Below are 72,089 nucleotides of genomic sequence, written 5' to 3'. Positions count from 1 at the left end.
AGGAAGCAGCATTTAGAGTTTTGGGGTCCTACGTTTCTGTGTGTGTATGGAGGAAGAGCATGGTGTAGGGTGGGGAAAAAAAAAAGCAAAAGATATACATTCTGGGTGCTTGTTGCAGTTCTTTTTTTTTCCAACTAGGCTTTTAAGCAAAATCTACTCTGTTTTTCCATCTAACCTCCTAGTCTGTTCTGGCATCTGTTTTCTTTTTTTCTTTTTTTTTTTTTTTTTTTTTTAGGGTATGAACTGGTGTCCTTGGCAGTCCAAAGTCCTTGCTACAGGGGGTGGAATGAAAGATGGGATTTTGCATGTCTGGGACATAAATTGTGAGAAAATAATCCAAAATGCAGCTACAGATTATCAGGTGAAATGATGAAATGTCTGTATACTTAGGCTATGCTCTTCTTGTATAGCCGTGCTAATTTGGCAAACTCCCACTGACTTTGAGGGTGGTTCTGCAGGTAGAGGAACAGCAGGATTTTCTCTGAATGTGCAATTGTGCTACATTTGGCACTGCAGTGTGTGATTGGACTCAGCAGTTTGTTGTTTCTCATTCACCACTTCTGTCTCCACACAGAAGTGATTGAAGAGGAGGTGGTCTCACAGCCAGATGCTTCTCATCATCTTTTCCTTATTGGCAATGATAGTTTTGGCCAAAACTCTTGATGTGGAGAGAATGTTGAGGGGGAGGGAAAATTCCCAGAGTGCTGGGGTGACGAGAGGTGTAAGAGTCAGAGGGCAAACATCAGTCTCTGGACTTTGAATATCAGGAGATAGAAGAATAGATTTTTCAGCCGGAGTAAAGCAGCATAGCTGTTGATTTTCCTGGAGCTATGACAACTTAGCTGAGGATGTGTTTGAAGGGCTTTGGTTTTATACTGATAGGCTGTTATGACGTTCAGATAGGACAATAAGGCAACTGTACTTTGAAGCATTGTAAGGAATTAAATGATCCTTCTAAATAAGTAAATATTCTGCTGGGGCTATTTCTCAGTAGCTTGTTTAAACATTGTAGATAACACTTCAAATCTAGTGAATGGTGTATGTTGACCCTTTCTGAAAACTAAAGCAAAATTTTAAATTGCAATAGATTTGTTCCTTGCTCTGGTTACCCAAAACCAGAAAACTGATGACTGGACAAGGCCTTCCTGGAAATTCAATTAAAATATGGAAGTATCCAATGCTTATCAATTAATCAGAACTCTATGGCAAGTAATGCAGTTAATAATAGTTTTAACTATTTCAGTTAACTATCTGTCTAATTAGTGTGTTTTTGCAAATGCATACCTTATGCATTAAAGTAAAATAAAGTTAAAAGAGCAGTCACCTACACATCCTCCCTCTGTCTACATGCATGCATTCATACACACAATCCTGATGCATGGGATTGTAAAGGTTGACTTATTAAGATAATAGTATAAATTGCTTTTGTAAAATTCCTTGGGTTTAATGATGGGATTCTCTCCTATCATTTCTAAGGCCATCCCAGGTGCAGGATGTGGATTTCCACTTCTCCCTAAGGCTTACTAGGCTTGAACTGTGTGTGCTAATGTCAGGTTGCTTCCAATATATTCTAGGCTGATGGCCTTCTAGATAACACAAAACTAGATGTGGCTCTTCAGTTTTGCAGCTCATCATGCAAGAATACTGAACCAACTTCCAAATGACGTTTGAAATAAATCTCCATGTGTTACTTAGAGCTGTCTGGGTTTTAATGAATTATTTTGGCTGTGAAGCACTGTGGTGCAGCATGTTTCCCTTGTACCATGCTGACAGCTAGAGGAAGTGGAGTTTCCTTGCAGCTCTGTATTGGTCCGTAGAGCTGCAGTACTACACTAAACATAAAAATTGTTCCTTGCTATTAAGCCTTCTTGTTTCTGGTGCTTGCTGTCACTCCTATCCATTGTTTTACTTGTTTCAGTGTTAACTGAAGCAATCCAATAGAAGCATCTGAAATTAAAGGAAAAAAAATTATTTGTGCACTCACTGCATTTTCACAAGTATGGTTGTTTTTTCACACTTGCTGAAAAGATATGGTCAAAGAAGCTTTGGATTTTTAACCTGACAGCTGATATTTACAAATACTTTTTGTACCCTATTGCTACATTTAAGGGCATTTCTTAAATTCCTGATTTATTAAATACCAGCTATGCTGGGATGCTGTCCTTGGAACCAGGGACTTGGGTGGAACCAGAGACTTGGCTTCAACACTAGCCTATAAAAGGAGAGCACAGGAGAGTCAAAACAAAGATAGAAGGAAGAGAGAGGGCAGCAGAGACATGTGGATCTGGTTACACATGATCCTTGTGTAATGCTGCTTGTCTGTGCTGCTTTTCCTTCCTTATCCCCACTCATTTATGTATAGCTCTTAAGGTAATGTCCTGTGACATTCTGAGAAATGATCTGGAAAGTGACATGATTATTAAACTACTGTAGCTTGAAGTTTCTGAAATATTTATAAGTCTTGAATATACTATTTGAAATGAAACCTAAATTTACTCTTGCCTTTGAGAATAGTGTGTGGTGTAAAACATCTGCAATATAAGTCAAATGCATTGGTAATTTGGTGAAGCTGGAGGGCTACTTATCCTGTTTCCTGTTCAGTTTACTTATCTGCAAGAGAAACTAACTTTCATGAACAAAAAGACCACGTAATTGTTACACAGATATATTTCTGCTTATGAAGACGCTTAATACCTAACTATGAGCAACTGAATGTTGGAAGAAATTGTCAATGATGTATTAAAATATGTTCAGAAAAAAATACTGTGACAGATGATTGTGAGATGGTTCTAAATCAGCCTCAGACACCCTTAACCACATGAGTTTTACACTCAAAGAAATGAAAGATAAATCGTAACTGAATGTCATTGTTGTGCTGGTTTTGGCTGGGATAGAGTTAATTTTCTTCATAGTAGTTAATATGGGGCTATGTTTTGGATTTGTGCTGAAAATTGTGTTGATAATACAGGGATGCTTTAGTTATTGCTGAACAGTGCTTACACAGAGTTGTTAAAGGAGCAGCAGCTGCCCGAGCATTCACACACCATTCAGGGAGTCGCACACACACCACCCGAGACTTTAACTGCTAGGACCGGAGTCCCTTCGCAGCAGGCAGCTCCAGTGAGCTGACGGGTGCCCCTTTTCGACTCCTTGCTCACACACACACTCACCCTTGGGCACTTCCTCTCCCTTCAGGCTCAACCCTAGGTTTCCCCGAAGCAGAGTCTCCGACATGATGTACGCCAGGCGAATTTATTGAGTGGTACAGCAGTGAAGAGCAGCTCGAGCTGGGTGCCTCCAGGGAGGAACCCCGAACAAAGAAATCCCTGGGCAATTATACCCTTACAGTCTAAGTTCCCCTCCCCTCATGCGACGGTTCAGTCCAATAGTAATATTTGGGTCTGGGGTCTTCTTGTTCCTTATTGGATCCTTTCCCTGTCTCCAGGCAGGACATTCCTTTTCTTATCTATCTTGAATAGTTGCAGCTTCTGCCGATGGTTTTGGCTACCTTATCTTCCTGGTTTGCACCGGTTTCAGGGCCTTCCTTCATGTAGCTAGGTAGGAGTTCAGCATACGGTCAGTGTATCATCTAGGTGAAAGTTCACGACTTGCAGTCTAAGGCTTCAACAGGTCTTTGGGTCCTTATTTGAGCTAAAATGTGACTTCTACAACAGTCTCAAGGCCTTTTCTGCTTCTCACCCCACTAGTGAGTAGGCTGGGGGTGCACAAGAAGCTAGGAGGGGACATGGCTGGGACAGCTGACCCCAACTGACCAAAATGATATTCCATACCATATGACATCATGCTCAGCATATAAAGCTAGAGGAAGGAGAAGGAAGGGGGGGACGTTTGGAGTGATGGCATTTGTCTTCCCAAGTAATGGTTACATGTGATGGAGCCCTGCTTTCCTGGGGATGGCTGAACATCTGCCTGCCAATGGGAAGTAGTGAATGAATTCCTTGTTTTGCTTTGCTTGTGCGTATGGCTTTTGCTTTCCCTATTAAACTGTTCTTATCTCAACCCATGAGTTTTCTCACTTTTACTCTTCCGATTCTTTCCCGCATCCCACTGTGAGGGGAGTGAGTGAGCGGCTGTGTGGTGTTTAGTTGCTGGCTGGGGTTAAACCATCACAATTGTTTAATCCTCCAGCAAAATGCTGAAGACCTCAGCTAACAATGAAGCACTGTCAGCTACTGTTGAGTACTTTAGTAATTGAGGTTGCCTATTACTGAGCATATTCAGAACAGAATAACAACTGAAAGATAATAACCTTTTTATAGCAGAGTCAGTTTATGGATACTTCTGATAGAACTATTAGAGTAATTTACTAGGAAAAAAAGATTCATTTTGGATGTAAGTAAGTGCCCTCCCCTTAGAAAAGTTGTAGATGAAAGAAAACACATAAGCAAACAAAATATGTAATTGCTTTGAAAAGTATCTGAATGTGATCTTAAAACAATGAAATAAAACCTCAGCCTTCTCTACTCAGAAAACATGGAAATGAATAATTCCAACTTTTCTGATTTCTCCCTATCCCCCTTCACTTCTTTTTGACTGAAACTATTAATCAAATTTCAGTTGGTGTTGTGGATAGTTTTGGATGCCTCCAAAGACTACATCTCCAACTCTTCCTTCAGAGTCATTACAGACACTGAACGGAGACAGTGTAAAGAATTTGCTAAGTTGTAAAGTCATAGTCTTAAGTATTGACAAAGATTGTGTACTCTTCAATAACTTGAGAAGGAGCAAAGCCTGAAAATTAATCTCTGCTGGAATAATTTAATGGTGTTGTCAAAATTCTAGTAAAAAATTTTAGGTGGGACACATGTTAGCACCAGGACAGCAGATATTTGTTTTAGTCACAGTGACTCCAAAGAGCCATTGTAGCAGCTTCGCAAAGTTAGGGCAGACTGTCCATCTTACAACAGTCCTAATGGATCTTCATCAGGTACCATTGTGATAAGTACCACAGTTTCAGAGGGCTTTACAGTTCCTCACGTGTTTATCCTCATAATATTATTTTGAGCTAGAGAAGTGCTATCCCCATTGTGTTCATGGAGAACTCGGGTACAGAGGACGAGAGGACATAGGTCACCTATGTTCATTCAAGTTGGTCACCCAAGCCTTCCTTCATACCTTCACACTTCCTTTTAGGATGTGGTTCATCTGGTCTGTTTTAGGTGAGATATACTATGTCTCAGAAGTTTCTTTTTTCCTCCTTGGGTGACTAGCTCAGCTATATGATTGTCAGTAACTCATCCAACCAGAGAAGCTAATGGCCAGTAACTTAGAGTAAAAAGGCTTCTAATTTTTCATGACCCTGTGTGCCGAAAAACCTCATGGGTTTGCTTAGCATTGACATTGTGCTAGATGATACAGGAGGTCTATGGCAGAGCAGTGAGGTAAATACATGTCTCAACAGTCTCAATTTAATACTTTAATACAGTCTCACTTTAATACTTTCTGCCTTCAGTTCAAAATCAGTTGCTTCTATTGACGGAGATACTTGTATAACCAGGTTAATGAGGTTTGTACATTCTTTGTGCTGCTAGACTAGGGTAGCTTCTGGCCTTCAGTGTCTAGCTCCCAGTGTTTACTACAACTGCAGACAAACTCAATATAAAATTCCAATAAATTTTTCAGTAGGATCACTGTTAAAAGATCTCCTTAACATTAATAACTGAGCAGCTGGAGACACTATCTCATGATTGTTGGATCAGCTGCAAACTGTCTGCAAGGTGTGTGCAGCCAGATGGGAAAGCTCAGCAGTGAGACACATTACCAAACACAGATGAGACTGATGTTGTAAATGCAATGGAGAATCAGGAGTTCAGGTTCAATGTTTTCCTTTGACAAAAATGTCTTCTCAATGTGGTGCAGTCCTGGTAGTTAAAGCCTGTCTCCTAATAAGAAAATATTGCCTTCAGCTCTTTCTTAATGTGAAAATACTCTATAGATAAGGCTAGCTTCACACATGCTATGCAGCGTGCTGAGGTGCTACAGTAAAAGTAGAACAAGCCATGCTGTGGGTGGGGGTGGTGAAAGTGACTGGCATAATCAGTGTTCATTCATCCCTTAAGGGTACCAGTTTAATTCTGGGTATCAGCAAACCTGGCAGCTCTCACCCTCTTGTGAATTTTATTTAGTACCCACAAGGACCAAACCTCTTTGACTTTAACAGGAGTTTGCCTGCATAAGACTTGTACGCTGTCAACACCTAAGTAAGGATGTCAGAACTGGTTTTCAGATGCAACTCAGTAGTGCTATTCAAAACATGTTCTATCCACAGACATCTTTAGAGTTTTGGTTTCATTATTAGGAATGAAGAGAGGCAGGGGGTAAGGATTCACTCTTGCATTTGTATATTAAAAGCCCTGTGAGCTCAGAAACTCATATTATCTGGATATTTTTTTTTCCCTGTTGGAAATATATTTAGAATGGAAATATATTTAGAATATTTCCTGTAGCTAGGGAAGAATGGTAGATTAGGGGAGTAGAGCAGCTGTCAGCCCATGGAAAATTAAGCTGTGATCAAATGCATGAAAAGAGATAGGCAATGTTAACAGGGGCACAAGTATCTCTGGAAATGAATGTGAAACTGTCACATCTTTAGTTCTCATAATTTTTAAAACCTCATCTTCTGCTGTTCATAAATCACGTGGTCACTAACTTTAGGTCTGGAAGGTTGAGACCACTCATCTTTTTACCTAATAAAAGATGTTAATTTACAATAAATCTGCTACTAAACTGCTGGTTTCTCTGGTCATCTCGTGTGTTCTTTAGAAAATGGGAACATTGATTATCAATTTAGAAATGACTACCAAGAAGCTGATGTCTAAGAGTGGGAAATAACTTATACTGTGCCTGTCTTCTAATATGAACATGTTTGTTGAAGCAGATTTTATCAAACGCTTAATCTGATTTAAACATTCAAAATAGTATTTTAAATAATTTATTTTTTAAAAAATGTTAAAAAGCATTTTTTCTCTTTTGAATGGGGAAAAAAGCAGTGGAATTAGTCTCTTTACTAATATATTTTTGCGATTCCCCCAGAAATTCTCTCTTTCCTTTGGTACCTAAATGCTATTGGTTTGCCAAATAAAGGAAAATATGTATAATATAGGATGGGGGGCTGTGATGGGGAAGGAGATGGTCAATACTGAAGCTAAGCATATTTTGTTGGCTGCTCAACTGTTAAAATAAAAAATAAATTTCTTTCAGACTGAGAAGTGCTCATTTCTTAGTTAATTATGCTTGTTCGTTATTGAGTGGTCAAGCTGTATTGCCCCCAGAAGTATTATAATATCTAAAAGTGGGGGAAGTCACTGATTTCAGCAGAACTAGTCAACAGCCCATAAGAGAATCTTGTATGTGACCTATAGCTCTATTCTGTGACCATGTCTGAGAAAGCATTTAAGCATATATTTAGTCATAGTCTGGAATTTAATCTGGAGTGAAATTAAACATATACCAAAGTACCTTTTCTGGATGTGCTTCTTTTCTAGATAGGCTCCTTTACTGTCACTTTTCTTTTTTATTTCTGGCAAATATCTATCTTTCTGTAATAGGAATTTGAGGACTTGAGTAGGCAGCATGATTCTGCTTCACTAGTCTTTTGCAGGTAATGTTGCTGAATACTTGCAGTTATAGAGTGTGCAGTTGCTGAAAGTAGATCATTGTTCTTGCATAGCTGCCTCATTCTGCCTGTGCAGAGGTCTTACCATACGAAGTCTTGGGCAAAATGTGAGATCCTGACTTCCTCCTTGCAGAATATGGCATATTTTTAGCTCATTGCCTGTTATATGCCTGGTATATTGTTCAGGCCCAGACTGAGACAGAAATCAGAACCCATTTCTAAGAGGTCAGGTTGTTCTGCACCTGAGGTCTGTATGCACTAAAGGCTGAGTCTCCAGAGGTGGCACAGAGGATTAAGTAACATTTAAATTGCCTAAACCCAGGCAATCATCCCCACAGTCCTGTCCAACACATATGGAATCCAAAATGTCAGGACAAAAACAATTTTTACAAGAGGAAAAACTTCATTGCCCATACAGGGCATGCGTCTTCCCAGGTATACCAATATGACAAAGACATTGCCTGGCTGTAATGCAATCAAATAGATTAAGGTAACTCAGCCTAGGGAATTCTTTTGTTTCTCCACATAAATGCACTGAATCGTCTCTAGCACACACTCCCCTGTTCTCCTGCCACTATACGATCTGACTTGATGCTACTTAGATAAATGTTGTATTAGCTTGTGTAATGCAGCTTATACCTGTTCATTTCCCCCAGTTATCTCATAAGCCCACAGTGAGTAGAAATTGTTACATTCTAGATGTCAAAATGTCATTGTATGATCACATTTTTCTTAGCTAGTACATAAACTTGCATGGGCTCCATCCTGTAGTGATGGAGCTGTATTGGAATGGGTTCAGGCCTCTTGATCAGAGAAAGTCACAGCTTAGATGAAAACTCAGTTCTATCTCCTTGCTCTTGCTTCTGCTTTTTTCCACAGGTTTCCACTACTGGCAGTGGTGACAGAGGCTTGAATGTTTTGTTTACCATGTAAGTCCAGTTCCACTGGCTTATTTTGCACAATTCACTAAATAACACTCATGTAAAAAAAAGAAAAGTTTTTATAGTATTTTGGGGTAGATCCTAAATTTCAAGCTAGAGGAGGAAGGCTGCACATTTTGTCTTGCACATTTCTTCATGCATTGTAAACTTCTCCTTGGTCAGAACCTTTCCTTCCTGGTCTCTAAGGTTCTGCAACACTTGGGTCAGAACTACTGTCTGAAAAATGGAGAAAAAAAGAATGATAGGCTTTGAGCAGTATTTTCCACTGACAAGGATGCTGCCTGTGGCTTCCAGGCAAGAGGAAGAAGCAGACCAAAGAGGAAGCAGTAAGATGAAGAAAATGCTATAGCATTATAGCATTATGCCTTATGCTATAAGGAATACAGTGAAAAAATGGGCAAAGAGGAAAGTAATGAAGTAAGACTAATGTATGGGGAGAGTGAAATAGCCTTAGGTGATCGGTTGTCTTGAAGATCAGCTACAGATTTATCACTTGACTGATAAGGATTTTTTTGTTTTCTGAAGGTTTTTAGAATCAGTTCTTTCCTAAGCAAGGGTTTGGTAGTTTGCATGACAAATAGAATGAAAAAGTCTGGACTTGTCTTACTTATTTCCTGTGTGTTTAAGGACAGAATCAAAGTCACCACTTTGGGTGTCAGTACCAGTCAGTGGGCCAAATTCTCCTCTGTTTCACTGATGCAATCTTACTTGGCTGGGAATCCTTCTCTCTGCTCCTGCTTTGCTTCTGTATTTGTGTGTGCCTCTGTGTCTGTGTTCTTGTTCGTGTGTTCAGCCCAAGTCAGAACAAACATGCATAACTACTTTTTAGGAATAAGAATAAGGAATGTTAAAAGTTCTAACTGTGTAACATTTGTAATGGACAGAAAACATAAACAAAGATGTTCAGCATCAAAAGTTTCAGTAAAGATCCCTGTAGTTTAGACCCTCTCCCTCCTTCACCATTCATTATTCCTCTATGACAAAACTACTGTTTCTTCTCAACAAGATCAGGTGGAGACAACTGTGTAAAAAAGTTTTAGTCTGTACTTTCCCATGTTGTGTTTATAAGTGATGTTTAATTGCTAATGATGAACCGAGCAATCATTTTCTAATTAAAATCAATACAAGATTTCTCCACCCTTTGAATGTCCTTTGCTTTCTATTAGCTAATGCCTACTTCCAAGTAAAAAGAACCCAAAGCAACACAAAATAAAACCCAACCCTTTTTGAGGTGTTCATGGCATTGAAAATGCCCAAGGCTTTTAATACAGAGATGGGCAGAAGCATTTTTCACAATAGGTCTGTTTGCTGTTTGTCATTTCTCTGGAGGATGGTTTTTCAGCTGATTTTTTTTTAACATAATATTGCTGATCTTGGTCCATTCTGCAAACATTGCACATCCCAAACATTATGTGCACAGAATATCTGTACTGCAACAGATGGGGCATTCCACATAAATTGACAGCTTCAAGCAGTAGATTTTATTGCCATTTCTTTATTAAATGTAAAGTATGTAAAGGGATGAAATCTAGAGGTTTCAAATACATGACAGTTAGGAAATGCATGCTTCTTATGTCCCACAATCAAATGCAGTTGCTGAAACTTAATTTTCTGAAGCTTAGCGGTCCTCTACACTTGTAAAATCAGGAGCTCTGCTGCAGAGAAACTGCCAAGTTTTTCAGGTTTCTGGAGTTGTACCTAGCATCTCATTAACTTTCAGGGTTATTTGCAGAAGTCCAGATATAGAAGAGTGCAGTATATACTAGGCATGCAGTGAGGACACAAACAGCTAGCTGGATTAGATTCTTGGTCAGAAATACTCATCCAAGTAGAGCTCAGTCTGAATGTGCAATGCAAGAATGTTGGAAGCCTGAGTCACAAATACCCATCTAATGACTCCATGGCTGACAATGTAAGCTACAAATGCTGTTGTAGCAGAGCGCTGTGTTCTGGCTCTGTTAAGATCACATCTGTCCTGAAAACAGATGTATGTAATTTCATCTATAAGGACATCAAGCTGCTAAAATTCAGCATGGGAATACCTCTTTTACCAGTATAATGAAGCTATTTTTAAAAGTGTATTTCAAAACTAGATATTGTTACACAAGTACAAATTAGGAAATCACTTGGTCAAAACTCAATCTATTAAGCTCCCCCTAAGTTTTTCTTCATCCACTGCAGGTATTGCTTTGTGAGTCGAGTGTAGACACTCAACAGTACCACACTTGTTTGGCTTCCCGGGAGCAGTGATGCCTCTCATCACATTATTGCATCTTAAAGGTCCGTCTGAATCCCCCTGGAAAAAAGGGGGAAAAAATGCTCCTCTTTTACATAAAATTTGCACCAGTTGCATGGATGTCCTGGTTTCGGCTGGGATAGAGTTAATTTTCTTCTTAGTAGCTGGAATAGTACTGTGTTTTGGATTTAGGATGAGAAGAATGTTGATAACACACTGATGTTTTAGTTGCTGCTAAGGAGTGCTTACACTAGTCAAGGACTTTTCAGCTTCCCATGCTCTGCCAGGTGCACAAGAAGCTAGGAGGGGACACAGCCAGGACAGCTGACCCAGACTGGCCAAAGGGCTATTCCATACCATATGACGTCATGCTCAGTATATAAGCTGAGGGGAGTTGGCCGGGAGCGGGGGACTGCTGCTCAGGGACTGGCTGGGCATCGGTCAGTGAGTGGTGAGCAATTGCATCGTGCATCACTTGCTTTGTATATTATTTTTATTACTGCTACTATTTTACTTTCTTTTATTTCAATTATTAAACTGTTCTTATCTCAACCCATGAATTTTCTCACTTTTACTCTTCCAATTCTTTCCCCCATCCCACCGGGGAGGGGGGAGTGAGCAAGCGGCTGTGTGGTGCTTAGTTGCTGGTTGTGGTTAAACCACGACAATGGAGGAAATAAAAATGTAGACGGTGCTATTGTGACTTTCTTTTTTTTTTTTTTTCTCCTTAGAAGGTCAGGTTATCATTAGCAAAAAAGAAAAAAAGACTTCAATCTGATCTTTCAGTGTGAGTTATGGGGAATGAATCCAGCTCAGTGCTAAGGAATAGTTAGTCTTTTTGAATATGAAAAGAAAAAGCTGGAAACTTTCCTCTTGAAAGGCAGAAAGTCTCTAGATATTGGTACCTTTTTTGTAACTTTGTTAATTCAATATTAAAATCTTTTAAAACGTGGTAGTTCTTACACAGTTGTGCATTTGACTTGGTGCCCAGTCAAAATGCTTTTTATCAGCAAAACCTGTTTCAAAGCCCTCTTACATCAGAGAAGTTGTTCTATTGAATTTAGCTGCTTGAGAATGGGCTCATAAAACATAAGCTATTTTGTGGATATTTTTCTATTAAAAATCATTTTATTGAAGAAGAGAATAGCTATCTGCCATGCCTGGATAAAATCACAATATCCAAAATCTGTGAAGGTGAATTTATCAATCAGTTTTGATTTTAAGGCTTTGAAGAACAAGCCTTGGTAAATTCACTCATTTTTAATAAAATTCTTCATTGAACTGAAGATAGACAGAAATTATAAGTCTGTAAAAGCTAGTACTTTATATTTTATTTTTAATATAATCTATGTGGATATGGCCAGTAAATATACTTACAAAACATGAGTCCTTTCCTCCATTCGTAGCCCCTGCACATATCATGTTGTCTGTTATAACAGGGTTGTTTTTATAATGATTGTTATTGTTGCAGATTTGCCTACTGATTACAGTGATGTTGACCTCCCTCAGGGTATCAGAAAGCTTTCTCGGATGACTGTGAGTTTGTCCCCATCCTGCTACTGTACAAGTTGTTCCTGGTTTGGGATCATCATCTGAGGTAGGCAGGGGAATGAGTTGCACAGCTTTATTAAGTCTTGCTCTTTTCTCAAGCTGTAGAAGATATGGAAAATAGTTATTATGGGGCAGAGTCTGAGGCCTCTGCATATTAACCGTTGGATCTTTTCCATTATGGTAATGAGGGATTACTGCAACCCCTGTTTGAGATTCCTCAGTTCTTTGTGACAGGATTTATGTAATCAATGTAAGAACAATGAAAATGAGTATCCTTTGTCTCATGAAAACCCATTCAGCTTCTGCTCTAAAAAAAGACCCTATTTCACTTCTCTGGCTCTCAGGCCATTGGGAGGACAAAATAACAGTAATCACTGAAGCTGGGAAAACTGAGAATCAGAGAAGTCAGAAATTTTTAATTAGAACTGCTTTTTGGACAGAACATTAGGGTTTTTAACCAAATTATTTTTATGTGTGAAATATGCTTCTTTCTGTGAACAATATTATTTCATTGAAAAGCCAGAAACTGAAATATCTTGGTCAAGCTCCAGAATTTTTCTACTTCTAGCATTGGCATGCATTACAGGAATTGTTGATTGCCTTAGTTCCCAGTGCATCCCCAGTTCTCCAGTCTGCTGGATTAGCAGACCAGACTATATCACCCCAGAAAAAAGGTCACCAGAAACTCCCTTGGCTCATCTCCCTCACAAGAAGGAAGAAACGGGTACATCATGAGATGCATATTCCATAAGTGATATGTAAGTAAATCTATACCTGCAGCAGCATAATGTCATTTTCCCTACAATTGGAACAGTAGCATGGGTAGCAAATTTGTTTTGCAATCTCAAAAACCTGTTTTTCTTTCTCATACTTTCTGTGAATGAGCTCCAAGAATAACTGCTTCCTTCCCTGAGAAGAAGGATAACATGGTTAGCGGGATTCACTTGCTATAAGTCCGTAATTTTTTGCTGTTAAATGTGGTGCTATAATGTCCAGCTGCTACAGTCTCTTTTCTCATGCCTGAAAAGCAACAGTAATTTAGAAAAATATAAAAGATTACCCTGTTTTCACAAGTAGTCAAAAAAAATTGACTCAGTGAATCAAAATTCATGCTATCCTATTTTCAACATCCCAGGAGCATAGACAGGGTTCAGGTACTTGACTTTGAACCTACAACTGAATGAGGGGTGGATGCATCAGCTTTGCTGTTGGTAGTGGTCTTACTAAGTGTGCCTTCTGCAATTTGTACTGGAAGTTTAGGAGAATAGCTCACAGCACTGTTAGTTCAGAGATCATCATGACTGGACTGAATTGTACCATTGCTTTGCCCTAATGCCTGATGCAGTTTTCAACACTGTTTTCTGAGTCCATGTGAGACAGACCTCATTCCCTTTCTCTAACTTGTTCTGCAACTTCATATACTTACTAGATACTGAAGTGGTGACAGTTGTGCCTGCTGGGGCTCTCTGGTATAGAAAACAGAAGTCTAGCACTCCTTGGTCAAGCAGTCCAAGCAGACCTTTATATCAGACCATGGATGTAGCTGTGGGAGAACAATGTACGTCACAGCTGAATGGGAGAATATTCTTTGAGCAGGTGCATAGGTTGGCCCTCAGTTGCATCTTACTGCAGCAAACACAACCCTGAGGAAGTGGTTGCTCCTTTTCCTTCAGCTATTAAGAGCTGTCTGACTGTTGGCTGAGCATCATTAAGTTAATTATTTATTGTATTTTCTCTTAAATGTGATCTCATTTGGAAATTCTTTACCATATTAATAGTACAGCTTTTGGGCCCTACGCTCTCTTTGTAGTAGGTCCCATATATCTCCCTGTTTGGACGGGGACAAGAGAAACATACGTTTCTCTGATGTCTGCAGAGTCCAGTGTTTCACTGGTCCCAGGCAGGCTGTTGACAGAGTCTGTGTGAGGTCTGTCTGGCTCAGCAGCTCCAGTCCTCCCCACAAAGGCAACGGGTGGGACGTATGATTTAAACCTCACATCTTGCTTCGCTGGGGGAGTCTGCTGGGCCAAATAGCCATTTGCATCTTGAGTCAGACAGGAAGAAGAAAAGTTGGCTGACAAGCCAGCATATCCAGTAGAGCAGAGATCTCTTAGTGTCTCCTATCATCTGTCTGGAGGATTTTTGCTCCTGTATTTCTTTACATTAATACATGTTGGCTTAACTGGAACTCGGTACATCAGCATTTACCTTCAAAAGGATCGAATTGGGCACTTACTTACCTCCACAAATTACCAGGAGAATGACAGCAGCAGAGGTGGACAAAGTGAGGAAAGCTCCCATGATTTCTGTCTGGTGTTCCCCCCTATTCACTGTTTAATACATATAAATGAAAAGGATGTGAGTTTTGTTTTTCCTCTTAAGGATATTTGACATTTGTAACTGTGACAAAAGCAAAAAACCCCTCCCCAACAATATAGCTTACAGCAGAGGTGTTTGTTAGTGAGAAATTGTGTCATCTGTTGTGGTGTGAGGACAGAATCTGCCTCCCTTCACATTCTCTCTGTAGCATTTGCAGAGAGCTAATATGAGTACTGGGGTGAAACCTTGCAAGCCATTACATGTCCAATTATACAGCGGGACTCAGCTCACATAAAATTTAGGCTTGATTCAGTCGCCCACATGAAGACGTGTAGTTCCATTCTAGACACGCCAGGTGGCCTCCAGGTCCTGGAGGATAAAGATCTCTCATGATGCTCTCCCATCAGAGACCACATGAGCTAGCCCCAGTTCACATGCCCTAGTGTCTGCAGTTTAAGCTTGCATGGTAATCACTGAAGCCTGCCTAGTCAATAGTCAAGGGATCCTGCAAAGACATTCAGCGGATCAGCTGCTAGGGGCCTGTTTAGGCAAACTGAATCACTCTCGAGTCTCCACTAACTAGGTTAGTTGGATCTCCATTGGCTGAAATAGGAATAAAGGTGCCTGCCTCACAGGTAGGCATCTAAGTGAGACACCTGCATGTAGTTGTCTTTATGTGGAGCCGGTTCCTACCTCTGAAGTGAGAGATGAATCCCAGCCCATTCCCCATTAGAGAGTTATATGTGCTGTTCAGGAGTCCCTCAGAGCCAAGGAATCTGATGTTTGCTCTTTTCAGCATCTGATCCTACCTCATTAGCTTTGCACTGGATGAGCAGCCATATAGCAATGAGTGTGGTTTAGTGGCCTAGAGCTAAAGGTATAATGCCATTTAAAGTGTCTTAAGGTGTCTTAGGTCTGCCTGACCTTTAGCTTCTGCAGGTACAGAAAGTTCATGGGTCTTCTGTAGATGCTACGTCAGATTTGCAAGCCCTGTGCCCATGTCTGGGAAACCCAGGGTATCGCAAATGTCACTAAATGCCTATTTTCAGGCAACAGAATTGGGTCCTGAAAACTGAATAAATCTTATCAAAGCCTTGTAAAGGCACAGTTCCTCACTTCCAAATATATACCCAAATAATAGCAATAACTTCCATCAATATTAAATAATTTGGAATATTAAATAATTTGGAATATCAAATATTCTATTAACTAACTAGGTACATTCAGTGAAGTGTCACTACCACACAGCCTAGGTTTCCTGAAGGCTTTAGCCCCACTACAGTCAGCCTGCAGAAAGCTTCTGCATTCTGGCTGTGTCATGTCTTTGAGCTCAGTTGGCCCAGCCTGATGTTTTACCTGTAGAAGACCTTGGACAGACAGCTGGCTCAAATTTGCCCTTGCCTTCCCTTCTGGGACAGAGGGTAATTGTTGGTGATTTCTCTGAAGAAGGTAGATGTGGAGCTATTTTTAGATATAGCAGAGCTCTTTGTCACTGCTGTGGCCCATCAGAGATGCTGTCACCTAAGTGACATGGTGACAGCTCCATGCACTGCAAACCACACCAAGCTTTTCATTTTCTTTCATTTCTCTCTTCATTACCTGCACATCCCCTGTAACTATCAGCAATTTCTAGTGCTGGCTTTTTTTTCCCCCAATGTTCTCCTGAACACAATCTCACCAGGTGTCACAGGTATCATTCTTTCATTTATCGCTTATAAATAGTTGCCAAAGTCTGATTTTATGACATTTTAATAGACATTCTTACCATATTGAAGCTGTTTCCTGTCTGGCCTATGCACAGGCATGATCAGGATGAGCACTTGTGAGCCAAAATCCTGTATTTCATAGAAACATGCTTAAACTCATACTACTACAATGATTCATCCTCAGATATTCCTATATGAGGTGCCATGTCTAGTGAAAAGAGGTTTGGTATGTATCATCCTATGTTTACCTGATCTATTTTCAAGAAAAACCTATTTGGGAGACACAGAATAAAACATTAGCAAATGTTCCTAGATGTTTTCCAGGCAACTAAGATAAATCTATGCCTACCATCTAAAAACAAATCTTCTGCAGCCTGTTCATATTTTTTTCAATATCTAAATGCACTCTTATTTACTTCTAAAGATATTTTTCTGTAACTCCTTAGGTATTAGCATACCCATGCCTTTAAAAAAATCCCCTTTTAAAAAGATCCTGAGAGTTCCCATTTACATTGATTATTAGAATGAGGAATATGCAGTCTAAACTACTGTTTGATAACAACTGATTGCTTTCTACACAAGCTCATTCTGAGCAATAGCTCTATCACATAGTCCTGAGATTGATTGCACAGGTACTAAAGATCAGATTGATATGCACATAATCAGCCTCTAGTTTGGTACCCAAATGCTTTTGTCGGAGTGACCTCTTCAGCTTATAACTTATTTAGATGAGGCTGGAAAACTGACATCAATTTTTAGGGTGTGCAACAATTTGGCTGGGCTCCTTTGGTTATGGCAACAAGTTAATTTATGGTCAAGTTTAGATTATATTGGTCTTTTGTATGTAAAGGGAGGAAACCTCAAAGCAAAACTTCCATTTGAGTGCATTGTCAATTTTTTTTATTAGGTCCTCTGCTGCATAAGCGATTGGTCTTCAAGAGGACTGACATATGTAAGCAAAATGCTCCATTCTTTCCCCTCTGCAGTGCCCACAAGGCATAGCTGCTCTCTCAGCAGAAACCACTGCTTGAGTAAAAGAACAAGTCTATCCAGCTTCTATTTCTAGCCTTTGCCTTTGTGGAAATTTCCCATGGGCATTAAGTGTGGGTCAGTGGATCACTTTCAGCTCTATTCTGTACTGTGTAGAGCACTTCTGTCCCTTATCTCATACTCAGTCATTTTGATCATTTTGCTTCCCCAGTGACTATGCTCCTTCTTCCTTCATGCTGCTTTCTGTGGTGCTAAAGGTGAACATCAGGTGTGATTTTAGACCTCAGCTCTAAACCTTCCAGAGCTGCTGAGTGCCCGATTTCAGGCAGCGTCTTAGCTCAGCCACAGGGCTGGCACCTGGGACTGGGGAAGGGAGGGCAGGAGAGTGGTGCAGAGCAGGCAGCCGCCGGGAGCATAGGGAGGCAGAGCTGGGGTGCCTTCTCAGTCTCCTCCCTGTGCTGCTCCATCCCCAATCCCACTCCAGTGTGTTTGCCTGGCCACATCCCTCAGCGGTTGGGGGACACATTCCTAGGGACTCGCTGGGGAAGGGACAGGACATATGCTGGGGCAGGCTTGGGGCTGCAGTAGAGACAGCAATATCACAGCGCAGAGAAGATGGAGGTAGGCAGTCCAGCTCTGCACCATTCCCACCCAGCCCTGTATCACCTGCCCATCCTGCCTGTAGCTCCCTGAGGCTAATCTCAGCTGGATGCACCTGGAGGGGTGACTCCTTTCCTCCCCTCATCTGGAAATTGCTCAGGGGAAGTCCTGGAAAGGGAGCTGGCATGTAGAAAGTCTCCTCAGGGTGTGATGTGTTAAAAAGCCATTTCTCTAATGCTGAGTACAGGTCAGCAAATGCTTAGAGCTGACAGACATTGATGTGGTTCAGAGATGGGTAGGGAAGCATCTAATTCCAGCTCATATGGGCCACACTCAGCTCTTCTTGAAGCACAGATGCAGTAACAATCCATCTTTTGTATAATGGTTCAGTGGTTAAAGCATTTCCCTAGGAATTGGGAGATATTCAAAATACTCTTTTACTTCAAAACCAGCTATTCTCAGAATAAGGCTTTCTTTCTTTGTCTGGGATCTGTTCCTTTGTGAATGGAAAATGAGGGGACCCTTATTTCTGGAGAATGTCAGCATGAGCGTTGCTCTAAACAGCTCCATCTTTTCACTGCACACATTTTCCTAAGCTTGTTGTTCAGTCTTCTCTCATGCCCAGAGAGGCCAACACTGGCTTGCTTCATTCTGTACCCAAGCTCTAGCTAATCCGTCCTTGCATAACACAAACCACTGCACAACATAACTACCGCGTACAGCTGGCTCCCCCTGCAAGAAACCTGTGCAAACCTGACCTCAAACACAGTGTGGGCAGCTCGGCCAACTTTCTTCCATCAGTTAGTCTGAAATAGAGGACACAGCTCCTTCTTTCTAAGTGAAGTTGATTTCCACACTTCTTAAGCTGAATCAGGTTTGGTTGCCTTTTTTGTAAGGGTAGAAATATTCACACCTAGCATGTGCTGTTTTGGACATTTAAAAAAAAAAAAGCCAAGCCTTCCTCTTTGGAATTAAGGGATATTTTGATGGGAGCTGGAGTCTCCTACTCTTCAGTCAATGGGTTAGAGATATCCAGTCAGTTACAGTTATAAAAATTCAGATTTGGGAGCTATTCAGTGGAAAGGGCACTGGTTGTCTCTGGTCCTGTGGAGAGGACAGCTCTGGTCACTGGTTTTGTTTTCTAACAAGCACATTGGTTTGGGCTGACTTTGAGTCTTTGTCACTGGGGCAAACTGAAACACCACCTGTCTAGTCTCCTCCTGAGCTGTATGATGATGCCCATGCAAAACCCACCCAACCCTATACTATGTCTAGACTATTCTTAGCAGGTGCAATTGCAGTGCATGTAAGCTTTCCTAACTAATGAATATTATGTGATAATCACTTCTGAAACCATTTTTGTCTTAGACAAAATAGCATGAATCCAGCAATGTGAATTTCTGCATGGCCTGCAAACAACCTGGATGAGGTGACAGTGGGATTTTTTTGGTTTGTTTTTTTTTTTCCCAGGCTCCTCTGTATGCACAGTGGCCTATTGCCTGGGCTTTCTGCAAGTCCAGCAGTTACACCTCTGTTGGGGATGATCCATGAAGGAGTCCCAGGGATGAAGTTTTGTGACTCTCATATCATTCTCACTGTGTAAGCATGCTTTGTAGATAAAAAGAAATTTTTAGGCTCCAGCACTGCCTTTGCAGCTATTTTCACAAGCAAAAATTCACATACAAATAAATGAATTGTATCTTTCAGTGAGACATGTAGCTGGAATGAAGAAAATAACTTTTTTTTTGTTTGGATTGATAAAGTCTTCATTCTGTCTTGAATAAGTTGTCCTGTGTGTAGTGAGCTTGTGTTCTGAAGATGAAGCACAGGAAACCAGCAGTATGTCTTCTGGCAATGTCTTCTTACTGGGCTGAATTAAGTTTGGCAGGGCAAAATGAAGACAAACTCTAATAAATACATTTCTGATGATACTCAGAGTTTGAGGGGGGAGGGAGATTTATGAGTTGCTTAACTCTTACTGTTTATTAGCAGGAACTGGACGTATAACTCTCTTTGGGTTTTGGCAGTCTTTCTTTTTAATATTCACTATAGGGGTGTCTTGAGTTAGGCAACATCCATCCTTCTTCCTTGATGGGCTGAATACTGTATTTAGTGAAATTAAGGACAAAACTCTTATTAATATTAAAGATGTCCACTTTATCAGAGCACTTACCTGTATGCATAATGCTCAGAATGAGTACTGAGTATCGATGTGTATACTGACATCCCATTGATGTCAGCAAGACAACCTACATGCTATTAGTCAGGCATGTTTCAGTCCTTTGCAGGAGTAGGTCATAAGTCCAAAGGAGACCATTAAAAGATTAATGAAAGGCATCAGTACCAGCAGTCCTTGTGCAAGGGACTATCCCTAAAAAGCCAATAGGCTTTTTCATTAAATTAGTTCCAAACTCTGGAATCCTCTGAAGGTCAGCTATTGCACTGTTATTTCACCAGACTAGCATTACAGTAAAGAAATGTTACTTTGTAGAGGAAAATACAAGCTCATGTCAAAACATCAAAATGAACAATATCCTTCCCTATGTTTTAATCATGTTGTTGTAAAATGAAATTGTGAGTATTATGTTACACGGCTTTTGATTATCTTGAGATATGTTGTTCAGTTCCAGTAGTGACCTTCTCTCCCTGTTCTTTAAATTACAGATTAAACAAATCAGAAGTTAGAGTTCTTCTTAGAGCCCATCAAGTATCTATAGCTGAAAAAGAACAGCAGATATTTAAGGTTATGTACTACTTTCCCAATCCCCAGGTTGGCAGGTCTTCCAAGGAAAATGATATAATGCTCCTCAAGGTATTGTGTTAATTACTGTTGTATTATTATAAAAGGAATTTTGCTGATGATCATTTTAGCTATTCTTTGATATCGAAAGTACATTGTTTAGATAGTGTGTGAGCCGGCACAGGCAGAATGCAGGAACAACCACAAAATCGCGGATGAAATGCAAAGAGTAAATTTATTTTCATTACCTCACCAACCGGGGGATCCCCGAAGCAGCACCTGGGCAGAGGCACACAAGCAGGGATGCAGGCACTGCGGAGCTTGGTCCATGCTAGAGGATCACCGAACCTGCTGTTTTCGCTTGTATATCAGGGATTCACGCAGGCATAGTTTACCACTGTGCTTTGATCTTTCCCACAGCAGGGCAGGAATCTCAAGTGTGTTCAATAGGGTGCCTCTAAGTCTATCACAGGCTTATGTTATCCAAACGGAGATGTTCTACTTGTCCAACACACAAGGCTAAACAATGATTAGTATGATTATATGTGTTTTTTGACACCCCAGCTGCAAGTCACTTGAGTGTGTTTACAATCCTCCTCGCCAATCTTCCATTATTTTCCCACAGATAGCTTAACAATATCACAGAACACCCTGCTTTTGGTTGTACTAATCTAGATAAGGTTACAGGATCACTGGCACTCTGAGCAGGGATGACATTTCGAGCCCATTCAGTGCTCTAAAACTCTCTTTAACCCACTCACTGCAGCAACCCCTCCAAAAACCCAAAACACGTTCTTCAGTCATTTTTTTGGACTTCAGTAAAGCCTTTGATACTGTCTCTCACAGTATCCTCCTGGACAAAATGTCCAGCATACAGCTGGATAAACACATAATGCAATGGGTGGGCAATTGGCTGAAATAAATAGTAATAGTAAATGGGGTTACATCGGGCTGGTGACCAGTCACTAGAGGGGTTCCGCAGGGATCCATCTTGGGGCCAGTGCTCTTTAATATCTTCATAAATGACTTGGATGCAGGACTGGATGGTTTGTTATCAAAGTTTGCTGATGACACAAAACTGGGAGGAGCCGTTGACACTCTCGAGGGCAGAGAGGCCCTGCAGAGAGATCTGGACAAATTAGAGAGCTGGGCAATCACCAACCGTATGAAGTTTAACAAGGGCAAGTGCCGGATTTTGCACGTGGGACAGGGCAACCCTGGATGTACATACAGACAGGGGAACGAGAGGCTGGAGAGCAGCCCCACGGAGAGGGATCTGGGGGTTCTGGTCAATGGCAAGTTGAACATGAGCCAACAGTGTGCCCTGGCAGCCAGGAGGGCCAACCGTGTCCTGGGGTGCATCAAGCACTGTATTGCTAGCCGGTCGAGGGAGGTGATTGTCCCACTCTACTCTGCACTGGTGTGGCCTCATCTTGAGGACTGTGTGCAGTTTGGGGCACCACAGTACAAAAAGGATATGAAGCTACTGGAGAGTGTCCAGAGGAGAGCCACGAAGATGGTGAAGGGCTTAGAGGGGAAGCCGAATGAGGAGTGGCTGAAGTCACTTGGTCTGTTCAGCCTGGAGAAGAGGAGACTGAGGGGAGACCTCATCGCAGTCTACAGCTTCCTCACAAGGGGAAGAGGAGGGGCAGGTGCTGATCTCTTCTCCCTGACGACCAATGATAGCACCCGAGGGAACGGCAGGAAGATATGCCAGGGGCGGTTTAGGTTGGACATTAGGAAAAGGTTCTTCACCCCAGAGGGTAGTGGAGCATTGGAACAAGCACCCCCCCCGGGAGGTAGTCATGGCACCAAGCCTGGCAACATTCAAGAAGCATTTGGACAACGCCCTCAGACATATGGTGTGAATTTTGGGGTTGTCCTATGCAGGGACAGGAGTTGGACTCAGTGATCCTTGTGGGTCCCTTCCAACTCAGGATATTCTATGATTCTATGATTCAAAGGCAGTGCTGAAGTGATGTATGCAATGGAATCTGGGCCACAGCTGTATCCCAAAGGGATGCCTTGTGCTGGACTGAGCAAGAATGGGGATGAAACGTACTGTTAATTATTTGGGGTAGCCACATAAAATAGAAGTATGGATAATACAGAACAGATGAATTCAGCTCTAGGAGCACAGAGCGAAGAAGGCTCAGGACACTGCAGAATGAGGCATGGAAAGATGTCCTCACCAACACCATCTTCCCGGATGTCAAAGTGGGGCAGGGCTGTAAGAATTTCCTGTGTACCAGCTCCTGCTCAGCCTGGCTCATGCTTCACATGTCCCTGCACTGAAAACTCTGTTAATCCATTACTCAGATTGACATGGAGGCAGTCATGGGTGTTTTGAATAGGGAGAGGGCAGTCTCCATGCAGGAAACCTGGTCATGCTTCCTGGTACTAGCAGTTTCAGTGCCAATCCAAAGTCCCTGAGAAAGATAAGACTTGCACATCATCTTTAGAAATATCATGACTTCAGTACAATGTCTAAGAAATCTTGGATCTTTATTCAGGCTATGCTTTAATGTTATGCCTGTGATAGTCAAGAAATTGTTTTATGTGAAAGATCAAGATGTATATTTAAAATAACTGACTAGGTACGGTATATTATGAATATTACCACACTGCTGAAATAATTGGTGGAATTGTATGGAAAAGGAAGTGATGACTTGAACCTTATTTCTAATATTTAGATGTTATCACCAGTTTGGTATGACAATGACACGGGGGGAAACTAGCAATGTCCCTTTCTGGAACTAGCTGGAGCATTTACAGACATCTGTGCCCCCAGCGATTTATCACTGTCCAAGTGCAAGAAGATCCTTCCTCCAGATGTTAATGAGCATTCTCCAGCTGCTTCATTGCAAAGGCAGACAGGTTCATTTCACTGGCTTCTCCTGGTGGCCACCACCAGCTTATCAGGAGCATCAGGTTATTTGGTGAGTATGAACACAATACCAAAATGGGTCACTAGGAAGTAGTATTTCTAGAGCTGAAAGTTACAACTCTGTTCCAGAATGACATGGATACCATAAAATCCTTTGAATCTGACACAGGAACAGGGATAGTGTTAGCACCAGGGCTCACCTCCCATCTCTACAGTTTTGCACTAGTAGAGTGCTAAGTGACTTGGGATAAACTTTCCATCTTTGGAAATTCCCACCAGCACTGAGATAATAAACCATAAGGATTTTTTTGATAAACATGTGATAAACGTAGTGCCTTTTTTAAAAGGTATAAAGCCAGAATCATTTAACTGACAACCATTCAGCAACATGTATAACCACCTGTGAAATGAATCATGGTGGGGTCATCACGTGTAAAACAGAAAATGTCTGTTCAATAGCTGTGAGCCCTTACCAAGTGTGTTGAGGATATGTGTTAGTGTTTTGATATGTTTTCATTTACAGGCTTAAATTGGCCTCTGCTGAAGGATGAATCTGTTAGTTAAAGGCTGACAAAACACAGACAGTTTGGATCATTTAAGCCCTTTTGAGTCCCTCAGAGCAAAAACTTGGCAGTCTGAAGATTTCAAGATCTCATTTTTCCCAATTTATGTTGCTGCTGTTATGTCTAATTGTTTATAGCTTTTGTTTTCATCTTTGTTACTCGGTGCATTGCACCATGCTTTGGGACTTTTCTGTGTGTCAGTCAAGCACCAGAGTCTGATTTCAATACAGAAGTTCGGTGGCAAGTTAGGTTCTCGAATAGGATGTAGATCCAACAGCCTAACTCCTGTGTAGGTTTTTAATTTCCTACTGTAATCAATGGGAAGCTGGACTTGAACTCACTACTGCTGCCGTAGATAGGGAATTGCTATACAGATACCAGGGAAATTCTTTTGGATTTGCAAAGGTGCAATTAAGCTCAGAATCAGTTCCTAAATATTGAAAATTGATTTATTAGGAGAGAAAATATTGGTAAAAAGAGACTAAATGCCAATTGAAACTAGTGATTATACTTTCCTTCCTTTCTGCATGAGAAAGCATTTCTTTTCTTCTTTTTTCCAGCTAAACAGTATTGCAAAGCTGAATAAATATGCACAACTTTTGCCTCTGCCTGACTCTTGTGAAGATATCAAACCTGGCACAAAGTGCAAGGTGGCCGGCTGGGGAGTCACATCTTCAGAAAAGCCATCAACATGTCTTCAGGAAACAATTCTTAAAATTGTTGATAGAAAAAGCTGCAAGAGCAAATATAGAAAATACATGAAAATAACCAGCAACATGTTGTGTGCTGGAGGGCAAAATAAATTTTTCAGTGAGAGATGCTTGCAAGGTAAGAAGCAAAGTTACAAAGAGGAGGGGATGTGCTTTTAACAATGGTTCCCTTTTCACTGGGAACAAAGTAGACACTTAATGAGGCTGACCAGATTCACAGCGATTTTAACCACATTTGTAAGAGACTTTATTGTTGTGAAAAAGAAGTGTTAAAACTTTGAGTAGTTTAGGTCAATGTACACAAGAAGATCCAGAGTATGGGAATTTGAGTCTGGGATTATCTCAGTTAACTTCAGGTGCATTTCTTCAGCTAAAGTGCTCTCCTTAGGCACCACTTGTAGTTATCAGAGACAGAGAAGAACTTTCAGGGTCTAAATCATCTGATCCTTTCCAGATGTCAACATCTGAATAGTACAGAATTAACTGTACACTCAAAAGTGCTGCTGTTTGAATCTTGTTTTTGATGTCTTCTGTGCTGAGTCCAGAAGGGCCAATTGCTTAAAGAAATGAGAATCAATTTATACCAACAATAAAAACATACCTTTGGAAATAGAATTATGATAGCACTGTGTTGGTCTACAACATTTACATCAGAGGCTCCCTCAGGCTTTACAAGCAACCTCTCCTTATACCTCACCCAACTCCCATGAAGTGATGTATGCCAACTGATCCATTTCATAGGTTTGAACAGGTCAGAAGCAACATTTCCAAACATGCTTATGCACTGCAGGTTGCACTGCATGCTCCTCTGGAGAGCAACGAACCTACATTGATAGTTATTTCTATTTTGTGTTTTAGAGAGACTCAGGTGGGCCGTTAATCTGTGCCAGTTGATACAGTGGGATCGTTTCTTTTGGAAAAAGATATGGAATAAGAGACATGCCTGGAGTTTATACATGACTGACTGAAAAATATATTGACTGGATAAAAAAAATAATTTCCTTTCACAGAGATCCATGAGACAGGAAAGACAATTTTAATAAATACTGTGCTATGCATTAGAACTAGATGCTGCTGCATTAGTGTGCCACCTTTAGAAAGTATCTCTCAGCTTTACAACTTTACTAACATCACCACACCTTTATGAGAACAGTTCAAAATATTCCCCTTTGTACAGATAACATGTTTACTCATCTTTAGTAGGAAACTGCCTCTTAGATAACACAATTTGTATTGGACTTCACCCTACTTTTTAGTGTGATGGGAAAGTACTGCTCACCTTATTCATTGTGCCTGGGATGAGGCAACATTTTTGAATGTGTACTCACAGAAAAATTCAGTTTCAGACTGATAGTAAATGAGATGTCTGCTGAAAGAGAAAAACCAGGAAAAAAGCTTTAAATGTTCAAATATTTCATTTTTACATTTTTCAAAACCAAATACTTCAATTTTCATTACTAAATATTTATTTAACTAAATTCATTTTCAGAAAGTTAAAGTATTAAACAGATAAACATTTTTCCAATTATCTTCCATTTTTTTTCCCTAGATTACTTTCCCTAGTTTTTTTGTGTGATCAAATCAACAAAATCATCTCTTCTCACAGCTTGGTTCATGATATCACCCTTTCAATGAATGGTCTGTTGAAAAAAGTATAAATATTGATTGTGTAAGGGATGAGCCCCTGTAATGTGAGCCCAGACCATGCCTTGAGAGAAAGGTCCAGGAAACAGAGTCAAGTTATGGGGAGGGGCCTGGTGTCACTTCTCTTGACTGACAGATGCCTCAACCACTCCTGGAACTGGGCCGAGAGAAGGTTCCAGGGACTGGGGCTGGACCCTATAAATAGGGGCCCACTGGCTTACTTGCTTTCTTTTTCCACGTGGAGCACCCTCGTTGGCAGGTCCGATGCTGGAACCAGGACTGGTGATATCCATCTCTCCCCTCTTGTTGCCTTACCCCAGTTTAAAGTCGGTGTTTATATAAAGCCATATAGCTTGTGAGAGTGCCTTATTAGATATAATTATTAAAAGGGTCAACATATATTTTAACATTGTAAGACTTAAAGAGACTGTAATTTGCTGTCGGGTCGTGCATCAAATAATTTGTGTGTTTACTGCTTGGACCTTGTGTGTCATTTCACCTTAACCCAGTCTCAAAGAATCTGCAAATCGGTTCCTTTCTAGTTTACTAAGACAGAACAGATTGTAATGGGAGTAATTATACTTCTCTAATACACTGCCTATCTAACATCTATCAAAACAAACAGGAATTTTGCTATGGATTTCAACAGACTTCTACTAACAGAAGTACCTGTTGTGTTTCTGAAGAAGCCTGTGGTTAGCTTGTTGTATTCCCGTTATCTTCCAAATATTCTCGAGGTCTTTTTTTGCCAACAGTTTGGAAGTGACCATCTGCAGGGTTTCTCTGCTTATTTGGTTATTGCATTAATATGTACTGAATACTGTAAACTTTGGGACGTTGCAGAGGTATGAATAAATAACTCCAACACATCAACCTTGATTATTGACCAGCAGCCATATCGCTGTGCTGAGCAGAGCAAAGCACTGTCTTATAAAGGCTATGCAGATAAAGGAGCAAACGGACATTGCAAAACCGTGTTGGTAATCTGTCATGGTTAATCTGTCATAAACCTGCCTATATGGTTTATGGGGGCTTGATCAAATTCTCACTGAAGGTCATGGAACAATCTTAAAAGATGCCAGTGAGAATTGGCTCAGGCCTGGAACACAGACAGAAATTGAAAAAAACTGGGGAAGAAAAAGGAAAACTATATAAAAGTGGAAAGAATAATATACTGCTGTTAACACTTTTCAGCTGGTCGTTTCAGAGAACGTTGCAAACAGAAATTAGTCCCTTTTACCTTTGTAAGGTAAATGACAGCAAGGATATCCTTCTTCCTATACCACAAGAGACTTTTCACACCCCGCAGCCCAATGACATTGGTGTTTAACCTCTCAAAGGCAAAGATTTCACTCACTGTTCATGCTGAGCAGTAGCTGTATCTCAGTCACTGATGGTGATACAGTCTGGAAACCATAACCCAGCAGGTTAATTACAGTTTAAATATTAGGCTGTGTGTGTGTGATCTCCTGTAATGTCGTTACTTCATTTACAGCATTTTTTTTTTCTTTTATGGGCAATGTAGCAGGTGGAAGGGCATTACTGCTAGGCCCCCAGGGCACCACCAGGCCTGACTGTCCCTGCCCAGCCCCCTGGGACTCCCCCACTCTGCACAGGCAGAAATGGGAAAAATTCAGTCATTTCTGGCTAGGATTTTGGTCCTCCGGTACTTACTACTTAGGTCATTAAACTAATTATATGTGCAAAACTACTAAGCTCTTGGGCAGTGGAGGGAAACAAGCAAAAATTGCACACCCAAAAAGACATTGAAAATGGTAATAGTCTCAGGAGATTTTTTTTTTATACGCTATTTCTCTCTGGTTGTGCTTACAGGGTGCACTATAAGGACTATCATGATTTAAGAAATCCTGATGTCTATAACTGTTCTCCATTTTACATTAAGGGATTGCTCTCAGACCAGTGGAGTTTTTCATTTGACATGACACTCCTTAAGTGTCTGCTGTGGGGATGCACAGGATAAGCCAATATAACCTAGTGAGAGGGATATCTGCACTAAAGGGATATTGTTACACTGCAGTCTACAGTACATGTTGATGGTTGCAATTTGGAGGTTACTGTCTGCTCTCCAGGCGAAACTCCCTAGCTGGTATCTGTATCCATGTACATTCCCTGTGAGTTGCTGTATGAGGATTGGGGACTGGCAGTACATGTACACCTGGGTTCTAGATGCATACACACACATGGCCACACACACATAATATCAGACCTTGTCTTCCTTGCAGTAAACAGGTTGCTTTTGTAACACAGAGAAATGCCTGCATGCTCATGATTGCATGTACATGCATAGATCAGTGCCTTGTCTTTTTGTATAACAGGCACATGGTTGAATGTTCACATCCAGCAGTACTTGCATCCAGTATTCACAAACATCCATCAATCTGGTTCTTGAAACTGAATGTAACTGTATAAAAGCTTTGTGGGCAGTCAACCCACCCAAGAAAACCCAAGGTGATAAACCTCTCCTTTGTGATAGTAGCTGAAATCCCTGTGTCTTGAGAGAGTGCCTGCTCATCATCCCCTCTGGGTGACGGGTAGTCTGGGCCAGGGAGTGTGGTAGGAATTTTGCAGCAAGGCTGCAAAATGCCCTGCAATTCTGCATTTTATTAGCAACCGTGAAAGCACATGGTGGAAGGATGACCGGTTCTGCAGCTGGGGGTAGGTGAAGGTCCAGGAAAGGGTGAGTGTTGGCTAAACAAGGTAACCACTAGTGTCACTCACTGCTGAAACTACTGCTGGGCTGGTTCTCAGAACTGAGCTGAAAACAGGAAAGCCACAGAAAGTAGCTCCAGGTACGTTACAGTTTTACAATAACAGACACTCACAGAGCTCTGGCAAAATTAAGCTAGAAATGCATTCTTATAAGACTGAGAGGAGCTTGTATTCAGCAGCTTGTGGTGGAGTTTACTATAGGTTTCAGTTGTTTTCAGCACAGCATTTGAGATTCCACTTTCCTTCAGTAGGAGAAATCTAGTCTTGTCTCTCTTAACCTGTCCCACCTCAACAGAAATCTCTAGGTGCCTGTGAGGTGTCCCCTTTCACATTACTTCACAATTTCCAAATACTGGCTTCTTGTACCAGACCAGCTCCCCCATACTATCTGTTTTTATCTTTACCAGAAATTTCTGAGTGGATTAAAGGAATACTGCCCTGGGAATCCTTCTGCCCTTGGCCAGGGCTGGGCTCCTATCTATGCTTGCACTTTGCAGCTTGGTCTCTGCTGAGCTGACATCTTTGTCAGACATTTGCAACTATTTCTGGTTTTACTGAGGTCTTCCAGTTAAGCAATATTTCTTAAGGAGTATGCACTGAGGAGTCTGACTTGTTGCTCGTAGCTCGTAGCCTGTCACATAGTCATATTCAGGCATAGAGAACAGCCCATAAGGTTGACCAGGCCATGCACTGACAAGACATATGGCACTGACATGCGATGTATGGTGCTGATGTACGGCTGATGTCTCTCTATCCAATAGAAGGGGCTGACAACTCACGTTCACACATCACGCAGGGACGCAGATGCCAGTTAGCTTTACTCCTTATGTTCGTTCTGCCACCTCGCCCTTGTACTGGGCAGTAGTGACTGATGTTTTGTACTTGTTTTGGCTGTACATCTAATGTACTGTATGTTCAATGTGGGAGTCTTTTTTTTTTTTTTTTTTTAAAAAACATAATTCTAGTTCTCAGTACAGAGGGTGGCATTATCTACTGTCAACAAACATTGTTTCCTGAAAGTGTGGTGATATGTTTGGACCATGGATTGCTTCCACAGCTCGTAGTCAAGGTCTTTGTTTTATCTTCTGACTACAGAACCACCCGCCCTTCTGTCTAGCAAGCTGTAAAAGTAACCTTCCTTTTGGGCAACTCAGTCTGGCATCAGGAAGACACATTTAGAGAACAGAATTAAAACAAACAATGCCATCAGATTTTCAAGATAATTCTCTTGGATACTTACCAAAGAGAAATAAATTCAAAGGACTCTTTCAAAGTCTGAATAGGTCAGTTCACCATAGGCAGACAAATTACAGCAAGTCATTTTAATATGCCTGTTATGTCTTTTAACCATGATTTACTAGTTTCTAAAATTTATCTTAATCTCCTTAAAGATCTGGCAGGTGGTTCAGACACCTCCATTGCAGTATGTTTATAACCCCACAATCATCTCAGAATCATAGAATCATTTAGGTTGGAAAAGACCCTTAAGATCATCAAGTCCAACCGTTAACCTAGCACTGCCAAGTCCACCACTAAACCATGTCCCTAAGCGCCACAACTGTTGTAGAAGTCACATTTTAGCTCAAATAAGGACCCAAAGACCTGTTGAAGCCTTAGACTGCAAGTCGTGAACTTTCACCTAGATGATACACTGACCGTATGCTGAACTCCTACCTAGCTACATGAAGGAAGGCCCTGAAACCGGTGCAAACCAGGAAGATAAGGTAGCCAAAACCATCGGCAGAAGCTGCAACTATTCAAGATAGATAAGAAAAGGAATGTCCTGCCTGGAGACAGGGAAAGGATCCAATAAGGAACAAGAAGACCCCAGACCCAAATATTACTATTGGACCGAACCGTCGCATGAGGGGAGGGGAACTTAGACTGTAAGGGTATAATTGCCCAGGGATTTCTTTGTTCGGGGTTCCTCCCTGGAGGCACCCAGCTCGAGCTGCTCTTCACTGCTGTACCACTCAATAAATTCGCCTGGCGTACATCATGTCGGAGACTCTGCTTCGGGGAAACCTAGGGTTGAGCCTGAAGGGAGAGGAAGTGCCCGAGGGTGAGTGTGTGTGTGAGCAAGGAGTCGAAAAGGGGCACCCGTCAGCTCACTGGAGCTGCCCGCTGCAAAGGGACTCCGGTCCTAGCAGTTAAAGTCTCGGGTGGTGTGTGTGTGACTCCCTGGATGGTGTGTGAATGCTCGGGCAGTTGCTGCTCCCTTAACACATCTAACCATCTTCTAAATACCTCCAGGGATGGGGACTCAACCACTTCCCTGGGCAGCCTGTTCCAATGCTTGACCACCCTCTCGGTGAAGAAGCTTTTCCTAATATCTAACCTAAACCTCCCCTGGTGCAGCTTGAGGCCGTTTCCTCTCATCCTATCACTCGTTACTAGGGAGAAGAGACTGACCCCCACCTCGCTACAACCTCCTTTCAGGTAGTTGTAGAGAGCAATAAGGTCTACCCTGAGCCTCCTTTTCTCCAGGCTAAACAACCCCAGCTCCCTCAGCCCCAGTACTGAGCCCTGGGGAACACCACTCATGACCGGCCGCCAACTGGATTTGACTCCATTCACCACCATTCTCTGGGCTCAGCCGTCCAGCCAGTTTTTAACCCAGCAGAGAGTACACCCATCCAAGCTGTGTGCAGCCAGCTTCTCCAGAAGAATGTTATGGGAGACTGTGTCAAAGGCCTTACTAAAGTCCAAGTAGACAACATCCACAGCCTTCCCTTCATCCACTAAGTGGGTCACCTTGTCACAGAAGGAGACCAGGTTAGTGAAACAGGACCTCCCTTTCATAAACCCATGCTGTCTGGGCCTGATCCCTCAGTTGAGTCGCCTCCAGAGGCTGATGGCTTGTGCCGCTTTTCCAGTCACTTTGTCAATGCCCCCTTCCCTAGAAAGGGATCACAGCTCTTTGGCTTCCCTGCCCTCTAATTCCAGGCTACTGGCCCCGTTATCCCAGCATCAGAGCAGCCAGGTGACAATGTGCTCGTCTGGATGACGACTGAAATCTTTTCGCATATCTCGCAGCTCACTCAGGGACAGAGATCGGGTTGTTACCATCTCATTTGTGGGTTCTGCCTCTTCCTCCTCTCCTTGTGATGGCCCTACTTTTTCATCATCTCTTTCTAAACAAGCCGATTTTCACTTCCAAGATTTCTTCTCATGTATAGGGGCGAGTGATACCGGGACAGGTTGGTTCCCTGGTTCAGCTGCAGTGCCTTTCGCAGGGGTTGGAGTAACCACAGTGCCTGTCGCAGGGGCTGGCATAGCCGCTGTGCCTGTTGTTTTGTTGTCAGATCCAGAGACCTTCTCTTCCCCTTGAGGGTTCTGAATAGTGTTGAACAGGGCTTGGTAGGCATGGGCCAGGCCCCAGCACATTGCAGTGATTTGTGTCTCTCTGGAGTTGCCAGGGTGACAGCATACTTTTTTTCCCCAAATGTTCTACTAGTTTTTCAGGATTCTGCACTTGTTCAGGGGTGAAGTTCCAAAACAATGGAGGGGCCCACCGTCCTAAGCATTTGCCCATGCTCTCCCACACATCCTGCCCCTCATAACTATCCAGCCTTGGAGCAGATCTCTGGATGTTATTCTTAAAATGCTTATTAACCTTAGACAAAACCGAAACAATATTCCCAAGAAATACCAATAGATCTATCTTAACTACCCAAGGATGTTCAAGATACTGAAAAGTTGTTGTAATGAAGGAGGAAACATCATAGAAGAAAACAACAAAGGTGCAATTTCCTCCATAAAATACCTCTCAGAGGAAGAAGTACAATTGTTAATTGTCTCCACGAGGTGGTACCCGAAGTACAGTAATGACTTCAGTACAAAGCTCAAATATCAGATGAAGCTCAAGGCCAGTGTTTTAATAACAAATTTCCCAGGCAAAGCATGACTAATCACTGCAGAGCATAGCAAACTGCAAAACCCAACACCAATCTTTAACACGTACTGCAAAAACAAGAGCATGGTGCAGATCAGATAGACTAATACCAAGAGCAGATGAATCAATATTATGACCAGCAACTGTTAACAGCAGATACAAATTCCTTAACACACTCTGGTTAATCTGTTATTATCTCAAACCCTTCGTGCCCCATGCTGGGTGCCAAAAAGGACTGTCGTGGTTTAGCCCCAGTCAGCAACTAAGCACCACACAGCCGCTTGCTCACCCTCCCCCTCCCCGGTGGGATGGGGGAGCGAATTGGAAGGGTAAAAGTAAGAAAACTTGTGGGTTGAGAAAAGAACAGTTTTATAACTGGAATAAAATAAAATAATAATAGTAATAATAATAAGTTGTAATGAAAAGGAAAACAACGAGAGAGAGAGGAACCAAACCCAGGAAAAACAAGTGATGAAACTGCTTACCATCTGCCAACCAACACCCAGCCAGTGCCTGAGCAGCAATCACTGCACCCCAGCCAACTTCCCCCAGCTTATATACTGAGCATGATGTCATATGGTATGGAATAGCCCTTTGGCCAGTCTGGGTCAGCTGTCCTGGCTATGCTCCCTCCCAGCTTCTTGTGCACCTGGCAGAGCATGGGAAGCTGAAAAGTCTTTGACTAGTGTAAGCACTCCTTAGCAGCAACTAAAACATCAGTGTGTTATCAACATTCTTCTCATCCTAAATCCAAAACACAGCACTATTCCAGCTACTAGGAAGAAAATTAACTCTATCCCAGCCAAAACCAGGATAGTATCCCCTGCCAAAAGCCACAGTCTAACACTGGTCTTGGCAGAGTTCAAGTAACAAATGGTCAAACACAGCACGCAATTATTCTCTGAACTGAGGCTTTGGGCATGCTGATGGAACACTGTGGAGAAACTTGCACTGCTTCCATCCCCTAGGGATAGTGAGAGGTCCCATCTTTCAAAGTGGTCCAGCCAGATCTTGTCAATGAATTCCTACTATGTACAATACACACCATAATGAAAAGAGTAATCTGGAGTCAAGAATTATACTTGCAGCAGTAAAGATCTCACACGCATGGAGACAGAAGATAAACTGGTTGATACTGCTGCATAGTTCATTTTCTTGCTGCACTATTTCAAAGGGATGGGTTTTAATGGCAAGTTTTCTTGGGGATGCCTCTACACTAAAACATGAGTACATTTTTTCATTTTATAAAACAGAAAAAGCCACTAAAGCCAGAACTGAAGATACTGTTGCCCAATTCTGGCCCAACTGGCCTCACAGAATGCACATGAGGGAATATCTCATGTGCCACAGCTTTGGGGGCTGTTTCCTACTGTAAACAACCATGTGTAGCTGACCTTCCTCTCAGTCCCCCTTGCAGCTACTTGACAGGCAGGATGAGATACTTACCCAGCACCCAGCCAGCATTCATAGTCTATTACGTTATAGGTCAACCCCTGGCACAGTGAAGAGGATCCATGATACAGCACAGGGGGCAAATAGAACATAGGATTGGGTGCTGAGCAGTAACTATCTGATTTTAATTAAATCATCTAAGAAAGTATATCTGATTGTGAACTATTTCAGAAATTCTGCTTGGTTAAATAGTTTATTCTATCAGGGACAGGAAGCATCTAAAATAACCCATGGTCAGTCTATGATAATTCAGAAGATAAAGTGAAAGAGAAGAAGAATATGTCAGTATGGAGAAATCACATATTCAGTCTGTCAGATTAATAATTTGGAAAAATAGCTGCAGCTTTGAATAATTTAGTCAATTTTTTTCAGGCATTTGTCAAAAGATTAAGGTTCTGGGCATTTGATTAAATGACTGAAAATTAACACTGATTTTTTGATCAAATAATTAAGGTTGATCTAGGAATAAAATAAAAAAGCAATACAACTCACCATATTTTATTTCATTCTCTCAAATATGTTGAATGGATATAAATCTGTATAAATTATCAAATTTCTGGTAAGTCCCACTTAAAGTGGCTTTCATCCATTTGCACATATTTTACCTGCTGTTGAACGTTAGTTAAAATAGGCCAATGCTTAAGGTTTTATTCTATTCTTTTAGTGACGTAAGAAAACGAATACATTTCAAGGAGATTTGCAGCTTTGGATTCAAAATTTGTTTCATATAATTAACCATGTTAAAAAAAAGCATCTTTACGTCAAGCCCAACTTTATGCACTAGTGTAACAGATTTGAGCTAGGCACACATTTACTAATGCAGGTCTGTGAGGCAAAGCAGAAGACAGGTTTGTCTGAGTAAGAACACAAGGTTGAGTTCTGCATGTGTAACACTGCTTAGTTATAAGACCTCTTTTCTTTTAGCAATATATTAAGAAAGTAGAAAATAATGAGATATGAGCTAAAATAGACTTGGGAGTGATTAGGCTGTTTTTAGGTTTATGGCTTATAATTCTAAGCTTTCTGGCAGTTTTGTCATTTAATGAAACACAAATTTATCACAGGCAATGTGCAGCTGTTACCCCTCATTGCTTTCTAATTAGAGCTTGTTTGCAAACATTCCTTTCTTTACTTTGAGTAAAAAACACAAAAAAAAAGCTTTGAACTGGCTTTGGTTTCTTTGCAGCAGAGGAGATCATACCACACTGAAAGTATTGTGTGAAATCCTGGCCCCACTGAAATGAATAGCAAAACATTTATGTCATGGGGGTCTGTGCTCACCCACAATATATGTACCCCAGAAAAAAACACAAAAATGTATTAAAATATTTTAAAATACAGACATCTGATTGATGAGACAAAGGATGTAGGAAGCATGTGCACACATGAAAATCCTGTTAACTCACTGGGGAAACAAATGGACCTGTCCTAGATCCCACCAAGTGCATTGTTCTGGGAGACCTTGACTGGTGTCTCTTTTCATGGAAGTCAAGATATTAATAATTAATCCTGTCCAAACCTGTTCACTGAAGGAACTGAATTAGGCAATTCTTGTGACTGGCCGCCAACTGGATTTGACTCCATTCACCACCACTCTCTGGGCTCGGCCGTTCAGCCAGTTTTTAACCCAGCGGAGAGTGCACTTATCCAAGCCATGAGCAGCCAGCTTCTCCAGGAGAATGCTGTGGGAGACAATGTCAAAGGCCTTACTAAAGTCCAAGTAGACAACATCCATAGCCTTCCCCTCATTCACCAAGCGGGTCACCTTGTCATAGGAGGAGATCAGGTTAGTCAAGCAAGACCTGCCTTTCATAAACCCATGTTGACTGAGCCTGATTCCCCAGTTGTCTCGCACGTGCCGCATAATGGCACTCAAGATGATCTGCTCCATGACCTTTCCCTGGCACCGAGGTCAAGCTGACAGGCCTGTAGTTTCCTGGATCCTCCTTCCGACCCTTCCTGTAGAGGGGCATCACATTAGCTAGCTTCCAGTCATCTGGGACCTCCCCAGTTGACCAGGACTGCTGATAAATGATGGAGAGTGGCTTGGCAAGCTCCTCTGCCAGCTCCCTCAGTATCCTTGGGTGGATCCCATCTGGCCCCATAGACTTGTGGGCATCCAGGTGGAGGAGCAGGTCGGTGACTGCCACCTCTTCGACAACTGGGACTTCACTCTGCATCCTATCTCCATCTCCCAGCGCAGGGGCCTGAATACCCTGAGGATGACCAGTCTGACTATTAAAGACAGAGGCAAAGAAGGCATTAAGTACCTCAGCCTTCTCCTCATCCTTCGTGGCAATGTTTCCCTCCGCATCCAACAAAGCAGGGAGAGTCTCCCTGGCCCTCCTTTTGTCGCTGATATATTTGTTAAAACATTTTTTTGTTATATTTAATGGCGGTGGCCAGTTTAAGTTCTAGCTGGGCCTTCGCCTTTCTGATCTTCTGCATATCCTCACAACACCCTTGTAGTCCTCCCAAGTCACCTGCCCCTTCTTCCAAAGGTGGTCGGCTCTCCTTTTTTTCTTGAGTTCCAGCCAAAGCTCTCTGTTCATCCAGGCCGGTCTTCTCCCCGTCCTGCTCGTCTTTCGGCACATGGGGACAGCCTGCTCCTGTGCCTTTAAGACTTCCTTCTTGAATAACATCCAGCCTTCCTGGACTCCTTTGCCCTTCAGGACTGCCTCCTGATTACACCTAGGTAACTCTGAGAAATCTATTTTCCAATACTCTCCGAGCGCTATTCCTTGTTTTACATTTCCTCCTGGTATTATCTTTTCAATTTTTGGGTTATTGGCACAGCATACTAGGAATTTCTTTACCACTATATCTGCAAGGCTCTGCATTTTTGGTCCTATAACATGTTTCTTTGCAACAAGAACCAAAGCATCAGAGCTCATGTGTGTTTCCTGGTGTAATTTCTTCAATACAAATTCCATTGTTTGCTCAGGAATTGAGAGTTGCTTTAAAGGTGTCACCCACCTTCCTTGTTCGATTTTGGTACAGTCTAGTTGTTCAGCTAGTTGATCTTCTCTTTCTGTATATTGTGGAGGAGTCAGGCTTAGGCAACTTTCAGGAATTAGAGCTCCTTCTGTCTTTAGGTTTTTTAGGGCTGCCTCTTTGGCAGCTGCATCTGCTCTCCAATTTCATAATTTCAGCGCCATATTTAACAGGAGTTCCTTGTGAGTTTAGGAGGCCCCTTTCTTTCCAGATCGCCCCATATGCATGGACAACTCCAAAAGCATATTTTGAGTCCGTATATATGTTAACTTTCTTTCCAGTACTAATTTCTAAAGCTCGAATCAGCGCAATCAGTTCAGCTTTCTGGGCTGAAGCATTATGAGGTAGAGATTAGGCTTCCAAAGAACGGTCTCTGCTTACTACTGCATATCCAGCACATCGCTTTCCTGCAGACATATAACTGCTCCCATCTGTATATAATTCTAAGTCAAAATCTGACAGAGGAGTATCTTGCAGATCTGGTCTGCTAGAACTTGTTCAACTGTTGTCAAGCAATCATGCTGTAATTCGTTTTGTTCTGAAACTGGCAGTAGAGTTTTCTCACTTTTACTCTTCCGAGTCTCTCCCCCATCCCAATGGGGAGGGGGCAGTGAGCGAGCGGCTGTGTGGTGCTTAGTTGCTGGCTGGGGTTAAACCACGACAGCCTACCATGTAAATTACTACGCATGCTCGCTATGATTTTTGGGACCTTTACTTCCTTAACCTTTTGGGTTGGCGAGTTTCTTGAGTGGGTGTTCTTTGAGTCGGTGGTCGTGATCTCCCCCTGCTGGAATTACATTTCCTCTAGTTTCACTTAAATTTGGCAACACTAAGCAGTCCTTCATGGGCTGTTAACAAAGCAGACTGACATTCGCTTTGGGTTTTTTTTGTTCTGTGGCAGCACAATGCCATAGTATTGTTAGGGTAAAATGAGCCAAGTTCATCTTTACTAATATCAGTTTTCCCCTTTGAGACTTATCGAAGTCCTAATCTTCAACAAGTCTCACCTCCATTTTGTACCACTAATATATATGATTGAGATAGTTGTCTAGTGATAAGGGTTTTTAAACATCCAAACATGATACAGACAATTATCATAATAATAAAAAAAATAATCAAGTTTTGCAATAGGCTTTGTAACCATCCTGTCAGGGAGACTCTTAGGCCATGTAAAATTTTATTAAGCCACCCAGTTTCCATTCCTTCTCTCAAGTCACAAGTCGATTTGGCTACTTGTTGAATAACATCACGGTGTTTTTCTAAATTCTCGGTCACATTCAGAATATGGATACAACATTTGTCTAGAGTACTTGTACTTGAGTACAATTCCAATTGTAAGCTTTAGGGATTTCTATTCTATTTTCAGTTAAATTTGAAGGTAGAATTAACTTCCTTATCTTTTCTTTCAATTGGTCTCCTGTCCAGTCAATACACCAAGGAGCTGGCTGCATATAATGCCATTCTCCTTCTTCAGCAGTTTTCCAAACAGAGGGAAACTGCATTCCTCAAGGGAATCGGTCACAGGGTTCAGCTTCTTTAATTATTCCTGGCTGATGTGTTTCATTGATATGCCAACATAAGTTTTCTGATTCGTTTCCCAAAATTTTCCATCTTCCTAATCTGAATACTTTCTCTTTCTTTAACTTAAATCATAATATTCCTGTCCCATTGGTTCACATGGTATCAAAAGTTTGATTTAGGTCAATAGTCAGAATTCCCCTGTCTAAAGGGGAAGTAGCAGATTTTGGTAATGGTAAACATCGTCCTTCCAAGTCTGAATGTAAACTATTTATACTGATTACACCTAGGTAACTCTGAGAAATCTATTTGCCAATACTCTCCAGGCGCTATTCCTTGATTTATATTTCCTCCTTGTATCTTCTTTTCAATTTTTGGATTATTCGCATTTCTTTACCACTATATCTGCAAGGCTCTTCATTTTTGGTCCTATGACACATTTTTTTCAACAAGGACCAATGCATCAGAGCCCATAACTGTTTCCTGGTGTAATTTGTTCAATACAAATTCCATTGTCCTTTCAGGACTTAGGAGTTGTTTTAAAGGTGTCATCCACCTTCCTTGTTCGATTTTGGTACAGTCTAGTTGTTCAGCTAGTTGATCTTCTCTTTCTGTGTATTGTGGCAACATTCAGGAATGAGAGCTCCTTCAATCTTTAGGTTTTTTAGGGCTGCCTCTTTGGCAGCTGCATCCGCTCTCCGATTTCCTCTGATTACCTTGTTGTTTCCCTTCTGGTGTGCTTTACAATGAATTATTGCAACCTTTTCTGGCTGTAAAACAACTTGTAACAGTTTCATAATTTCAGCGCCATATTTAACAGGAGTTCCTTGTGAGTTTAGGAGGCCCCTTTCTTTCCAAATTGCCCTATGAGCATGGACAACTCCAAAGGCATATTTTGAGTCCGTATATATATTAACTTTCTTTCCAGTACTAATTTCTAAAGCTCGAATCAGCGCAATCAGTTCAGCTTTCTGGGCTGAAGTATTAGGAGGTAGAGATTCAGCTTCCAGAATACGGTCTCTAGCCACTGTTGCATATCCAGCACATCACTTTCCTTCAGACATATAACTGCTCACATCTGTATATAATTCTAAATCAAAATCTGAAAGAGGAGTATCTTGCAAATCTGGTCTGCTAGAATAAACTTGTTCAATTGTTGTCAAGCAATCATGCTGTAATTCGTTTTGTTCCGAACTTGGCAGTAAAGTCGCAGGATTTAAGGTAGTAGATATTGAAAGGGTAACATCATCCTGCTCCAGCAAGACAGCCTGGTATTTACCCAATCTGCTAGGAGAAATCCAATGGTGTCCTTTATTCTCTAGGAGAGAGATCACAGCATGGGGTACAAATACAGTGATATGTTGTCCCAAAGTCAGTTTCTTGGCCTCTTCAATCAAAATCACTGCTGCAGCAACAGCTCTCAGGCAAGCAGGCCATCCTTTACTGACCTCATCCAACTGTTTAGACAAATACCCCACAGGTCTCTTCCAACTCCCCAATATTTGGGTTAGGACTCCTAGGGCTACTTGCTGTCTCTCATGTACATATAGCTGAAAGGGTTTCTCCAAATTAGGAAGTCCTAATGCAGGAGCCTCCATTAGTCTTTTCTTGATTTCATCAAACCCTTTTCGGCATTCAGCAGTCCATTCCAGCAGCCCTTCTGGCCCTTTAATAGCAGCATATAGTGGTTTAGCAATCAGCCCAAAATTAGGGATCCATAGCCTACACCATCCGGCCATACCCAGGAACCCTCTTAATTGTTTCTTTGAAGTGGGTACCGCAATTCTGCAAATTGCTTCTTTTCGTTCTGCACTTAACTCCCTCTGTCCCTGCATGATGTCAAATCCCAGATATCGAACTCTGTCTTTTACTATTTGTGCCTTTTTCTTGGAAACACGATATCCTGAAAGTCCTAAGAGATTCAATAAACTAATTGTAGCTTCAAGGCACTCGCTGTAATCATTTGAGCCAATTAATAAATCATCAACGTACTGTAACAAAGTTATATGTTCATTATCACCTTGCCATTGTTCCAATTCTTTTGCCAATACGGTACCAAATAAGGTGGGGCTATTCTTGAATCCTTGTGGCAGTACAGTCCAACATAATTGGGTTTTCCTTCCGGTAGTAGGGGTTTCCCATTCGAAAGCAAAAATGAGTTGACTCTGCTCATCCACCGGGATGCAAAAGAAAGCATCTTTCAAGTCTAGAACTGTAAAATACATGTTATTCTCAGGAATAGAAGCAAGCAACGTATATGGATTTGGTACCACAGGGTGGACATCGACTGTCCGAATGTTAATTTCTCGCAAGTCTTGCACTAATCTATATTCTTGAGAATTAGGTTTTCTTACCGGTAAGATGGGAGTATTAAATTCTGATTGGCATTCCCTTAACAGTCCATATTCTAAAAAGGAGTTGATAAGTGGTTCCAGTTTTCTCCTCGCTTCCAATTTTATTGGGTATTGTTTCTTTCTTACCGGTTGTGCTCCAGGTTTCAATTCAATTTTGATTGGAGTCATATTCTTTGCTCGTCCGGGTTTTCCAGATGCCCATACCAATGGTATTACTGCATTAAATACCTCTTCCGGAATATTTGCATCTCCATCGTTTTCCTCTTGAATCAGCAAACATATCTGTGCCTTCCAAGCATTTTCTGGGGGAATACGTAACTGTACAGAATCTTCAGAGAAAGTTATTTGCGCATTCAATTTACACAATAAATCTCGCCCTAACAGTGGCAGGGGACACTCTGGCATATAGAGAAAGCAATGAGTTACCTTAGTGTTTCCAATTGTGCACTCCATTGGTTGCAAAAATGATTTTAGAGTCCTTTTCCCGGTGGCACCAATTACACTAGTTTTGATTTTACTTAATGGTCCCTTACAGTCTGTAAGTATGGAATGTGTTGCCCCACTATCTATTAAAAAATCTATTGTTTTATTCCCCAGCTTTACTGGAACCAGAGGATCGGCTGGTGAAACTTTAATAGATTCCTCCAGTCCCCTTCAATCTAATCCTATTTCTGCCAGTACCTCGGCGGCTGTCTCCGTCCCTTTTTCCTGACTACTTGATCGATGTGGACAATTTCTTTTCCAATGACCGTCCTGCTTACAATGAGCACACTGATTAGGTCCTAAGGGGGTATTGTACCAATTCCCCCTCGAATTTCCGCGGCCTCCTCCTCGGCCCCTAAATCCACTTGATAAATTTCCTCTACCTCTTCCTCTGCCTCTCCCTTGTCCTTCTGCCAAAGCAGCTATCAAGGAGGCTTGCAGTTTTGTTTTCTTCTGTTTCTCCTTCTCCTCCACCTCATCCCGATTATTATACACCTTATATGCAATTGACATTAATTGTGAAATTGTCATGCCCTCTGCACCCTCCGCCTTCTGTAGTTTCTTCCTAATATCTGATGCTGATTGACCAATAAACAGCATTTTGAACAATCATCTCATATTTCTGGCATCATCTGGATCCAAATCTGTCCATCTCCAGGCTACTTCGCACAATCTTTCATAAAAGGCAGATGGTGCCTCTTTATCTCCTTGTCTTATTTCGTATAATTTGGACAATTTTTTTGGCTTTTCTACCCCATTCTGGATCCCATACAAAATTAATTTCTGGTATTCTTGTACTCTTGTTAGGCCCTCCTCTGTATTAGGGTCCCATCCTGGATCCTCTTGTGGGAGTGATGCAGTAGCATCAGGTACCCCTCCATGCTGATGAAGCAGTCCTTCTCTAGCCTTTTCTAAGACAGTCCTCCTTTCCTCATGGGTAAACAAATATTCTGAAAGAGCTTGTATATCTCTCCAATTTGGATTATGAGTCATCATTACAGTTTTAACTGTATTATATATCCCCTCGGTTATTCCGATAAGATCCGACTGCCTGTTTCCAATTTAATAAGTCTGAGGTAGTAAACGGAACACGTACATACGCAGGGCTTCCTTCTGGACCCACTGCTTGCCTTAGAGGCGCTAAAATACTAGGCTCCTGACTCCTCACCCTCGTTCTCCCAGCTATTGGACTGACAATATTTTCCTCATTCAAACTTTCAGATTCATTTACTTTAGAAGGTGCAACCAACAACTGGACCGCTTCCTCACTCTCTTCCATTCCCTTTTTCCCAATTTTACAGCAAGAATCACCATTTCTCTTCTTAACCAAATAAATTCCATTCTGATATTTAGAATCCACCAAACCACACTTCTTTCTTGTCTCCCAATCGTTTCTTAAGGTGAAAAACAAATCTACATATGGGAGTTCATCCCACTTTTCTGTCCTCCGACAAAACAACATTAATTGCAAAATAGTATTATATTTCAAAGTCCCATTTTCAGGCCATTTTCCCCCATCTTCCAAATGATACTGTGGCCACCATTGATTACAATATCTTTTCAATTTATCTTCTGTCATGGGGTCCCCACCAAATTTATTCCAATGTTTTAGGATGCATCCTAGAGGAGAACAAAGGGGTGCCTCCTGAGAAGCAGTAGAGCCTATTTCGGTACCAAAAAGAATTTAATACTTATTCCCCTGCTGCGTATCCTCCTTGATGCGCCTCACGCAGGGTGATGCCACTGCCGCGTATCCTCCCTGATACGCCTTATGCAGTGCTTGCCGTTGCCGCGTATCCTCCCTGATACGCCTTATGCAGGGCTTGCCAACAGCTTACTGATTCTCAAGAGATTTCACCCATCCCCCCCTTTCCCAATATTTGAAAATACCTCTTTTTAAAAGAGTTGCACCGTTGTGTCACTTACCGCCCGACTGTAGGAGAGGAGCCGATGGAGTCCCCGATCAACAGGTCGGTGCGCGCTGGAATCCACTCAGTTCCCTTCTCCCATCGGGTGCAGCAAGACAAACCGGGCGAGGCTGTCAGCGCAGTCCCATCTGGGTCGCCAAAAACTGTTGTCCCAAAAACTTGGGTCTGTTACCCGGTGTGCATTGCCCAATTCACACACAGAGTCGAGGTATTTTCCTTTATTACGTAAATGCGCAAATACGGGTGCATGGTACAAACCAGCACACCGTTGATGTAAACTAACAATTATTTATACAATCATCTAATACATATTCATTGTCGCCTTGCTAAACGATTGGTTAAAATTCTTTGCCTGCCATGTAAATTACTACGCATGCTCACTACGATTCTCGAGACCTTTACTTCCTTAACCTTTTGGGTCGGTGGATTTCTTGAGTGGGTGGTCCTTGAGTCGGTGGTCGTGATCTCCCCCTGCCGGCATTACCTTTCCCCTAAGTTCACTTAACTTTGGCAACACTAAGCAGTCCTTTATGGACCATTAGCGAAGCAGACTATCATTCACTTTAGTGTCCTTTTTCTGAGACATATATCCTGTTTCATGATGCCATAGTATTGTTAGGGTAAAAATGAGCAAGGTTAATCTTTATCAACATCAAGGTCATGACCATAATCCGTCAAGGAATGGGCCATGTGCCATGCGGACTCAGCAGCACAGACTTGACATGTGCTCAGCTCCATTTGTATGGCCATAGGTTTGAGGGAAGAAACTTGGAGCAAAAGTTGTGTGCAGCTACATTGCTTCTGCAGCCAGTTTGGCTTCCTGCTCCCAGACTGGACATGCCATATATTTCTATGGGGTGTTATGGGCAAATATATTTTTAATATGCTTCGAACAAGCTATGGCTCTAGTTCCTGAGGCTCTCTGCAGATAACCCCACCATATCCAGTCATTTCTATAGTAGCTCCTGAGATCTGTGCATAGGTAGCCAGCCTACCCAGTTCTCTGCGTAGCACCTGGTCTGCCTGGAGAAAGGATGTGAACACCTCTTGCCTTCAGCAAGTAGGAAATGTCCCAAAGCATCTATTTTTACCAGGGTCAAGTCGAGAAACACTTTACAGTCAAAACAAAGAGTAATTAGCAATTCATTGAAAAGATACAAGAAAAGAAATCATACAAAGGAGAGTCCTTGCCGCTGTCTCACTTTCCTGATTCTCATCTCTTACTTCCTATTTCTGGCTTTTTATTTTGGACTTTGCAGCTCAGCTTCCTTTTGGTGTTTCCCTTTGAATCTTTGCTTCTTGTATAGCATTGTGCTTATGGTTTTTTGTAAAGGAAGCCTGGGAAAAGGTTGGATCGTTCAGGAATGTACGGTAACATATTTTTAGTTTAGGGACTGCCTCTTGTAAATGAGCAACAAGGGTCATGCATTAAACCTTTTCCTATATTTAAAGAGATATTAATGCTTCCTGCTTATCCCAACTTTACATGTTCAAAAGACTGGATAACTTCAGTGGTCAGAATGCTTAAGTTCAGAAGAATTGAAGTGAACAATACTCTCTATATCTAAAGAGCAAAACGAGCAAAACTTTGGAGTATTGGCCTAATGAATAGACTGCTCCTGTGTATCAGCACAGATTAATCATGTATCATGAGGTATGTCATTTCATGCTGATCTTTAATAGGTGGGGTCAAACTTTTCAGAGAGCATAAATACAACCTCAAGACCCCCACACAAGCTGCTTTTGCTTGAGAAATGGATTATTTGCAAAAGCACTAGAAAAATTGTGCTCTGAAGTATTCAGCTGGAAACACAATTAACAGCTCACTGATACTAAAGCAGTGATTGCTCAGTTCCCTGTAAAGCATTGAACCTAAGGGTTGAAACCTTTTCTGCTTCCAGAAGGAATGTCAAACATTATATATGGTGATGTAATTATGATGTAAACTGACACCAAGACAATTTATACTATAAAAAAAAAAATAGCACTGTTCTGATCCAGAAAATCTTCCGCATTTAAAGTATATTTATACCACAAGTTAAATAATGGTGCCAAATTTTCTGCTGTTGATAGCTGGGGAAGCTTCATTAATTCCTGTTGCACCAGTTTTCAAGGGAGAGCTTAGTTCAGGGCTTTACAGGATCAAGCTGTTCATTGGAAAGAAAAGCTTAATGGATTCAACAGGTAAAACAACAAAGAAACATTAAAAACAGAGGGAGTGAACACTGGATTTATTTCACTACTTAATCAGTGGACAGTGTAGAAGATTATAATATCATTATTTCCTCTATGATACTCATGTATAAGTCAGACCTCTATCTGTTCATATTGTTTTCTTCCATTACATGTATTTTTTGATCCATTGTAATAATTTACTTTGGCTTCTAGCTCCAAGCACAGAATACAGTTTCCATTTTATTCCAAATAATATTGGCTAGTTGCTACGGGAGTGTGCTGATTTCTTTTACGTTTTCTTTTCCTCAACACATCTATGTGTAATTTTTTTATTTATCATCTCCCTAGGACATTTTCCCTATGAGAAACCCAAATGTGAAATGCAGCCCTTTCAGATCTTGTTTGGTATTTTATACAAGGAGCATTTCCTAAATATATTTACAGAACAGGATTTTACCAGCTGGTGTTTACTACCAGGCATAAATGCCTAAATGCATGTGTGGATGGGTCTGTACACTCTCCTGTTATCTCCTCTGAGTGAACAAGCAAGTATGAATTTAAGGGCAAGTGTGAATTAACTTAAGGGAGATTTAAGAGAGGAACTTAAGGGAGAGCCTTCCTGCTCCTTGTTGCTCCAGACCTGTGAAGTCTCATGCACTAAGTATGCAACCTGCTTCTTTGGGCTATTTCACCTTTGCAAGCAGGTTTGGCCAGGGGACTGAAATGGTTACTGCCCTTAGCTGTGCTCCCTGGCCCTCTGATGGAACTTAGCCTCTCTCCCACTGAGGGACTGCCCAGTGGGATTTACATAGGCTCCTCAGCCTCAGAGGTTACAGCCTGACCTGTTAATACAGAATCATAGAATGGCTTAGGCTGGAAGGGACCTTAAAGATCATCTAACTCCAACCCCCTTGTGCCATGGGCAGGGATGCCACCCACTAGACCAGGTTGCTCAGGGCCCCGTCCAACCTGGCCTTGAACACTGCCAGGGATGGGGCGTCCACAACCTCTCTGAGCAACCTGTTCCAGTGCCTCACCACCCTCTGAGTAAAGAATTTTCTCCTAACATCTAATCTACATTTCCCCTCTTTCAGTTTGAAACCGTTCCCCCTTGTCCTATCGCTATCTGCCCTTATAAAGAGTCTCTCCCCCTCTTTTATATAAGCCCCCTTTAAGTATTGGAAGGCCACTATAAGGTCTCCCCGGATCCTTCTCTCTCCAGGCTGAACAACCCCAACTCCCTCAGCCTGTCTTCATAGCAGAGGTGCTCCAGCCCTCTGATCATCTTCGTGGCCCTCCTCTGGACCCGTTCTAAAAGGTCCACATCTGTCTTATGTTGAGGGCTCCAGAGCTGGATGCAGTACTCCAGGTGGGGCCTCACTAGGGCAGAGTAGAGGGGCAGAATCACCTCCCTCAACCTGCTGGCCACACTTCTTTTGATGCAGCCCAGGATACGGTTTGCTTTCTGGGCTGCTAGTGCACATTGCTGGCTCATGTCCAGCTTTTCGTCCACCAGGACCCCCAAGTCCTTCTCTGTGTGGCTGCTCTCAATGAGTTCTTCTCCCAGTCTGTACTCATGTCTGAGATTGCCTCGACCCAGGTGCAGGACCTTACACTTGGCCTTGTTGAACCTCATTCGGTTCATATGGGCCCACTTCTCCAGCTTGTCCAGGTCCCCCTGGATGACATCCTGTCCTACAGGTCTGTCAGCTGCACCACACAGCTTCGTGTCATCCACAAACTTGCTGAGGGTGCACTCTATCCCACTGTCTATGTCATTGATAAAGATATTGAAAAGCACCGGTCCCAAGACAGAGCCCTGAGGGACACCACTTGTCACTGGTCTCCACCTGGACATAGAGCCATTGACTGCAACTCTCTGGATGCGTCCATCCAGCCAGTTTCTTATCCGTCGAATAGTCCACCCTTCAAATCCATGTCTCTCTAATTTAGAAATAAGGATGTCATGTGGGACTGTGTCAAAGGCTTTACAGAAGTCTAGGTAGATGACATCGATCGGTCTTCCCTTGTCATCTGTTGCAGTGACTCCATCATAGAAGGCCACCAGACTGGTCAGGCACGATTTGCCCTTGGTGAATCCATGCTGGCTTACTCGGATCACCTCCTTGTCTTGCATGTGCCTTAACATTGCTTCTATGAGGATCCGTTCCATGATCTTCCCAGGCACAGAGGTGAGGCTCACCAGTCTATAATCCCCTGGGTCCTCCTTCCTACCCTTTTTAAAAATAGGGGTGATGTTACCCTTTTTCCAGTCACCGGGGACCTCACCTGACCGCCATGACTTTTCATATATGATGGAGAGTGGTCTTGCAACTACATCAGCCAGTTCCCTTAGGACCCTGGGATGTATGTCATCAGGTCCCATAGACTTCTGTTTGTTTAGTTTTATCAGGTGGTCTCAAACTTGCTCTTCGCTTACAGTGGGAGGGCCTTCACTCCTCCAGCCCTCTCCTAGAGGTTCTGATACTTGTTAGGTGCAGGGAGCCTGGCTGCCAGTGAAGACTGAGATGAAGAACTCGTTGAGCACCTCAGCCTTCTCCATATCCGTTGTCACCAGTTCCCCATTCATGTTTATCAGAGGGGGGACACTCTCCTTGGCCTTTCTTTTCTGACTCATGTACTTATAGAACCCCTTCTTATTACTCTTCACATCCCTTGCCAATTTCTGTTCCATCTGTGCCTTGGCCTTCCTGATCCCAGCCCTACATGTCCTAGCCATTTCCCTGTACTCTCCCCAGGCTACGTGTCCCTGCTTCCACTGGCTGCGCGTTTCCTTCTTACACCTTAGATGATTGAGGAGGAGGTCCTTGCTCAGCCACACCGGTTTCCTTCTTGCCCTGCCTGATTTCTTACACAGGGGGATGGAGAGCTCTTGTGCTCTAAGAAAAGTGTCCTTAAAGAGCTGCCAGCTCTGTTCCGTTCCTTTGTCCTTAAGGACAGTTTCCCAGGGGATCTCATCCATTAAATCTTTAAACAGTTGAAAGTTTGCTTTTCTAAAGTTCAGGGTCCTGACTTTGCTCTTTGCCAGGCCCATATTTCTTGAGATCTCAAACTGAACCTGGGCATGGTCGCTACAGCCTAAACTGCCTCCAGTCTTCACCTCTTTAATGCGTTCCTCTGCGTTGGTGAGCGCCAGGTCTAGCAATGCTTCTTCTCTGGTTGGTTTGTCTAATACCTGGACCAGAAAGTTATCCTCAGCAGACTCCAGGAGTCTCCTGGATTGCTTGCAGCCTGCTGTATTGCTTTCCCAGCAGATATCAGGGTGGTTGAAATCACCCATCAGAATGAGTGCCGGCGAGTGCGACGCTTCCTGCATCTGAAGCAAGAAGGCCTCATCAACAGGCTCCTCTTGATCAGGCGGTCTATAGTAGACCCCAACCACAAGGTGACCTTTATTGGTCTGATCCTTAAATTTTACCCACAAGCTCTCAACTAGCTCATGGTTGGTTCTCAGAGGCAGCTCTTCGGAGTCTATCCATTTCTTAACATACAGGGCAACACCCCCTCCCCTCCTTCCCAGTCTGTCTCTTCTGAATAGCTTGTAGCCTTCGATTGCCGTGTTCCAGTTGTGTGAATCATCCCACCATGTTTCTGTGATAGCAATCAGGTCATAGTTATCTGATGGCACCATGGTCTCCAACTCCTCTTGCTTGTTACCCATGGTGCGTGCATTAGTGTAGAGGCACTTCAGCTGGGCTGCCGGCCTTGTCACCTTTTGGGAGAAGCCTTCACTTCACACACTTTGGGATGATTTACAGGCATTTCCCTGCTGCCTCCTGAGGTGTTCCCTCATTCTTCCCTGTTCCTCTGAAGTACATCCCCTCCCCCCGCTGAATCTAGTTTAAAGCCCTGCTGATAAGTCCAGCCAGCTTACTCCCCAGAACATTCTTACCCCACCTGGTCAAATATATAATATAAACCAATGTCAATTTTAGTTGATGTTAATGCCAGCAGAAATGGGCAGTGGTTTACATTACTCTGCTGAGCTGTGAACTATGGGGAAGTCTTCGCAGATGTTGGGTTGCGATATTTTTGGAAAACAGGGGTTTTGCCATGTTGTTGTTGTGATGGGGTCAGGGATAGCACATCCATTTCTAATTTATCTGCTCATTATAACCTCGCACTTTTGTTTCTCCTCAGTTTTTTAGCTGTGATCTTCACTTCCATGTTTGAAGTATTCCTTTCGCTTCCCAGAGGATAGTTACGTTGGATTTTGAAGATGAAGTTGTCTACTACTGCTAATTGCTGTCACCTCATGGCTACCAATAGAACTTTGTCAGTTTATACAAGACTTCAACCTAATGCTTTAACTTTTACACTTTAAGTTCACTGATTGGTCCAAGATTACATGTGAAAACAGGCATGAGCTAGTGCATGTAAACATCTGCCAGCTGGCAACTGTGATTAGAAGAACTGTATTTTGTGTAATTATATACTGCTTAAGGTGGATGCAGTGCCTGCAAATATTTGCCTGAGTGTATTCTCCCTTTGACATGTGTTAAACATATTAGGTCTTCTCTCTTCCCTCTCTTTCTCTCCTATGCTATGCTGTGCTATGCTATGCTATGCTATTCAGGTTCTTATACCCACATATACCAGAAGTATATGAACAACCTACTCAAATGCCACATACAATATGTTGGTTTTCTCATCCTCTTCACAAGAGAGGAGAGTTAAACATTTTGGTTTGGATCTATCCATTCACATTTGCATTCATTAAGAAAAAGCTTTCCTGCTCTCCTGTATTTCCAGTATAGCTCTTCATTTTATTTGGCAGCCTACTGGCAGTGTCCTCAGCACACTCGAGACACAGGATTCCCAAATGGCAAGCTGGTCACATACAAGTTTAGATTGATTCAGTTCCCACTAACTTCAGTGGCAGCAACTTATGGTATTCAGAGATTTATTTATGACTAGCTTTATTCCTTTTTTCCTTTCCTGTAGATCTTTCTTTAGAGGAGAAATTTCCATCTCTCTGGTGGCTCATCTGTTTCACAACTCTTTGGTTGTTTGCTGTTTCTTGTCAAGGTTCTGGCAGCATGAATAAAGTCTAAGAGGGGGACAGGGGAAATTGAGACATTTTCTGTTTATTTACATTGATTTCATTCAAGAGCAACATCAGGGCATCCCATAGAGTTTGATCAGGATAGAAGTGGTGTAAAGGGGAGGAGACTTGTCCCCCCAGATCCACGTTAAGGCTGTGCAGATGGTGCTGGTGATGGATGGGGATTTCCCCCTTTGATTATGAGGTCAGGGCAGCTCATTGATCATTCTCCTGAGCTTCCTGCAGAAGATCCCGCAAAATGCTGGTTTCTGTCTGAACTGTTTCTAGTTCTAGCAATAATCTTTGAGTGAAATGTTTAATTCATCTCCACCTAAATACTGATTTAAAAGTACCATTTTCGATGCAAGCAGGAAAAACACTACTGAAACATCTGAGCTCGACTGTTAAATGGCATGATCTCACGTTGTTCCTTAAAGTAACTGTCCACATCCCCTCAAAGAGGAAGGCAAAGATTTATTCTTTTAAAAATTATTCTTTCAGCAGTGAGACAGTTCAGTGTGATTTTCTTCTGGCTGCACGAGCTGTGTCAGTGAGACAGAGCTGTCCTGTCAGCAGTGTGCCTAGTGTCAGAGCGATCCCTGTCCTGCAGAAAGGTATGCAAGCTACACGGGGGTTTGTTTGGGTTTTTTTTGATTGTGTATGGGTTGTTGTTTTTTTTTTTCCTTTTGGCAGATGTCCTTGAGCATTTGAGACGGATGTGAGAGAGTTTTTAGTCCTCATGCAAAACAACCAACTAAACATAACAGATTACATCAGCTCAGGCTTTTCAATTCCTGGATGGCAGCAGAGTGCTAATCCAACCTTCATCCTGGATTTCATAAACTGAAACAAGGGAGGCTGGCAGGAGCAGCACTGCCGGATTGAGGAAGCTGACGACGGTGCAGCATGTGGGCAACACACTGTATAAAGCTCATAAACTTGTAGGCTGATGTGTGCAGCTACCACTTTGGATTCTGTACCGCTGCTTCTGTCGGCACAAGGCACCAGCAGGCTGAGCATTAAAGCCTGCTCTTTGGGACGGAGCATTTACCCCTGCAAGACATGAAGGGCTTCCTGTTTCTCACACTCCTCCTGATGCCCGTGCATGCTGGAACTGCTTGGAGTGCAAAATACGCAGTAGATTGTCCCGAGCCCTGTGACAGTAACGCGTGCAAAAGTACCTTGCACTGTAAGCGAATGGTGCTGGATGACTGTGGCTGTTGCAGAGTGTGTGCAGCTGCTCTGGGGGAGACTTGCTATCGTACGGTCTCGGGTATGGATGGTGTCAAGTGTGGTCCTGGGCTGAAGTGCCAATTTTACACTGAGGAGGATGACTTTGGTGATGAATTTGGTATCTGCAAAGGTAACAATATTCACTTTGTATGCACCCACTGTGGCAATTTGACAGCAACCTACATATAGAGGTTGTCTCCTGCTTGAAAGGTCTAAAATGGGATTTTTCCAGCTCAGCCCTTAGCCAAGAAGAAAGTGAAAAATACCTGCTGGTATTAAAAGGTGTTACATGTAGGCAGGACAGGGTTATTAATGTGAGACTATCGTTTAGACTTGGGAACATGTGTGAGGAAATATGGATGGGGTGTGCTTGGAGATAAGATTTTTGATTGGGATTTGGGACACCCAGGCATGAGTCCTGATCCTTCCACTGATTTGGTGGGTGGCTTTCTATAAATTGCAAAGAAAGACTTATATCCTGCAAGTCCAACCTTGTCACAGGGTCCCTGCCCCTGCTGGGCTCTCCCTGGGGTGAGGTTCCCTCAGGCATTGGCAGCTGCCTGACCAGGGACCAGGTGCTCTGTCTGGGGGATGGAGATAACAGCACTGCCCAAGTGCCTGGGGACATTGTCATGTTTAATTCATTCCTGCCTTTGAGGTGCTCAGCTACCCTAGTGATGTGGTCAGGGGAGGCAAACAGAGACCCTCCTGCATGAAGGATGGGAATAACAGAACAGGAGCTGAATGTGAGATGAGCAGCCAGCCACTGCTCTCAGCTTATTCCAGGTATGCTGCATGCTGATTTTTTTAGTCATAGACTATAATGGCATTTTTAATTTAAAAGCTATCCTCACTCCATATAAAAAGAAGAATCTTTTAAAGGAGAGGAGGTATTAAATTACTGAATTTACTGAATTACTTTATTTTAAAAGAAATAATTAAAAAAAAGGCTTTGCAAAGTATGAATGCAGTGAGTTTTCCTGTGTTTGTGTACCACTTCAGTAAGTAGATACAGATATGCCTTTGAATAACTTCCTTAAAAATGGAGATGTCTTTGCAGTTAAATATTAGGAATATTAATAGCCTTAGTTAAAGGAATGACTTAGGACCAGATGCTGCAAAAATCATTCAGGCTGACTCACATAGAGCACACACTTATTTACATTGGTATTTAAAACCAAATTCATGTGCATGTTTAAGGGTGAAATCCAAAATATTGTTTTTATTTCTAAAGACTAGAATTTATGCATAAAGAGCATATCTTTGGTGCACCTACCAGAAAAGTATTTTACTGAGATAGTTGACTGATCTTCAGTTTATTAAAAATACTGCAGTGCAAGGTACCACCTATAATTCTTTTAACAGTTCTTTTGAATGATTATATACTTTTCACTGTCCTCATAGGAATTTCTTTGCAATAGCACACTTAAAATGGAAAAAAAGAAACACTGAGGGACATGAGATCTGAATTCTGTAGCTGAATCTTGGAAGCTCTGTAGAAAATGTAAAATAAAATCTTTTTTCCCAGTGAGTCGGTGGAAAAACTCTCATTAATTTCAATAAAGCCATATCTTGACTTAGAGTTGTAAATTGGTATTTAAGGCTTATGTTCCCCATATATTTATTTGCACTAAATATTATAGATCTCATTTCTAATTCTTTTTCTTTTTTCATCTCAGCTCTGAGATAGTACAATCTCTTTCTGTATGTATGTGAATTTTATCAGGCAAAGTATGGGGCCAAGTATTGTTATTTTATATATCCATTTATAGCTATGATACCAGATCACTCACTCATTTTAATAACTTCTATGTTTGTAATAAGTCATGGAGTCAGGATGGCTAGATTCTCTCTAATTGTGTGTGACTGATTTACTTTGAAGTTGTGGAAAAATGACCTGAACTCCTCTCTGTTCTTCAGTTTCTTAATTCTGAAATGGGTAAAACATATACAGTATATATTTCAGAGCAGTTTTTTAGTATAAATGAATGTTCTTGGTGGTTCTTTTCTAAAAAGTATAATAAGACCGCATCATATTATTATCAACAGCAATGTTGTTATTGTCCAAAACAGACTAGGGAAGACTGGTGCTCTGCACTTTTATTAGTAAATACTCTCTAAACTTGAGGTATTACTGTCACAGTAAAGAACCTGTTCTTGCTTCCCTTAAATCACTGGGAGCTATTTGCTAATTTATGTAGGAGCAGGCTCCTGCCAAACAAAACCTTCTAACAGCAAAATTGACTCAGTTCTCTCAGTTTCATCAAACCTGAAGAGCATCAATGCCAGGATTATTCCATATGGAGCCAAGTGCTTTGGGCTCAGACTTGTTTCCATGCTGTTGTGCACAGCTTTGCATCCCACCACCTGAGTGGCTGAGTACCTGCAGCAGGCAGATTGATGCTCCATGTGGTGTGTGCTCTCAGCCCTGCTTGTCCCTCAAGGAGGACTGTGCACTCACAAACTGTTTTGCTTTGGCAGGATTTTGTTTTTATGTGGACAAACAGCAGATCAAAGAGTGTCCTTGCTTGGGAAGGGGAGTATGGTGAAGCTCAGTGAGGTCCTCCAGGCTGGAGGGATTCACTGTGTAGTCCCTAAGAGGGAACTGGTTGGTTTTCCAGTGCTTTTCTTTTACAAAAGCATAACCATTGGGCATGCAGAGAATTAGAAAATGTTGGCTTCATTTTGGGGCATTAGCCTGATTTTCAGATAGCCTAGGCTGTATGGCAGAACTAAATATTTGCATTGGTTCAAGAGGAGACTGGACAAACAGAAGAATAACCCTATTGTGGAGTGTTAAATGCACAGAAACCATGTCTGGCTAGGGAGGTCCCAGAGCTGAAAATGGGGGAGATCAGGAGAACATGAGGAGGAGGTATCATTTGTGCTTACCATGGTCATCTTTCTGAAGTGTTTTGTGGGAGCCTGGGCTAGATGGATTCTTGGTCCAACCCTGAATGGCCATTCATCTGCTCTTAGGACTTGAATTAGAAACTCTTCAGGACTTGCCATTTAAGATGACCGTGCATCCTGGGGAGGCAAGGACAGCCTGAGCATAAAGACCTTTCTCCTGGGACACCCCAAACTTATCTTGGGATGATCTCTTATTTGGGGGTTTGGAAAGGGGATGTTGGAGCTGTATTTTCCTTGTCTCCATCTCTTAAGCTATGGTCCTGGAAAGGTACTCTGTTCAAAAGCAAGGCAGAGAAAGACAAGGGCTGTGACCCCAGGTCTAAACCCTCTGGGAAGTTATGCGATCCAGCAAAAGCATAGTATCCCCTATCATGTGATCCATGTCAGCTATGGGATGGGACAAATCCTCTGCACCTGATTTAATCTTTTAAAAAAACATTTGGTCCCATCCTGACAGCTGCCTTTTGGTGCTCCTCTATGAGCTTGCTCAGGGATAGGAGATTTGAATCAGGGCAGTACATGACCAGATGCAGTATAACCAGGCAGCAACCTTAGTGCCAGTGATCCCTTTTGAGCATACTCACTCTTTAGGCTGGAGATGTAGGTGAGCTCTTTGCTGTCTGCCATGGGAAGGCAGACCTTTGCTGTCAGAGAAGTTGTCGCATAGGGGCAGGGTTTCACCCAGGAGCAGGGGAGCGTCTCACAGGCAGATGATGCGTTTGCCACGCTGGCTAGCTCCTCAGGGTTGGGGCAGCAGCCTCCACGGAGCTTACGTGCAGTGGCCCTGGCCGCAAGCAGCCCAGCGCCGGCAATAGATTGCAGCTCTAAATGATGGGAGTCACGTAAGTCAGATAATATCATGCCCAAATAGTGAATTCAGGAACTTTCTGAAGTCGTCTTCTTTTCTAAATCCAATGCTAATCCTTTAACTATATCCTCTATGAATACATTTTTACATATCATATTGCCTTTAATTTGCATTTTAATACTACTTCAGAGAAGGGTTACTGATAGCGTATTGTAAATAAGCTATAGGAAAAGAAAAGATGTATATAATGTGTGGTAAGGAAAACCTATGATTATTAAAACTGGAAAATACTTGTAACAGTCAGCATCCTGAAATCCTGTAGTTAAGGTTTAGCTGACCTCCACTCAAAGGTTTTCCACTTTTAAGGGTATATGCAGATCAGCTATTAAGAGTGCTGGCAGCTGACTTGGATCACTGAGGACTGCTTTGACTTTTTTTCAGAGTGTCCCTATGGTACTTATGGAATGGAATGCAGGAAAACCTGTAATTGTCCCTCTGGCATCTGTGACAGAGTAACCGGCAAGTGTTTGAAGTTCCCATTTTTTCAACTGTCTGCTTCAAAGCCTCCAAATCGACAAAAAATAATTTCATACACAGGTAAGACTTCACGGGGCAGCTGATTTTAGCAGAAATCGCCTTGTAAGTGATCTACTAGTATGCTGTGCATGAATGATGTGTACTTTGGTGGAACTGTGCAAACAGCTAACAACACAAGGTACATTTATTTTTCTCATTGTCAGCTCCCTTAACATAAGGCAAGGAATTAGGTGAGCTGTGACACATGGTAAAAACATTTTGAAATCCTAACATGGGCAAAATACTTTGCAGCTGTTGCATGGACTAGCAGTAAAACATCACCTGTGCAACGGGAGGATTTGCATTAGTCAGTTCAGATGCATTTAACTATTTCGTGTAGAATAGGATTTCACTAGGTTGCATTTACTACTGTTAGCTAATATATGGTAAAAATAACATCATTTTTCCATGAAGACAGAACTTTATACGTTTTCAGATGTCAGTGAACTGTTTTATGAAATGTTTTATTTTAGTTATTTATCACAGTATCTTTGGAATAAGTTCTTATCTTTAAGATTATGTCTGAAGCCTGTAACACCTTTCCAGAATTAAAAAAAAAAAAAGTGTGTGAGAAACTGGACTGTTTTGAGGCAGGAGGGAGAAATCACTGAATTTTTTAAAGCAAGGATTAAAATTTCTTCCCCTTTTGATTCTCCACCTGATGATACTGAGGTATATTTGACTGAACAATTTTACTCTAAATTTAAACACCAATCAAAATCAATACAAATGTAGACATTTTAAATAAATACCAGATATTTAATCCTAGACCTACTGGGAGCTTTTCTAGGGTTTCACTCAAAAGTCTTTGAATTTTATTTCTCCTCCAGCTGCAGTTTGTTTGCCTTATTTTGATTTTCTCCTGTTATACTAAGCTATCTAGTTTGTTGCCTTAATACGTGTTATCTTTCTCCCACTCTCCGTTTAGAGAAAGTTAGACAGAAACAAACTTTTTCAGCTTATGCTCATACCACATTTAAAATGATCTTTAAAAAAAACTTTGTAAAATGGATCAGTCCTGATCCTTTTGGATTTTTCTCTGTGATTGTGCTCTTTTGCCTTTCCAGGTTTTGTTTATTACCAAGGGTGCTGAAATAACATGAAAAAATATTCCTGTTTTACTTTTTTCTGTATCTAGACTATATTCCAAATCTTCCCAGGTAGCTTGTTTTCATCAGTTCCTCCTCCCCTTTCCTTTTTCTCCCTCACCTTTGGTCTCAAATCTTCTGCAACCTCAATGTTTAGCAGCTTGTCTGATCCCAGCCAGGATGAGATCTTGACCCCATAGAAACAAATGGAGTTTCTTACCTGTGCAAAGATTTCACACTGATTTCTGTCCTCAGAGGTTCATCACTGGATGTAGACCAGGGACACTGTGGGTAGTACTGCATGGGATGGTCACACAGGATTTTTTTTAATAGTGGTCTTCAGAAGTAGCTATAGAATCTAGGACAGATCCTCAGTGAATTAAAACAGCTGTGAATGCTTCTGTATTTTAATCAGGTGAGTTTCAGGCCCGTATATTTTATAAAGACATTATGGCTACATATACCCTAGTAAATTTAACGGTGCCAGAGCATGTTCCTGTGTATTGCAATTTGACCACTTTTACAGTCAAACAGTAAGGCAGCAGCTGGTGTGCTTTGTGCCAGGCCAGCTAGCCGTGCCAAGCAACCTCAGCCACAGCTCAGGAATTAGTGTCAGCCAGGGACCGTTTCCAATAGAAAAACTGGATATCTTTTACCTTTTTTTGGAGAGTGAGAGAGGTTAATGCCATGCACCAGCCTATTCCACACCAGCTGGCCTCAGTAAGAGAATAGCTCCAGGTGTGTTTAATTTACTGCTGTAGCTATTGAGGATGTGCTGCTTGGTCCCATGTCACACTGGAGTGTTACAGTGAGAACTGGAAACTGAACTCAGATCACCTGCCTTATGCTTAAACTATTATTAAACACATCTGGCTTATGCCATAATTTGGCAGCAATTTTTCAACTAGATAACTGGAGGCATTCAGGGAGATTCCTGCAAGAATTGTCATCTAAGGTTTTTCTGAAGTGTTCCCCAAACCAGGGACGTTGCTGAAGGAGAATATTTTAATTCTCTCATTTTCATGAAATCCACCATTATTTTTGTATATTTGCAGAGAATGACATGGCATCAGGGGATGGCAATTCTGTAAAAGAGGAATTCCTTAAGGAGAAAGCTATTCGCTCTCCAGTAACAAAATGGCTAAATCCTCGCTGATATTTACACTAATAAGACTTTCAAATGAATGCATTTGTCACAGATTATTGAATATGCAACAACACTCTTTAAGAACAAAGCAGATCTATAGCATATGAAAATGTAACCTCTGAAGGACAATTGTGATTCTGTTTTTCATGAGAAAAATGTTTACTTAAAAAATAGACTGTACAGTGTATATGATTTTTGATAATTATTTGAACAGAGAAATGTATTGTGGATTCCTGAATGTATAGTAATATTAAAAAAAAAAAAACCACAGTTCAACCCTCTTCATTTAAATAATGCCAGAGGCCAACTGTTGCAGCCTGAGGGTGGGAAAGCTCTCACTGAATTTAGTGAACAGTTTGGGTGAGTGAAACTATTGGTGTGGAGACAACATGGAAGAAATGTGCATCAAAAATCCCCGGACAGAAAGCAATACCCCTGAATCGCAAGAATAATAATAATGTAGAAGCACAAGGATGTGAATTAAATAAACCAACGTTAGTTGTTATTTTCTGGTTTTTGGAAGTTTTGTGACAATTCCTTGGAGATAAATACACTTTTCTTCAGTGAGAAAACACCCAGCATTTCAGTTTATACATTGTGAATAACTTAGCTGAGACACTGCAGACATATATTGTATTAAGGTGGATTTCTAAAGTTAAATTCTGTACAGAGAAACACATGCTTGGTAAATTATACAGATTTGTAGAGGAGGACCTGAAACAAAAGAAGCTGCTCAGCAGTATTTAAATGCATGTTTCTATAAAGGGGTTAAACCACAGCAAGCAGCTACTTTGGTGCCATTAAGGTGATGTCTGCATTTGTTGGGGAAGAGCAGGTCCAAGGCCAGAGGCCAGCAAACGGACCTTCGTACTTTCCATCTTCATCACTGGCTGCGGCCTAGCTGCAACTCACAGGGAGTTCATCTGATCCAATGCAGGGAAGACTTGGATCCTCAGTAAGTGGTAGTGCAGCCACAGCCTACAGTACTTTGGTGCCCAGTCCTTTGTTTCTTACTTGCATGAGCAAGTGGTCCCATTTCAGCCAGGAGAATAACATATACCTTAGAGTGTTGTAGGAACTGGCAGTCCCTCATTCAGTCCAGACTAGACTATATATTTGTAACATAAAAATCCACACTGAGATGAGTTTGCTAATTATGTTTGGAAACAACCAGATCCTCAGATAATGGAAATTGATGTAGCTGTATCAGAGTGAACCTGGATTGCATGAGTTTAGGAACTGCCTCGTAATGCAGAGCACTCTCACTGGAAATGTGGTTGAATTGATATTACCTTTGAAATCAATGTGAGCTTTGACAGTGACTTCAGTGAAAGAAGGAGCACACAGTATCACAGCCAGTTTGGTGCAGGATCTGAAAACATACTTTAAAACTACAAACAACAGAAACTCCAAAGCCTTTAAAGAGTCCAAATCCTGATTCAAAGCCAACGTCCATGAAAGCAGGCTGCTTTCACCTGGGAAGGCAGCACTGAACCACGTTGTTCTAGAACAAAAAGACTATGACAGTGGTAGACATCCAAACATCAGTACAGCAGTGCAGGCAGGCTCTCTTGCCACGATAACTGGAGAAACATAAACATAAATATCAAACTAGCATATACCACATTTTAACCTGTATTGAATGTTTAGGTCTGAGAGGAAGCAATATTATCTTGGGCTATTTACAAGCAAGCATATTGATTCTCATCTACTGATATCAAAAGTAATTTTTTCCTGATTTCAGTGAGAGCAGGATCAAACCCATGGTCCTTCAGCAGACTGAAGAGAATTATTTAAAGAATGTAGTAAATATTTGCATACATTATTACTATTTTGCAACAGTGTAATAAATGACATGAGTTCTTGAACATAAATCTAATAAGCTGGTTGGTTTTAAAAAGTATGCGCTTATTATTGTTCAATAAAAAATCAACTGCAAGCATCACTGTCTGTTGTCTCTATCCATTAATGACAGAGTAAGACTGCTGGTGATGGCATAGCCATGGTGCATGCAGACTAGGCACAATTTTGCTCCCAAATCCATAGAAATGGTTTCATAATGGCTGCATCTATTTAAGTGAATTTGCTGGGGCCCATTCTCCATTGATGAAGCTGAGTGGTGGCCTGTGTCCAGAATGGCTTGTGTCTGTACCGTTCAACCATCTTCGCCTCCAAAACAAGGTGGCTGGATCCAGGTTGCCTACTGGGGACGGCCCCTCCCTGGCTAACCCCTGAGCAGAGCACAGGAAGGGTTTGGGAGTCCTCTTGCTGGCCAGGCCACTGCCATGCCAGGGACCATTTAGCCCTGGGGCAGTGACTGCAACTCCTTGGCGCTGTTTGATTTATCATATAGGAGTAACCTGTGGATCCACACCTGGCAAGTAAGGAGAAAGGAGAAGAAGGAGTGGGACATCTGCAATCTTTTTGGGGATGTTTTCTTCTGTTTTCCATCAAATTTCTAAAATGCTTTTGCATTTCCTCAGCTGCTCTGCACACAGAATAGATTCCAGCATGAAATTATAATGGAAGCAAATTTTATCCATTATCCTTTGAAACATCTTGGGGTTTGTGCCTGCCCGAGGGAACTTGGGCTGACAAACTGGCATGTTCTGGCTTTCTTGCTCTCCCAAAATAGGTACCAGCACTATTCAAGCATAGTCAATTGTCTATCTATCTTCTGGGTGGCCACAGACCATGCACAACCCAGCCACGTGGCTTAATCTTTGCAGAATGGGTGAGTATAGCAATTATATAGGTGTTAATATAGCAAGACTTCCAAATGCTGAATCATTCCTTCCTGTCTCCTTAAGTAGCAGCTGCCAGTGACCCCTGTGCATGTGCTGGGTGCCTCAGTTGTGGCTGGGGTGGTTGTGTCGCACCCACACTGGGAGAGCCTGGCTTTTCTGCAGGCGCCGGCTGGAATCCAACCGCAGCCCCAGCAGCCCCGTATCCCCTGTGCTGCCTTCCTGCAGAATTCTCAGGGCAGGCAAAATGCTCTGTGTAAACAAACCAACCTGTGTTTGGATGAAGAAAAAGACAGAGATTTCCTTAACTTTATTAGTACACAATGCTCCTGATCCTCCCTGATCCCCTCCCATCCACTGTGCTTCCAAAGCAGCTGCAACTCAGATTCATGTGCTAGCTCTCTTATTACTTTTGAAAGCTATCAGTTAAATATTCAACTGAAATTAAGGATGACAAGTTAATTATTCATGAACTGAACTTCACCATTCTAATGAGACATGGTCTAATTTTTCTTGAAACTACATAATTGATGCAGTCTTTCTGTTCTGCAAATGCTGAGCCTATGAAACTGTTATTTGATAAATTGGGACAACTGAAATCATATGAACATTACTTGAAAATATCTTTCTTCCTCACAAGAGAAACATCTATTTTTGAAGAACAAATAATGGATTGGAATGCCATTGAAAACCAAACACAATATTAGTATGTTGCTGGGGGAGAATGCACAAAAGCCCTTGCAGATGTGTCACACTTTCCTGTTTGTTATTTTTAGTTTTCCATTCCCGCTTTTTTGGGGGGGCTTTGTTTTGCTTTGCTTCCTATGCAGCTTCCCTTTAACTCCTGTATAGCTCTGTTTTACATATTTCAGGCATTTGGCTCTTTTTTTTTTTTTTCTTCTCTTTTTTTTCTTCAAAGGAAACCCAAGCAATGCTATCCAGTTTCAGGAACTCATGTTACTCTTGGCAGTGGTTGAGTTCTTGGTTTTCTAAAGGCATTTAGGAAATTTACATTGCTAGTTTTCAGCTTTGACCATGCTCAGGCTTTATAAGCATAAGAAAAGAGCAGCACACAAGGAGAGCCCTAGTCTGCTCTTCAGTATGTCCTGGTCTTTGCACCTGGGAAGCTGCCAGTATGCAGTCCCACATTGAAGTTCCAGGATGGCATTTAATAAAAAAAGGAACAAAATGGGCTCTGGTGAAACACTGTATTACAAAAAAGTTGTGGGGTTTTTTTTCTTATTCATATATTGAAGTATTTGTAATCTTGTACAGACATATAGCTTATCTATAAAACAGGAAATGTTATCACCTCTCAAAGCCATACCACAAATCTCACATTACTGAATGCTTTGCTAGCAGCCTAGGACCTATTCACAGAGAATTATTTAAGAACCTCAGCTGATATGTAAAAAAAATAGAAAGTTTTTTTGGGGAAAAGTTTTATTTCCCCCACAATAAACCTCATTGCAGGGGAATGCACTTCATTGCAAGTGTTCACCCAGAGACTCAGAAATCAGTAGCCACATGTCCAGTCCAAAAGGTGTTGTTAAAAAACCCAACCCAACCCAAACCAAACACTTGAAGATTTTGAAATTGGTGTCATTTCTTGGGCCTTGGCTCCCAACTGAAACTGAAAGCTTGGGGCTGGTAATATTGATACTGTCCAACAGTAAGTATAAAACCAGAGTACACAACAAAGAAGGGTGAACAGTGAAAGCATCTGTTTCCATCCCCTAATCCTCTGTATTGGGTTTGCGTGGCAAGGTTTTGGTAGAGGAGGGGCTACAGGGGTGGCTTCTCTGAGAAGCTGCTAGAAGCTTCCCCTGTGTCCAACAGAGCCAATGCCAGCCGGCTCCAAGACAGACCCACCACTGGCCAAGTCTGAGCCAATCAGCAACGGTGGTAGTGCCTATGTGATAACATATTTAAGAAGGGGGCGGGGGGGGAACCTGTGCAACAGCAGCTGGAGAGAGGAGTGAGAATATGTGAGAGAAAGAACTCTGCAGACACCAAGGTCAGTGAAGAAGGAGGGAGAGGAGGTGCTCCAGGCGCCAGAGCAGAGATTCCCCTGCAGCCTGTGGTGAAGACCATGGTGAAGCAGGCTGTCCCCGTGCAGCCCATGGAGGTCCACGGTGGAGCAGATATCCACCTGCAGTCCGTGGAGGACCCCACGCCAGAGAAAGTGGATGCCCGAAGGAAGCTGTGACCCCATGGGAAGCCCGTGCTGGAGCAGGCTCCTGGCAGGACCTGTGGACCTGTGGAGAGAGGAGTCCACACTGGAGCAGGTTTGCTGGCAGGACTTGTGACCCTGTGGGGGACCCACGCTGGAGCAGTCCATTCCTGAAGGACTGCACCCTGTGGAAAGGACATGTGGAAAGGGCCCACGCTGTAGTAGTTCGTGAAGAACTGCAGCCTGTGGGAAGGACCCATGTTGGAGTAGTTCATGGAGGACTGTCTCCCGTGGGAGGGACCCTATGCTGGAGCAGGGGAAGAGTGTGAGGATTCCTCCCCCTGAGGAGGAAGGAGCGGCAGAGACAATGTGTGATGAACTGACCGCAACCCCTATTTCCTGTCCCCCTGTGCCGCTGGGGGGAAGGAGGTAGAGAAATTGGGAGTAAAGTTAAGCCCAGGAAGAAGGGAGGGGTGGGGGGAAGGTGTTTTAAGATTTAGTTTTTATTTTCTCATGACCTTACTCTGATTTGATTGATAATAAATTAAACTAATTTCTCCGAGTCCAGTCTGTTTTGCCCATGATGGTAATTGGTGAGTGATCTCTCCCTGTCCTTATCTCAACCCATGAGACTTTTGTTATATTTTCTCTCCCCTGTCCAGCTGAGGAGGGGGAGTGATAGAGCGGCTTTGGTGGGCACCTGGCATCCAGCCAGGGTCAACCCACCACTTCCTCTCATCTCCCTACTTTAAAAAGCCTCCTCAAGCTGCTGAAATTTGGCTGCTACCATGACAAGCAACAATGGCTGGCTCCCTCCAGCCAGCATGAGCGCAGGCATACCCAGCACTGCCAACCACAGCACCTTACCACCACCACATCCGGCTTAACATTGATAAAATGACATTTGATGAAAACTATGTACAAATGCCCTAGGCACAAAATTAAATAATTACCAGGGCAGCATAGGCTATACCTGGGTCCAGATCTTTCCCAGGTCCTGATGGTGTTCAAGTCTATAGCTAGCTTGACTCTATCATCTCAGATAAGTAGATGATCTAGCGTGGGGTCTGTTTTCCATTCATCGCCAGGGTGGACACACAAAAAGTAGAAGGTGAGCTCAGTCTCAGTTGACAGCCATCCAAACTGCCAGTCTTTTTCTCAGGTCCTCCTTAGGATCTGGCAGCTCTTTCCACTGACCAGTTCTATCATAACCAACAAGACAGGGGACTGTTCTGGGAGACACCTACCAGTGTAGGTGGCAGAGATGCTTGTACTGTGCTGCAGAATAGCCCTGAAAGACTTAGATGTGAACGGAGGGATTGGGCAGACCCCAGTCTAGTCACTTCATGAACTGGTGGCCCACCTGCAGCTTCTCACACCTTTTAGTCCAAGATAGGATGACTTCCTTGAAACCCTTGGTTTTCTGTTATCTCAATTGACTCTTGAAGAAGCACCATCCAACCTTAAGCCTGGCCCCACAGTGTTCATTCTCTGATGTGAGCCACATGAGCCTCCCAGCTGCTCACAGCACATTAGTGAATTCAACTGTGAGGTTTGCATCTGCTCTTTTCCCCCTTGCCATATGTCTGGGCAGAGCTCATCTGGGCAGTACCCTCCACGCAGCTCCCTGGATGCATTCGCAGGGTGGTGGGTACTCAACAGCCCTTTCCAGTCACTTAATTTTAAACTTTTTTTTTACTTGTTGTCCTGGTTTCAGCTGGGATAGAGTTAATTTTCTTCCTAGTAGCTGGTATAGTGCTGTGTTTTGGATTTAGGATGAGAATAATGTTGATAACACACTGATGTTTTGGTTGTTGCTAAGTAGTGTTTATACTAGTCAAGAACTTTTCAGCTTCCCATGCTCTGCCAGGTGCACAAGAAGCTGGGAGGGAGCACAGTCAGGACAGCTGACCCAGACTGGCCAAAGGGCATTTCCATACCATATGACATCATGCTCAGTATATAAAGCTGGGGGAAGAAGGAAGGGGGGGACGTTCAGAGCGATGGCGTTTGTCTTCCCAAGTAACCGTTATGCATGATGGAGCCCTGCTTTCCTGGAGATGGCCGAACGCATGCCTGTCGATGGGAAGTAGTGAATGACTTCCTTGTTTTGCTTTGCTGGTGTGCACAGCTTTTGCTTTCCCTGTTAAACTGTTCTTATCTCAACCCACGATTTTTCTCACTTTTACTCTTCTGATTCTCTCCCCCATCCCACTGCAGAGGGAGTGAGTGAGCGGCTGTGTGGTGCTTAGTTGCTGGCTAGGGTTAAACCACGACACTTGTCTTTCTTTTCCTTAGGCTCTTAACTTTGCAGTAGTCTCAGTAATAGAAAGAAAAGACCAGGTTTAAAGGCCGTTAAAAGGCTGCATTTCAGGGGCAGGCTGTACTGCTGCAACTGCGTGACACGTCAGTGGCTGGAATTAACTGGAGAGGAGAGGCTAATGACCTTAATTCTCCAATTAAATCTGAGCCTATAATCAGCTCACTGGCCACACACTGGCCTCTCTTGCCGTATACTGGATAAGAATTCTTTCTCGGGACACTTAATTTCCTAGGAGCAAAATAATATGCCAAAAATAGCTCCTAGCTGATAGATGTGAACTACCTGGTTCCACGTGTAAGAGTTTCTGCCCATTCCATGTGTTTCTATCCTGCAAACTACTGCAATATCAAAGTCCTAAAATGTCTCATTTTCTTTATTTATTTTTGAAATGTTGGAATGGAGAGAATAGTTCTTTTGTTTGTGATATTTTCCCCCATGTTATATTAAGGTGAGGAGATGCTGAAGAACTAAAAAACAACAGGGACTCTTTTTTTCCACTGGGACATGAATTACTTCTATATTACATGGGGAATTTGGTGGAAGAAAAAAAAAGATATAACACAATATATTCACATAAACTGACATTTTACTTTATACAGTATCTGCCATTTTACTTTTCCATTTGGGTTTGTAGGTTCCCAATACTTTTGACCCAGTCCTGCTTCCAACAAAGGAAACAGGAAAATTCCTGTGACTGGAAAAGAAATAATGGGAACAGTAGCATTGCCTGAGGAGTATGAAATTGTGCAGGACTTCATATGCTGTTTAGTAGCAGAGCAGGAGTTGCTGCAAGAAATACAAACATAAACCTGGGTTAAACATTCCATGGAGATAAATGCCCTTGCATTTATCTGTATTTATTTGTGTTTATTACTTGGATGTTCTTTACTTTCCTGCATGCATGCGAATACCCTTACTATGCTTTCCCAGTTTTTCAGCCATCTCTGTTCTCTGGAACTCCTTGGATTTGCAGCCAGGTCTCTGTTGTGAGCGAGAAGTAAGATCTGTCCATTATGTTGTGCAGGGAAAAGAGGGTTTTTTAATGAATAAAAAAATGTGCTCTCTATTTAGCAAAACACAATATAGCCTCACTCCACGTAAACAATCTGACCTTCAGATGGAATGCAGCCAAAGGGGTTACAAATAGCACCCTTAATAAGGAAGGAGACAGAAGCATTTAGAGTTCAACTGGCAGTGCTCACATATGGAGAAATAGCAAATGAGCTACCTGTAGCTCTTGTGCTCTAAAAAGCACAGATGCAATTTATATAGGAACTCAGCTGAATCTGCGCTGAGCAGGTAGGAGTATTTTTCATCTCAAAAAAACAACGGGGAGCCCTGTGTATTACAAAAACCTTTCACTGCATTATGTCGCTTCCTTCACCATTTCATGAGCATCTCACACTTGTTAGTGTGTTCCCCATTGCTGCAATCATAGACAGAAAGACACTACAGCTTACAGATGGCAAACTGAGGAAAGAGGAGGCCAAGTGTCCCACCCAGGACTCAACTGGTACTCCATGCCAAAGCAAGGGTTCCAGCCAGCTGTTGCAGGTACCACTAGTGACCTACATATTGGTTCATCCTCTTTCACGAAGTGCTTTCAAAATGTTTGCAAGGCTAACCTCTAGGCATCCAGTGGTTTAATAAGAAGAAGGATGTCTATTAGTTTGACTTCTGTTTGCTATGATTTGATATAGGGGGGATTTGATTATGGTGCAGGATGTACACTTTCTCTGTATCCTAGTGCCTTATAATTTTAATGAAGAAGCTCTGAGCATGAGATGGCTACTGCTGCAGTTTGATTTATCACAGCTCATCAAGCTTGCACAACAGTCATGAATGTTTCCTCCGTCTCTGGACAGATGTTTACTTCTAGCAGGCTTGTGCATCTTCACAACTGTTTCTCCAGGAAGACCCATGTGAAAAGATTTTTGTTCATACAGATATTCTGGGACCAGAATTTCTTCACACAAGTACATTTGTATGTAAGATAGAGGGTGCACATGCATTATGCTGACTGATTGTCATCTGTCATTCTTTCAGAATCCCTTGGGCTAAATACCAGTCTATTTGCTTTTGAATGCTCTTCTCAGCTTCTTGAGGAATCAGATACTGTTTCACAGCCGGAGGGGGGGTCTCCTCCCTTTGTTTTTTTGTTTACAGGTTGAGCTGAAACTAGTAATCCTACATCAGTCCTAGTTTTACTCCACAGCTTTGTTGGTACCGATTTCAGTACTTCCGGTATTTTTAGCTCATTATTTGGGCTTCCAGTGACTACAGTCATTCCCATGATTATTAAATCTGTTCCTTCAGGTGACAAGTGTAATTCTATATCCAGAGCCTGCAAGAGATCTCTCCCTAACAGGCACGCTGAGGAGTCCCCCTCCAATACAAATCACCCCCATATACTCTTGTTTCCTATGGTTACTAATAGGGGTTTACTCAAATTCTGCTGTCTTTGTCCTGTGACTCCACGTATTAAAATTCTGTCTGTGGTCCGAGACCGTCTCGGGGTAAAATTCAAAAGGAATAATGTAGCTCCCGTATCCACCAAGAATTCAACTTCACGGCCTTCAACTTTACCTATAATATGTCTCTGCTGATCCAATTGGGTTACCCACATATTAAAAATTTCTATTCTTTCTGCTTCAGGATCCGCAGGGTCTCTTTCTTCCAGTCATTGTGATTGCGAATCTTCCCGAGGCAATTCTTCCCGGTGACAATTTCCTTCTTTTGTCCTTTCCCGCGGCCGGAGTGGGCATTCCCACTCTATATGCCCTAAGTTCCCACAATAATAACACTCCTTTCCAGCATTCCTTCCCGTTCCCCTTTCTTCTTTTCCCGGTCGTAGCTCAGACCTTGTATCCGGTCGTCTTCCCCCCAGCCTCCATCTCTCACTTGCAAATTCCTTACTAAAGGCTCGTCTTCCCCCCTCAGCCCCTGTCTCTCACTTGCAAATTCCTTACTAAAGCTGCAGCCAGTAAACTTGCCTCCTGTTCTTTTGCCTTTTTTTCTCTTATTTTTTTCTCTTTTTTTTTTTTTTTCTTTAATCTGCTCAGCTTTTTGCCTTTCCTCGAACCCATCATACACAAACACAGCAATACTCAAAAACTTTTACAAATTCTCTCCCTGCCACCCGGGTGTTGTCCCAAAAACTTGGGTCCGTTACACGATGTGTTCACTTAACTTTGGCAACACTAAGACAGTATGTAAGACAGAGGGTGCGCATGCATTAAGCTGACTGATTGTCATCTGCAATCAAATTTTATTGATTTCTCAGGGAACATAAACTAAATCACAGGAGGATCCTCTCCACAGCCCCTGCCCACATACATCTCTGAACCTGCTGGGACTTTAGAGGCAGAAAAGTCCAGAAGGAAACATAATAACACCAATATCAACTCCTGTTGTATTCCTCAGACATGCTGTTAAAAACATTGTATGCCCTAGGTTTTATTTTATTTCCCATGGAAACCTGGAAGTCCTGCTTCCCTCCTCAAAACCAAGCCTGCTTCTCCTACAATGCAAACAACATCCTCCACATCAGAACAAAAACTGAATAGACAGACCATCAAAGCCGTGTAAAAGCACCAGCTGCCTGGACACACACCAGGACAGCAAAGCCATTTACCTGAGGGACCTTTCAGATGATTCAGGTCAATTCTATTGTACATGGAGTTGACTCACATAACTGCGAGACCTCATTGTCCCTTTCCCTCTCTGCTTCCCTCCTTTTGTTTCATGCCATTGTTTCTAGGTAGACATTAAAATGCTTTGGGACAAAGACCATGTCTTCCTGTGAGCTTATAAAGAGTGAAATACAAAGAAGTCCCAGTCCCGTGCTGCTCTGAGAAAAGCACACACATATAAATGCCAGCAGCTAAGCATGCAAATACATATACTTGAAATGTTGGCTATAATTAACATGCATAGTGATGTATCACACTTGTAACTCATAATCATGGTTCAATATCCCTGATATTCCCTCTATGACTCTATAGCATGAGTTACACACAAAGAGAATCAGACTAGCAGTACATCCTCATATATGGACAATGTTATATATTACTGCTGTCTGTATCAGAGTAGCTCTCTGAGCTTCTATTTAGTGTTCTCTTCTTGCGCCTTGCTGGGCTAAAGTAAATTCAGCCTCTCTACTATGCTAATTTGTTTCTTCCTGTCTGCATTTTTTCTAATTCTTGTTATAAAAAGATCTTTGATATTTTTATCACCACAGATGTTTTTCCAAGGTGCAGTGAAGGTTATTTCAGCAGACAAACCATGTCTTATTCACCTCCAACTCTGTAAGACAGAATGACATCTTGTTCTAAAACTGATTATCTATTCCCCCTTCCACACCGCAAGTTTAAATTATTTTCTTTAAATAAATTTAAAATGTTTACTTCTTTATACTATTTTTGTCCAGTTCTTCCTGGTAAGGGTAAGTTTCCTTCCATGATCTGGAACATGCAATAAAGAAAACAGAAAAAAATAGAAGAAACATTGAGCCAGTGTTTGAAGATGAGAAGCTTTTAACACTATAGCACAATGACTATGTCCTACACTTGTAATAAAAAATAATAGCCATATTTACCTCTTGTATAATGATTGCATTTTTATCTCTAAAGCACATTTCCCTTTCCTGTTTAAAGAGGAAGAAAGTGAGACCCAAAGTACTGATGTAACATAGCTGGGTTAACCAAACAGATGGGGAAGACCTGGAAACAGACTCAGGTCTCCTGATAATCCTTGAGATGTTGAAAATAATTTGTTGCTTTTTAAAACCCAAGCCTATGCCTTAGGATTTTTCTCCTTGAGGACAAACGGGTCTCTTTCTGCAGTGCTTCCCCAGTAAGTGCATATAGAAGGGCAAGTGGGGTTTTGTATGAGAGGAGTAAAGACTGCAAGAACAAGTCCCTTGGCTATGGTGCCAAGTTTCCAAGCAGCAGCTGAAAATGTCTGCAGAATCTTTTCCTTGACATCATGCCTTCATGAAAGGTAAATATTTTTCTTTCTGATTTGTACACTTAGCACTTTCAAATGTTTTCATCAGCCACACTGTTGTCCCAAAAACTTGGGTGCATTGCCCAATTCACACACAGAGTCGAGGTATTTTCCTTTATTACGTAAATGCGCAAATACGGGTGCATGGTACAAACCAGCACACCGTTGATGTAAACTAACAATTATTTATACAATCATCTAATACATATTCATTGTCGCCTTGCTAAACGATTGGTTAAAATTCTTCGCCTGCCATGTAAATTACTACGCATGCTCACTACGATTCTCGAGACCTTTACTTCCTTAACCTTTTGGGTCGGTGGGTTTCTTGAGTGGGTGGTCCTTGAGTCGGTGGTCGTGATCTCCTCCTGCCGGCATTACCTTTCCCCTAAGTTCACTTAACTTTGGCAACACTAAGCAGTCCTTTACGGACCGTTAGCGAAGCAGACTATCATTCACTTTAGTGTCCTTTTTCTGAGACATATATCCTGTTTCATGATGCCATAGTATTGTTAGGGTAAAATGAGCAAGGTTAATCTTTACCAACATCAACACGATGCTGTCCTCTTGTTTGAAATAAATGATTAATTCAAAAGTTATATTTGAGAAATAGTCTATTGCTAATAAAGTACATTTCAAAAAAAGCCAGAAACGTTGTTTAAACTCACTCATTACCAACTGAACAGCAAATCTCCTTATGCTTGAGATTTTTATTTAATACTTGGTTTGTTAAAATGAAGCATCATTTTGGGAAAAGAACTTTCTTTGTGTCTTGCAAGTTGGAAGTGTAAATCTCAAATCCTGTAGAATATTCCCAAGTTTAGGAGAAGAGGCATTGCCATTGAATTTGCACCTACGCTCAAACTTCTGGGGAGAAATAAAAACAAGCCAACATATAAATCAAAAGGAAAGGGAAAACCAAAAAGCTACACCCAGCATTGCTTACTGTGGAGAATTTGC

The 72,089-nt window shown here is 42.0% G+C and overlaps 1 protein-coding gene and 1 pseudogene across 2 annotated transcripts; one reads left to right on the top strand and one right to left on the bottom strand.

Moving 5' to 3' along the window:
- Positions 1–10,722: 10,722 nt before the first annotated feature.
- On the bottom strand, positions 10,723–14,665 carry LOC148054186 (granzyme A-like; annotated as a pseudogene).
- A 37,499-nt stretch (positions 14,666–52,164) lies between these two features.
- LOC104012618 (endothelial cell-specific molecule 1-like) lies at positions 52,165–60,576 on the top strand. 2 transcript variants are annotated; one of them, XM_087770761.1, is made up of 3 exons: positions 52,165–52,480; positions 56,513–56,668; positions 58,791–60,576. In XM_087770761.1, exons 1-3 carry the CDS (start codon positions 52,180–52,182, stop codon positions 58,889–58,891), a joined length of 558 nt encoding a protein of 185 aa, XP_087626887.1. In that variant the 5' UTR covers positions 52,165–52,179; the 3' UTR covers positions 58,892–60,576. The 2 variants fall into 2 exon arrangements, with proteins under 2 accessions (XP_087626887.1, XP_087626886.1); XM_087770760.1 differs by lacking the exon at positions 56,513–56,668 and having other exon boundaries at positions 52,180–52,480.
- The last annotated feature ends 11,513 nt before the right edge of the window (positions 60,577–72,089 follow it).

Source organism: Nipponia nippon, unplaced genomic scaffold, assembly GCF_047370975.1.
Source record: "Nipponia nippon isolate SJK-2023a ecotype South Korea unplaced genomic scaffold, ASM4737097v1 scaffold_33, whole genome shotgun sequence".
Taxonomy (NCBI): Eukaryota; Metazoa; Chordata; class Aves; order Pelecaniformes; family Threskiornithidae; genus Nipponia; species Nipponia nippon.
This window is presented reverse-complemented; position numbering and strand designations above follow the sequence as displayed.

What these genes read in the sequence shown, in the direction of transcription:
- LOC104012618 (XM_087770761.1), top strand. Translation starts at nt 52,180, where the DNA reads ATGAAGGGCTTCCTGTTTCTCACACTCCTCCTGATGCCCGTGCATGCT. An exon ending in TGAATTTGGTATCTGCAAAG is followed by an intron (nt 52,481 to 56,512) that starts GTAACAATATTC and finishes ACTTTTTTTCAG; the next exon opens with AGTGTCCCTATGGTACTTAT. An exon ending in AAAAATAATTTCATACACAG is followed by an intron (nt 56,669 to 58,790) that starts GTAAGACTTCAC and finishes GTATATTTGCAG; the next exon opens with AGAATGACATGGCATCAGGG.